This window comes from Strix aluco, chromosome 5, assembly GCF_031877795.1.
Source record: "Strix aluco isolate bStrAlu1 chromosome 5, bStrAlu1.hap1, whole genome shotgun sequence".
In the NCBI taxonomy this organism is placed as follows: Eukaryota; Metazoa; Chordata; class Aves; order Strigiformes; family Strigidae; genus Strix; species Strix aluco.
The window spans coordinates 77,051,085-77,123,173 of NC_133935.1; the positions used below are offsets into that span (position 1 = coordinate 77,051,085).

General features: G+C 38.7%; 1 protein-coding gene across 1 annotated transcript; it reads right to left on the reverse strand.

Annotated features, from left to right (window-relative positions):
* Positions 1 to 20,381: 20,381 nt before the first annotated feature.
* On the reverse strand, positions 20,382 to 45,753 carry GNAT3 (G protein subunit alpha transducin 3). Its single transcript, XM_074825497.1, has 8 exons — positions 45,636 to 45,753; positions 39,329 to 39,371; positions 34,125 to 34,266; positions 30,499 to 30,656; positions 26,561 to 26,689; positions 22,263 to 22,392; positions 21,903 to 22,056; positions 20,382 to 20,572 (listed from the first exon to the last, which is right to left on the reverse strand). The coding sequence occupies exons 1-8, from the start codon at positions 45,751 to 45,753 to the stop codon at positions 20,382 to 20,384; spliced, it is 1,065 nt and encodes a 354-aa protein (XP_074681598.1).
* Between the last annotated feature and the right edge of the window lie 26,336 nt (positions 45,754 to 72,089).

Sequence of the window (72,089 nt, forward strand, 5' to 3'; positions counted from 1 at the left end):
TATGTGAAGTGCTTAACTTCTACGTTGTAAAAATTAGAAGGAAGTATATCCCATTTACCTGCTGCATTCATCCTGGATGTATATAATCCTTTTGTACCCTGTTCTTCTTTGGAAACCACAGAATTAGTGATATTGCCATGTCTAGTTCACTAATGAGTTGGCACTGGAGCTGCCTTCCAATGAACATAGCTGGGAGATGGTTCTGTGAAAGGTGTTTGGGAGGTGTTAAGACTGGAGGTAAGCCTCTGAACATGCAGATATCCCAGTATGATTAAGAACCTTAATGTCTTTAGTCGGATCAATGCATTTGATGGACCAGATGGACATGGTGTGAGTAGCTATTACTTTACAGCTTGACAGCACAACCAGAGCAACATCCTCTATTATTAAGATGATTAGGAAACAGGTTTTGTTTTGAATGATGCTTGATTAAAGATAACAAGAGTAAAGAGAGCCATAGAAGGTATCTGATAATTGAATGGATGGTCAGGTAGTTCAGCAAGACATGCAGGAAGCTGGAAGCTTCTATATCTCTTATTTACTGTTCACTGCAGTTTGATGGTATGGACTAGCGGTTTCTCCAGTACATGGCTTTTCCATGATGGTTGGCGGATGGAGGTGTAGACAGAATCTGGATGGCTGTCTGCTAAAATTAAACCACACTACAGATCATGTTAGGAAGGAAGTAAGTACCTTTTTCCCCAGAACTGTAATCTTGGAGCATGAATGTGCAAAAAACTACTCACTTCTTAGGGTTACATTACACAGGGACCTACTTATGGAGTTACTGCTAGAAAGTTGTCAGATGAGACCTGAGTGGTCTGTACTCTTTCCTTGTGTTAGGAGGGATAGCTTAGCACATGAAGACCGAGAACTAATTAGCTTTCTTGTCTCAAATCTAATATGCATATCTCTCTCTCTCTTTCCTTAGGCCTAAGAAGACATAAAATGTAACTAACTCACCCAAAGAGATAACCTCTTCAATTTTTAGAAATTTGGGATGTATCTTTGTATCTTAACACAGAAAGGGGTCTCTGAGAGGGAAATAAGAATTAGTATCTCTGTCCACGGAGTACATGATATTGCTGAGAAATGCAGTGGACTGTGGAGGAATTTGTGGACTGAGAAATATTTTCCACTAGCACAAAAAATGAAACTTCTGTGATGTATATTAGACTGTTGCCTTCCATCTTCATTTAATTGTTTTGCTTAGGGATCTTCAGGATGGCTGCTTTGCAACTGTGGCTACACTGATATCTCCTGCCAGAGTGAAAAACTCTATTGTGTCTGAGAAGATTTGCCTTTTCCACTGAGGAATTGTGCTGAAATGGGTTATCTTTCAAATGAAGGAAATGTTACAGGAGATCTGCTGATTTCATCTGGCTTTGCTCCAGATGATTTTGCTTAGGCAATGAAAACATTTAGATTGTGACCTTTCCCCTCTCTAGTATTTGTTGGTGGATTTTTGTTTCTAGTCTTCTGATAAGAATAAAAGGTCCCTATACCTTTGTAGGGAGATGGGAACTAAGAAATAGTTTAAACCCAGCTCTTGCCAATAGGAATAGAAGAGAGTGAGATTCTTATTCTCCTTGTCTTTAGTGGGCCCCTTTGCATCTGGACTAGAGCAAAATGAAATAATCAGCATCATATGTCATCTCATCCCCTAGCTGAAACAGATAAAGGATGACAAAGCAGTTGTACTCCTGCCCTGAAAGAGGAATTCAGCTCTTCAAATGGCCTTTTACATACTGTTTTGGTATACCTTGCTCCTGATAGTGCGTATACCACAGCTTGAAATTCTGGAAGAGATTGAAAACTACACATTAATGAGCCTTTGATAAAAAGTCTCACACAGGTCCTGCTATTGATATATCAAAGAGCCAAAATAACATGCCAGGAACTATTTAATGGCAGTAGCTCTTCAATGATCAGGAGAAATTGTTAAATACATAGAGTAAAAACACATCTGGTAGGAAGATATCAGTAAGTTACACTCATGAAAGTCTTTTTTCAATAGAAGAATATAATATAGATGCCAGAGCCTAAGTGAAATGTCACTAGAACTATGATCTCTATCTCCTGTGGCATCATTCGTGTCATTGTAGGTATTTGAGTGAAGTGTGTGCTTCGCTTCATTTTTACTTTCTTCTCATCTATAAAGGGAAAAAAAGCACTAACTAAAAAACTCAGTTCTGTCAATGAGAAATAAAGTGTGCAAGACCTTGTACTCTGAGATCCAAATGTATCAGACTGCAAAGTGAATTCACCTTTGGAAATCCAATTTAAATTTAAATTGAGGTCATGTGTTATCATTTTAATATGCAATAGTAGTATTGTTTTCAATTGGATCTACTAATCACTCTGTGAAGAATTAAAACAGGACTTTCCAAATGAAATCGGTCACAAAAGAGAGAAAGCTTTTCTGCTTTTTTTGCCAGCAGAAACCAGTTTGGAACAACCGAATATTAACAGTAGCTGTTCTTAGGTTTTTTATTTTTGTTATTTTTATTTTTGTAGTTTGGAGGTCATGGAAAATACTGATATGAAAAAAGTCCATTGTGATGTACTCTACAATTGAGTCAAAAAAGAGCACTGGATTCTGGGAAATGCACCACAGCAGAAAAACTCCATAAGGCTGTTATTTATCTCATAACACTATGCAACAAGCAGATAGCAACAAGCAGATACCTGCATATGAAAATGTATTTTCTATTTTCTCAGATAAAGTAATTAGTGTTTAATGTATACATATTTATACATATGAAGAGTTTAATGTGATTTTATATATATATATACAAAAGTTAATGAAAAGCATGATAGTCATAACCAACTGGACAAATATGGCAGGTATCACTTTGCATCAGACTTTGCTCCTAGTGCTTCTTTGACTCACCATTAGATCAATTTCTTTTCCAGAAACATCGTGTCTCATATCAGTAAGCAGGGGAATGGCATGATGGAACAGCATCAACATCAAGCAGCAGAGCTTTCACCAGCACAGCAGAAGAGCCTCAAGCATGGAACGTTTAGAACCTGAAATTAACGGCCAAAGTTTCATTCATTGATTTTTGGCCTGTAGAAAGGACAGCAGAGCCACTGATTCCTGTAGGGTATCTGCTCTGAGAAGGGCTGAACTTACCAAGGTTGATTCCATTGACAGTATCAGGCTTCATGTGGGAAGCAGAATGGCTCTTCTGGGTCAGACCAGCCTGTATCAAAACTAGAAGCTTGTCTCCAATACTGTGAGTTTAACGTTGAGATAAACACAAAGAAGAGCTACAGAGGACAACAGCAGGATTAACATAGCCCATGGCATGCTTTCTTCCAATCTTTCATACTTGGAGATGGAGTGCTCCCCTAATGAAGATCACCTAACAGATTGGATCCTCTCTCAGATTTTGTTTTGGGCTGCTTTTTAGAATCATACCTAAGCATATTGTTTTTCACAAAGCCATATAAATATTTTGACTTGTAAGGTATATTTTTCATTATATATTATATATTTTTTATTAGATATTATTTCTATGCAGTTGCAGTTGACCACACTCCTCCCATTCATATAAGCCAAAGCCACTTTGAGATCTGGAAGCTGTGTGAATACAGTTCATTCACTGAAGAGTGTGACCTGATTACCCATGCTAAAGGGGAATTTTACAAGGTTAGGAATGGTCTTTATTCTGACAGTCCAGAATACAGATGACCCACTTCTCCCTTGCACCTGTCCCCACCCAAACACAGGGATGTCTCTTATGTGACTTTTGATCTGTGAAACACTCTCCATGTCTTTACTTCTTTCACATCATTTGAATGTTCCACCTTTTATTTTCAATTAATATCTTGCTAGTTTTGAGGGTGCTCCTGAGGACTGTCTGTTCTCCCCTTCTTATAAGCCAGACAGAGCAGAAGTTTTTACTTCGCTGTCTGTAACCTGTACTATTTCTGTGTACATGTGCTTGTGTGTGCAGTTTGGAGGTCATGGAAAATATGAATGCGAAAAAATTCTATTATGATGTACTTTCTCTTATTCATCGTGTTCCTTCAGTAACCAATATCCCACTCTTTATACATAAGTTATTTTGGAAATAACACTTTCCCAGAATTCTGACTGGATTGCGATACTTTTATGTGTTAAGGATAACAATAATCACCTATCAGAGGATTTACCTTTTTAAGTCCACTACACTAAAGTAAGGCTGGATCACTTTTTCTGTTTCCATTGTTATTTTCTCAAGTTTCAAATAGACTTAAACAAAACAGACATACACATAAAAATTCCTTCACTCACAAAAAAGCTTTCAAATTTCTTGAGGAAAGCAGGAAATAATTTATAGAAAGTCCTTGGTGCCTACAAAAACACAGAGGCCTTTGGGACTTCAGATGACTGAAATTCTGATAACTGAAATGGAAAGACAGAGGTCAGACCTTGAGATCTGCAGAAGCTTGGAAAGAATTTGGTTGCTAGGAAGTCGTATATTTTTAAATTTACTATATAAAAATATTTTGAAATGATTTAAAAGAATTTCATATTTTCTTAATTTACACAGTTATTTTTGATATATGCCCTGCTTTTATTGATTTGAAATGATAATGTCAGCTGCTTTCTATCTTGCAAATGTAAAGTTATGCAGTTTAACCTCTGGGCTACTATGTTACTAACACATCAGAGATTATGCCTGCAAATGCCTATTCATCCATGTTTGTACATGTGGGTCATCCCATGAAGATCAGTTCCTGAAATGTAAAGTTTATCACCTTTGTGAACTTTCTTCAGAAATCTATTCGCTCTACCACTGTTTTATACTAGAAGCTATGGAGAGCAAATCAGCAAATTCAGTGTAAATCCAAAATAAACCTCCTAAATCCACTGGAATCATCTGGGATTTACACCAGAGCGTACAGAGAACGGCAGCACTTCACTAATGCCAGTGGCAGGAGGAGCCCACATGCAGTAGTGCAAAGAGCACAGGGAAAAGGCAGGAGCAAACATTGGCTGGGTGGCAGGTCCCTTGGATCTGGTCTGTCCCTCCAGCACAACCCCACGGGCCGCTCATGGTGAGGAAAGGCAACAGACTGTGCACACAGCATCTTCCACTTAAGGAAAATATCACAACAGCAAACTGCTAAACTGCATGAAAATAAACCCATGAATAGACTTAAAATATTTTGATGGAAGGTCGGTTTCACATTCTTCTTGCTACAGTCGGGCTGTAAAATGACATCAGCCATCAGCTCAGACTTTATAGCTGTACATTTGTCATCATGCCCAGAATATTCCCCTAAGGCAGTGTAGTTTGTGTGATACAAACAAGATCCTCAAGGACTAACTGGTGGCTATCTGTCCAGAGCACCTTCCCAGTGATTCAGATTACATTCTGCGATTGAGGAGAGGAAAAATAGGATCACATCCTAAAAACTTCTGCCCTGTGAAAGAGTCCGGCAGACAGTAACAGAGAGAAAAATTTGCAGTGATCTAATATTCCTATTATGTTATGATTATCTGCAGAGCTCTAGCTCTGCAGTCTTTCTCTCTTTCTCTTGCTCTAATCTATGTGGGCATTTCTATTATGCCTGTCAGCACAGCATCTGAATGCCTTTCAAGCAAGAAGAAATACTACCTCTTTTTTCCTCCCATCAGCAAAATATGGACTTTATCTCAGCTAGCATGGAGTCTTCTAAAAATGTCAGTGTGCCGAGAAGGAGAGCATGGAGATTTATCATAGATACACCACCTCATTCTCCTGTTTTCTGTTCTGTTTATGCATTGCGTTGGGTCTCTCTGTGACAATGAGAACAAGCTGATGACTGTGGTATTTATAGGGTATTTATATAAGGAATAGTTCTTTAAGTATAGCGACAGGGTTAAGTGTGATGTAGCAACTCAAGAAGTGCTTTTGATAAACTGTGTAACTCTTCCCAGAAAAGCATCGTCTGCTTTATTTGTATTGCAAAGGACACTTAAATGTAAGATACTTAGCGATACTACCTGCAATACTAGGTCTATCTTCTATATGGTTTTGTCATACACAGTCTCTGTAGAAAGACAGAGACCGACCATAAGCCACAAAGTAATCACAAGTCACTGTGTAACAGATGCTTTAGTTGTGGTTTATATGATGTAAAACTCATAAAAAGATGATCACAGTAAGTTATGATGTCTTGACAGGGCTTTAATTGAAGTTTTAACTCAGCCCCTGTACTGCTGCTGATCAGGGAAGCAGAGTAGAGCCCTCTCACCTCCATTCACATTTCACAATCAATGAACCTACTGACAATGCTTTGTTTGTATCTTCTCTGAATAGAGGAAGATACAGAGAGGTAATGTGTAAAGGTCCTTATAATTTTAGGAACATTTATTTTACCTTCATACTTCATATTAGTAATTCAAATAGTCATACAATATACTTTAAGAATGAGACAAGAAGGAGCTTCCTCACTTCTTTCTGTCTTGGTGTTTTTTTTTTTTTTTTGATTTTTTACTCAGAACAATCCTTTGAAACCTTATTTGCATTGAAAATACTTATTGAAAAGCTGAGTCTCATGTCAAGGTTCCTATTCTACTCAGAGGATGTAATTTTGCTTTGTAAATTGGTCTCTCATCTTGAATGAGCAAATAAGCATCCTGGTGGATGCCAATTAGATGAACTTTTGTTTCCCAAGTAGAACTGCTGAGAGCAATTTTGATGGACTGATTTTGCATCTGAATATGCTTTCAACTGGATCTAAAATACATTGTAAAATCAGATTGATCTCTCCACAATTTCTCCAATTAAAAGATTCCAGTAATGTTTAGACATTTTATTTGGACAGATTCAGAAAAAGACATTCTGATTTCTGTTTACTTCCTAAGGATTTTTATATTTTTTTTTTTAACCACCCAAATATCATATCTTAAAAAGTCAGTACGAAAATATTTCAATTTTGCCAAAAGTAAACATTGAGAATGGCTCGAGCTTTTTTGTTTATGTGCTTTTGAGACTTATCTTCAAGGAAAAATCTGGAACACTGATTCCTATCAGAATCAAGTCAAACATTGAAATCCTGAAATTCTTTTGAAATGCAACTTCCATTCTCACAGCTCATCTGTAGAGGGAAATGCATTGGTTGCTTAAAATGTTTCCAGCTGCAATAGTCTAAATCAGGAATTTAAAAACATTTTTGATAGACGTTGCCTTTGGTAATGGCAGCACTGGGTATAATCACTGACAGGAATAGCACTGATTACTGGTATCAGTCAAAAGCACTTCCAGCTCAGACTGTCTGTGTATCATTTACAGCCAGCTTCCATACCCTTAATGTTTTAGGTAGTACACCCAAAACTGCTGGGATATGTACCAGGGTTTGTGGTTACTACAGTGTGTACTGATCTGGACTTTCACTGTTTCCTTATATCTGAGGCTGATGTTAAGAGAATTCTAAATAGGTTCAGGGAAACCTGTTTTCCAGGAGGAGCTGTCAATCACCATCCTTCCATGAGCAGGCAGGATCGGTGTGCACATTTAAAACCTGTTCCACTGCATCCTAAAACTCCCAGGCTCCAGTGAAAGCATATAATTACTTCATCTTACCTTTGGACAAATGATATACCAGTCTTTTGCTGTAAAAATACTCTTCTCTTAGCTCCATGGAGCTACAGACTGATGATAATGATGCATTGCTGTAATTCTTGTTCATCTGGACTCACACACATAACACCAAATCTTTTTGGAAGCAACTGTCAGGGAAGATGAAAGGTGCTGTACATCCTATAAAACCACCTGTGAATTGTTAATTCTGCTTGGATTTAAAAGACCAGATTAACCAGTGGTGGGTATTGCAGCACAAGGACAGGCAGTGGCCAGTGCTCTGTGATAAGGGATCACACCAACTGGCCAGACAGTTACCCAAGACATCAGTCTTATGTAGTTCCTGAAGTCTAAAATAAAATCCTGTATCAGCGAGAGGCATTGAGTCCAGCACTGCAGGCTAAAAAGCAATCACTACAGGAAAGCCAGCTCAATGAACATATACAGTCTCCTGTTCTTTAAAGCAGCAATGGTAAAAGTTACTGGCTTCGCTGAAACAGAAGGAGAGCAAGAAGGAGATGCCTCTCTCCCTTCTTTTATCAGCAGTCTACTCTACATCAAGGACATTTTTCTAAGGACTTCCCAGCATGGCTAACCTTATCCCAGTGCTAGACCTGATGGGAGCTCTGGTGAAGACATTTGGCTACTACTGTTGTTTTATGTAACCCTGATTGGAATAAACATATCTGAATCTGTCATTTAAAATAAGCAATCAGAGGCTGAGCTGGAGGAGCCATTCTGCAGGAAGCCTCCTCGTGCGTCAGGCTGCAAAGATCAGCTAAGGGGCTGCTCTGCAACCCAGAATCTCCTGAGAGTGGCCATCCTCAGATGGCTGCTGTGTCTGTCCCCCACAGGCTCAATTCCCAGCACCCCTTCTCTGATGGAGTCTGCAAGAGATGGTGTGTAATGCCAGCCCTGAGATGCTGTGCCACTTCCACTGCCTCTTAGAGCACCTGTGCGTACACAGCAGAATTGGGAAGGAAGAAGAAACGTCTTTCCTAGCTTTTTGCCCTTTCTTTTGAAGGGAGCTATTTTTTCAGTAACCACCTTTACAGTTCCCCCATGCTCCTGTGCCGTGAGCTGTTCCTCTGTAGCCAAAAGGAGGCTGAATTTATTAGATAATGTCTGTTCAGCCACTAAGTCTGTATCTCAGTGAATGTTTCTGTGGGCAGCTCATGTAATGACAGGGAACATCTGAAAGGCCTGGAAGGGAGGAATAAGGGAGAACTGTGTCATCTTGATGTCTCAATAGCCTATCAGTTTCCGGGAATAAAGATCGCCCTTACCCCCTTCCACACCCTCCCAGCCATCAGCTCCCACCTCCCCAGACCCATCTCCCACAAACCCCTGGCCTGTACTGCTCTGCGAAGGAGAACCTCACATTCTACACTGTCTTTACATAAAGATCTGATGCACACAAAGGCGGGCCTGTGTTTATAGTGGCAGCTAGACAAACTCATAAACAATACCTCTCATAACAGCCCAAGTTCATACGAAATCCTAGTCTTCAGGGAGCTGGAGGATAAACAGGACTCTGCATCATTCTTTGCAAATGTGAAAGAGCAGAGCCTTAAATAGAAAGTTCTACAGCAAATGATGGCGTTGTCTCTTTAAATGCCTGCCCCACAATTTGGAGGCATAAAGTTTGAGCCTTTATTATAGGTTAGTAGAAGCACAAGAAACACTTCACTACAGCTAAGAAAAGCCTTCAAATTATTATGAGTTTAAAGCTTCATGTTGTTCATGCTGCTGGGTTAGCAGCCTCCTAACTGTGCTGTAATTTTTGTAGCTGCAGAAAATGGTATGTTGCAGTTCAGAACTGTTTGGGAGAAAATATCTGTTGCATACAGATGGAGGGGCTGGGACTTTTTACCCCCAGGAGGGCTCTGTGAAATGGAATATATCAAAAGCAACCCATAAACTTTTCATGTTCTCATTTAAAGATGCTTGCATGTATGCACACATGCTCGTTTTGGCACACCGCTTTGTTCTGACTAATGTCCAGTGACAGCGCTTCATCTTGTGGGCCAAGTTTGCTTTAGCCATTTCTTTTCCAGACAGCACTGGCCTAACATATTCACCTCACTTCTATTCAGCTAGCCTGCTGAGAGGTCAGAGTTAGAAGTATAGTCTCCAGACACTCTCTGTATAATCAGTGCCAAGATATAGTCACGTTCAGCAAAATTATCCAAGTCATCTTGCCCCTAGGAAATTTGAAAAATGGAAAAAATAATAAATAAATCCTTTCCAGAAGGTTCAAAAGGCTTTGGATTGCCTGTCAAAAGGTGTGGGGAAAACACTATCCTAATGCTCTGCTTGAGCCTCTTTTTGTTGGTGGTCAGATAGTCTTGCTGACCTGGACCCTTCCTCAGACAACACAAAGGGTTACCTGGCAAATGTTTGTGCAGTGCTTTGGAAATGTGAAATGGAGACTTGATGCAGCCCCGCTGAAGGATGCAGGCTTGTCTGGGAGAAACTGAAGGCAAGACCTGCCCTCATTACATTGCATGTTTTTCCTCTCATCAAACAAAATTGCCAAAGTGCAGAATGTTTCACTGCAAATCACTTTCCTCAGAGGAAGAAAGCGAAGCTAATGAACCTGGGAAAGGAAAACTCAGTGTTAGCAATACAGAATCTCTCCTATTCATGAGGAACCCTCTGTTTCAGCCTGCCAGACTGAGCAGTCATTATTAATCTCATTTCACAGCACTGATTACATTAACATTATTCTTTTGTATTGTGCAATACTATATAACACTGAAACCTTGAGGAGATCGAAGATAAACAGTGAGGCTAACAAGAAGAATCCATTACTCCACAAGCTAAAAAAATCTGACCTGTGGCTGCTGCAGCCTGAGCAGGAAAGATCCACTTCCTAATAAACTATTCAGAGAGAGGGAGAAAGAGAGAGAGAACAGGCTGAACCTTTTACAAAATGCTAAGTGCAAGTTTTTTCTTGGCTAACATTTTTTTCAGTCATGACAGCTCTCAGTCAATTCCAGATGAAAGCAGCTGCTTCCCCAGAATGGGCTGCAGCTTTCCTTACTTCTCTCTCTTGGCCTCATGTCTGTCAGAATTTAATACACAAACTTTCACCAAAAAGCATATGTAAGCCTTTTTTTTTTTGGTTATGAAAATATCTTTAAAGCTACCACATGTTCCATTGCCTCAGAAATGTGTTCTCTGCAATACCTTTTTTCAGTATTCTCTTTATAACTACTCAGTGTGTAGATTTTTGACTTATTTTGATTCCATATGTAAATTCCATGATATGTTGCTATTCTCTGTCATTAGGTGGATGTTATTTGATTTTAGCATTCAGTTAACATTCAGAAAACAGAAACACTGAGGCATATTCAGACTTTCGTCATTTTTGCTTATTTTCACAAATCCTATATGGTGTTCTTGTTGCAGAACCCATTTACGAAGCAACACTTCAAGGCCCAAATCTGTCAAGTGCTAGGTATGTCTAGCAAAGTGCTCAAGTCCATCTTCACAAAGGGACCTAGGCAGCAAGGTCCTTTTGGGCATTAAATTCTCCTTCAAAGAGGTGCCTGGGTTCCCACTTATGTCTGGAAAAGCCAACCACTCTGCAGCAAAACCTTCTCTACAGCATTTCCTGCTGACTGACCTGAGCTCCTTCTGCAGCTTGTTGGCTCTTGCTACCTCACTCTGACTGGCTGAACTTTGTAGAGAACTTCACCATTGTACTCAGGGGAGTGAATTTTGCTTCAAGAGCTGCTTATGTGTGTCTAAATCCCTTCTCTCTGTGTAAACTGCAGGGCAGAAGCATTTCCCAGCACCCAGGTCTGGATGTCTCTCTGAGCTACCTGAGTATGATGCGGTGAGATCCACCACCTTATTTTTGGTGCTTAAAAACTGAGAAATCTAAAAGCAAAGGCAATCTTTGAATATGCTGTACTTTAAAATCAGTGAGTCTGTTTGCATTTTGCTTTTTGCCTCCTACTCCTTCACAATCCATCTGTTGGATCTGTACCAGCAGTCAGAACCACATGACTTGCACTACAGGATGAAATGACTTTAAATGGCAACGTGGCACTAGTACAGCATTAACATCTCAGCAGCAGACAGTGTGAGATTAATGCCACAATTAGCAAGTGGATGTTTGATATCTTAACCTCAAGGATTCACTTCACTTGTAAATCTGTAGGGGCTCAGCTGGGTGCTCAGTTGTTACAGATCACAGAGATAATGTAAACAGGCATTTACTGGGGTCTGTTGGAACCAGAAGGTTTCTGTTTGCATGAGCAGTCTTTTTAAAAGATAGAAATCTTGTTATAATATAAACATCAAGGTATATGTATATAAACATTGTTTTATGGAAGAAAATTTAATAAACCTAAATTCAGTAAACAGAAGTTAAAAGCCACTCCATATTAAATATTGAAATGGGAAAGCAGCAGCTCCATACTGGTGACCTCTGAGATGATACGTTTAAGCAAGTGTTGTGTGCAGAATTCCTCACTGTTCCTGTCAACCTGAAGAAAAATATAAATGAGAACAGCAAAATGCTGAGCACTATCACCCGTGCAGACCCGGAGCAGGGAGAACTAAGGCATAACAAGCAGATCTGATTTTGGGAGAGCTTTCTGGATGCCACCTGTAAGTTAGTGCCCACAGGCCCCACTGTGTACCTAAACCAAACAAAGAACACTTAGATCTTGCAGGTCTGGCCCTTAATGATGGGGCTACTACTGCTCTCTGCTGGTGCAAAGTCAGACTTAGTAAAATATTACTGAATGCAAACCAACTCTGAGAAAAAGAATGCTGCTGCCTAGAGCTATGCAAAGATTGGGCATTCCCCATCAGGGAATATTCTGAGATTTTCAACATTTCCCTTTGTTTCTGTTTTTAACAGATGCTGGTAGTTCTTCACACATGAAAATACTTGGGATCTATCAAAATATTTTATTTCAACAAAACAAAGTGTTTTGTCTGAGCTTTGGAACTTTTCAGTTATAATATGCAAAATTTAAAAAATAAAAATGGTTTTGAAAGGGAGAAAATGGGTGTTATTTAGCCTGAAAATGTACTTGTCCTTCATTTAATTCCCTTTCCTTTAAGCCTGGCCACTTTCACCTTGTTTCTCTAGTTCCTGTTCCCTGAAGCCCCACAATTGTTATACAAGTATCTTCTCTGCCTTTTCTGTGGCTTTTCAGAGTGAGATTTATTTAGAATTTCAGTTTACTTACAGTATGAAAAACATTGGCTGTATATGAGCTCTAAAGTGAATGATTGTTTATTCCAAAGAAGAAGTATAATGCATTTTATTAAGATTTAGCTGTCATTTTACTTTCATGTAAGTTCTGCTTACAGTCTCTATTTAACTAACGGCTTCTTTTTTTTTTTTTTTTTTGATGGAAGAAACCCTGTTTTTTCTAACTGTTCTCGGTTCTAAGCACTGAATTGAAGCAGACTAGATTAAACAAGCCACATTAGTCAACAGGGTCATTATTGATCCCATGTAAAATAAAAAACACGGAAAGAGAGAAGAAAATAAACTTATACATTGACACACACACATACATAGAAATTCGGTGGAAATTCTCAAAGAGCCAACTATAAACTAACTGCTAATTGCTGTTCTATTACTAATACAATATATAGTGAACATCTGTTTTAAGCAGAACTCCTAAACAAGGTTTGTATGGGCTTTCCAACAATAACACAATAGGGGAGAAAAGAGTTATCAGATCAAACTAAGCATGAGGAAAAAATATCCCCTGTAGTACATCACGTTATCGTTGTTAAGCAGAACAATTCACTAGCTTTTAATTCCCGGTGAGCTCTGATCAAAACTCAGTGGCATGACATGATTCACCTATAACGACAGCGGGTGTAGCTCACAAACCAACTAACCTCCTGTTTTACAGGGAAATACATGTTTAATAGAGACACTAAGGTTTCCTTTTTACAAATATCTATTCATAATAGGAATGAACATGATGTCCCCTTAAGCTGGAGCCCTTTAGCACAGCTTCAGTCAATGCACACAAGTTGTAAATGTATCTTCAGCTCTACTATGTTCTTTCCCCTCATAAACCACATAGAGTATCAGTCCATCTCATTCCTCTCTACACATCCTGCTCTCACAAAACCAGCCACTGAACTGTGCTGCTAAGTAGCAAATTGTAGCTTTGTATCTTTTGAGTAAGATCCCATATGAATGCATCTCCTGGCTGTATAATTTCATTTTACAGCTTCTTGCTCCTGTGTGGACAGGATTTGCACCCATGGGTAAACAGCGGTTTTGATCAATGCGTGTTCAGCATCTAAGTGCCCTTGGATCTTAGGTCTCAGATGATCCTCCTATGTGCTTCTTCAGAATTTATTTTTTGTTTTTAATGGACTCTACCAAGGATAAGAAGCTTTCACAATGCTCATCATCAGAGTCTCACTGTCCTATGATTTATACGCCATTCCCATGCTTTTAAAATGTTATAGAAAAGGGCTGTATTTATGGCACGTTTTCTACAGTGCTACAGAAAGTGGGTTTAGGACATGTAATGTATCTTACAGAAACACATTATAAAGAGGGTATATTATCTTTTCTGAGTGTCTCGCAACCTTCATTGACACTAATAAAATTTATATGTCCCAGTGGATGAAAGATGGACTGAAAAGTGTTTAATTCAATTTATTAGAATAAGTAGTTGACTCAGAGTTGAGAAGGAGCATGACCTTTCCACATCAGTGGTTTGCTCCTCGGCCAATGGAGAAAAACTCCTTGTAATCTCCAGGGAGAAAAATACTCTTTGGGTGTTTCTTCAGTGGCCTTTCTGACCATTTTGGCCCCAGTACAGCGGCTCTACAGTATGGCAATTTCTCTTGCTTAAACGTTTCTTTTCACATTCTCAGTGACTGATGTGTTTGCTAAATCAGGGCCTTCGGAAGTGCTCCATCTTCAAAGATAAAGCAGTGCCAAAGTAAGTACATCACAGGATGACTTGTTTCCTTCTCTAAGACTTTGCTTATTGACAGTTCTCAAGGGAAGAGTTAAGTTTTTTTCTCTCTCTCTTATGATAAAAGGAGACAAACTTTGGAGCAGGCTGCCCAGAGAAGTGGATTCTCCATTCCTGGAAGTGTTAAAGGCCAGGTTGGACAGGGCTTTGAGCAACGTGATCTAGTGAATGATGTCCCTGCCCATGGCAAGGGGGGGTCAAAGTAGCTGATCTTTAAAGGTCCCTTCCAACCCAAACCTATGAGTCTATGACCCTTAATGCCTCTGGATGCTTCCTGGGATTAGATGCAGGAAAACAGAAGAATGAATGGGGATGGGGTAAAAGGAAACATTTAGTTAAAAGAGAAAAGAGGAAGAAGACTGACTGAAACCTAGGAAACGAAAATCTAGAATGCATGTAGAGATATCAGATTGCTGAAGTGGTCCATATCCCAGCTAAGACCTCACAGGTATTTCACTTGTAACTTCTGAATTTCAGAAAAGGTGAAAGTAGCCAAGGTCTAGTCTATTTCTTGAAATTGTAGGGATAATAATATTAATAATCAATCAGACAGAAAAACCAAAACCCCAGTGTCCTTGCCTATATAGAAGCCCTCTTAGCAATGTTTAATGTTGACAGACAGTGCTTCATGCCCTTTATGTAACAGGGACACATCATCAGTACAAGTTCAGTGCATGAACAAAATGATCTCACACAGCCAACTGAGCTGAGTTTGCAGCGCTACAGAAAGTAAAGCTGCTCTGCGAGGTTTTAGATACTAGTTTCAAATTAAAATAAAGATGGGTCATTCAAACATTCATGGACTATCGAAGCCACATGTACAATATTGTAACAATGGTACAAACTGAAAGCAACTTAATGGCAACACACTGAAAGCTGTCAGCTTTTGAACATTCCTTCCATAGGTTAATGCTGCCTGCTGGAGTTTGCAAACTAAGCAAAAGCAATAATGTCCTTTGTAACAAATCCATTCTTTTCTCTTTTGCTTCCTGGAAGAGTCCATACCCACAATAAATGCTGAAAAAATGTAGGAAATGGAATATACAGAATCAGAACTGTAGCTCTTGAAATGCGAAGCTCACAGTGAGTTACGAAGTGTGATGTCAAACACAGTGAATCTTTTGTCATTTTATCCCACTGGAGTGCATGCATTCCTGAAGATCATCTAAAGTACAAGGGCAGGGATGACATTACCAGTTCGATACTACTACTACACCAGAGTACTTGTATATGCCACATGCTGTGCTGAAGCATCTTATTATAGGCAAAGGGAGGACCACATCTTGTACTGGAAGCCAAAATTTTATTGCTAATCTAATGTAAGGATTTGACTGTATAACCAAAATACAGAAAACAGTTATTACTAGTTCAAATGCAGTTTAAATTTTCCAGATTAAAAAAATATTTCATCAACAGTATTATAGTTGGAAGTTGTAAAAAGAATTCCCTTCAGGTATCTAATGCTTTTTCTCTGGTGCTACATTTACCTCTCCACTGCTCCTCTAGATGCTAATACTGATGGTTTCTCTCTGAGGGAAGAGGTTGTCCTCCCAAGATATTTGCTGGGATGAGTATGATGCTCATGGTAGGGTTTTTTTCTCCCCTTTGCTAGGAGGGGCATGATGTTGATGGCTGCTTCCTCTTTCCTCTAGAGGCCACTTGGGCCCATTCTTATATGTTCGTTAACATGCTCTACACTGATTTTTCTTCCTCGGTCCATAATTCTTATGTTGCACCTGACTTTACTATTTATAGTAGGGCTTACACACATAAGACACTCTTTTTTTTCTGTTATTATCCTATGCTGAAACCTTTACAGCCGCCACTATGACAACATAACTTCTTTATGCTTCATCATTAGTCTAGGGTCACAGATAGTTCATTCTACACAGCCGAATTACTTGTTATTCCTATTTATACAAAACCCTTTAACAACAGGCATTACACCAATTATACAAAAATAAGCCAGGCAAAACCAAAAAAGGTAAGAGCCACCTGCCCATTAGACACTTGCTGACACAGATGAACAAGCTGTAACAAAGCTTCAGGCTAGTTGAGACTAGTCCAGACAAAACCTGACAAGCCCTCAGGCCTGTGTTAATTTAACACAAAGCCTGTGGCTCGTTACCAGCAACAGCAATATTGTATTTACTAATGCATGGGGCTATACAGGGGAGTCTTAACTAGGAAGAAGAGATTCCAAGGGATCTAGTCTTTCTTTCACTATTTAATGATTACTTTTACATCCCTGAAATGTACAGTAGTTGGAGTGAAAGTTAGGGTGACAGCTGATAGGATTAGGGTTTGGACAAGAAGAGATTTGAGAAACCTAAATTCTCAATGCATCAAGAACCCTGAGAAAAAAAGGAAAAGGACTCATCTTGGTTTAAAGTGCTACTTTACCTTCTGTCCTTCACTTCTCAAGGACTGGACCTGATTTCAAGCCTAAGGTAGATTTAAAACTAGTGGTAGGGCTAGAATTTGGGAAAGTGCAGCCCGAGGAGCCCAGGTTCCTGCTGCATCCTGGAAGTCCCCTGGAGCTTGGAAGAGGACTCACAACATTTTCCTCAAAATTACTTTTGACTTAACCCCTTGTTGGCTCCTGTCTCATGCCTACTTTTACATTTTGAAACAAGGTAGGACCAAGTAGGGTTACAACTAGGGTTTTGGAAAGCAGGTTCATGAGCCCAGGTTCCTGCTGCAACTTGGAGGTCCTGAGTATGTATAATAGGTTTAAAACTGTTGAAGACACCTTTTCTTCATCATTCTCTGCTCATGGGATCAACTTCTTTTCTAGCTAAGGCAAAAATTGCAGTTAGGGATAGGGAAAGTTGTTTTCTATTATTTAGTGCCTTTTCTATGGAAAGTGTAGACACATTCCTGGGAGGACTTTCCGAAACCTCTGGCTGTCTTTTTTCTGGAAGTCATGTTTCATGTTTCCATCTGGTCTCAAAGGTTTCTTTCCCTTGTGGATAATAACTTGTTTTCAACAAAAATGGTTTTTCTGTGTGTACATGGAGAGAAAAGTATAAAAAGTCTACAATGTACAAAGAACACATGGCAGGTATCACGGTCTTCCCTCTTCCTCCTCCCCTCCAGTACAGCCTGTTCACTGTAGTCCTCCTCATGCCTCCCCGGGAATTCAGGCGGAGGTCAGGTTGCTGCAGGCCTACAGCAAGGCCAGGCTTCAGTGTTCGGGGCATGTCTGTGCAGGTCTGGCACTGCTCGCCATGGGCTGATGCCTGAATTTAGAACCTCAGGGACTCCACAAGGTAAATTTGGAGATACCTGACGAATTTAAAGGATTAGCCAATCTTGAGAAGAGTGTGACCCAGCTCACCGTCTGGGTCATCCAGCCCAAGCGGAAGGCAGGTTACCCCTTGTAGTAAGAGCAGTTGTACTTGGACATGCCAGGTCCCCCCCAAAAAAAAGAATTAAAGAAAAACGCTTTGTCAGCAGGACAGCGGGCTCCACTCCCCGCCCTTTCCTTGCCACCCTCTGCCAACCCAGATGTGTGTCTGTGTGTAGGAAGAAATCAGCGGGGGTGACGAGGCCGCGCTCCCCGGTGCGGTCTGACCCGCCGGGCCCCGGCCTGGCCTCGCGCTGGCCCCGGGCTGGCCCCGGCCTGGTCCCGGGCTGGCCGCGGGCTGGTCCCGGCAGCGGCGGCGGCCGTTGGGCGCAGCGGTGCCACTGCGGCCTCTGGCGGCCGCGCCTGGCGCCGCTCACGGCAGCGGTCGCGGCGGGAGGCCCCAGGGGAGGCCCCAGGGGCGCCCCAGGGGGGCCCCAGGGGAGGCCGGGCGCACCCCCCGCCCGCTGCCCCCTCGCAGGGATTATTTAGGATCTCGCCGCCGGTTTTGGTCGGTCTGTGCCCAGCAGATCCCCGCGGCACACCTGGGCACAGGCGCCCGGGAGTGTCCCGGGGAGCCGGGGGTGCCGGCGGGGCTGGGGAGCTGCCCGCCCACCCCGCCGTGCCCTGCCGGCTCGGCCCCGCCGGCCCGGGGAGCGCAGGGACGGGCTCGCAGCCCCTCCTCCGGGGGGTCACAGAGCCGAGAGCTCACCCCGGCACTGCTGTGCCCGAAATTTGGGCGTATTTAGGTCGGCCTGATTTAAAGCACGAGTAGGAAACCCAATCCGTACACCCTTACCGCATTAATTGTGAGGCTACAGTGCAAAGTCCATCCGATTTCTCAGGCGTTTGCTTGAAGAATACGTTTGAGAGATGTGTTTGTTCACGGACTTGTTTCTTAAAGACCTTGGCTTTTAATATGCCATCAAGGCACCCAGAAATTAATGTCGATCTCACCATAGTTCAAATTATTCATTTCAAATTAGATTGATTGCTGGAAATTAAGCCAGAAACCTTACCGCTGGAAATCCATTATTTTTGATACAAACAAGGAATTAATCAAGTGCAGCATTACAGATCAGCAATAGAAATCCAGACAGTGCAAAATGTATTTTAGCTCTTCACTTCCTACTTCTGCTGGGAGACCTGCACACACCCGTGACCTACCATTAATGGTTGGACTGGATGATCTTCAAGGTCTTTTCCAACCTAGACGATTCTGTGACCATGCTCATGTGGGCACCTTGCAGGACTCTCTTGTTCAGTGACCAGGTTGCCTATTCTAGTGTTTTCAATAATTAGATTAATCAGAACACAGTGAGTGTCTGGTGGAAATTAGATTGAAATGTATTTAAAAAAAAAGAACAGAAGGAAACATTTTATCAGTGATCAGATTTCAAAAGTGTTGTTTTCAAGACCAAATTTCAAAATTCAGTTGAATATCTTTAGAACTCCCATTCTGTTTAACATAGTTAAATGTAGTTATAGTCACAGTAAATCAGGGGGAGTTAAAGGGAAGCAGTTCTTCATGAGCAAGTTCTTTGCATAGAGAATGGATCTTTGCACCAAAGCCCCAAGGATGTGTTTTTCCCTTGAGGACCGGTGGGTTTACATCTGCTCTGCACTGGTGGAAATGACTCTTGCAGACACAGGGCACTGGAGAAGCTGTCCAGCAGCAGAACTATTAATTGCTATTATTTAAAAAAAAAAGTCTCATCTTTAATTGTTAAAAAAAAATTTCAACTGGCCTTTATGGCCTATGCAGGAACTGACAGTTGCTATAATAATTTTTCCTCCCTTAGGGATTCAAAAAACTTGCTTCCCTCTTACTGTGTTGTATTTTTTCCAAACTGGATAGGAGCATTTGTCAATTTTATACATGTGCAGTTTTTATGTACATGTCCTTCTGCTCTTCTAACAAAACAATGTAATTAAACATTCAGATTTGCACTGCTCTTTGTCATACACTGGTTAAGTCTGGGGGGTTTGCCTTTGTTGAATTAACGCTATGTCGTTTTTAGTTATGTATGTAACAAGAAAACAAAAGAGTACTGAATGGAAATTATCTATTGATACTGTTGAAAGCAATAGCTTTCTTAAGGCTTCAAATATAAAGTCTGTTATCTATTATATATTTTTTCTCCCATAACTAGAAAACACAAGATACTGAGGTGTCCCCAGTTTCCTGGGAAGTGCTGATTACCTTCAAATCATATTGATAAAAATAGGAATTTCCTTTTGATCCCAGTAGGATTTATCAGTGACTGGTATCTCTGCAGAGCAGGAACATTTTTTTCAATCTTCTTGTGACATACAGAAAGTCATTGTTGGTCTGCAATGCTCAGGCTATACCAAGGATTCAACTGACAGCTAACAAAAGCCTAATTGATACTGTTTCTTCCCTAGAGTTTTTTATTTCAGTCAGCACACAGGATGAAGAGAGGAGAGTGCGCTGAGATGAAGTCAGACTATAAGCAAGGGAATGAATGGCTAGAAAAGCCCACAGTCTTTCAGATTTTCTTTGATTATTATGTCTGTGACTGCATCAAATACAAACTTGACATTCTGGGTGTCTGTAGCACATGTCAAGTGAGAATATATCTCTTTATCTTCTTTCCTTATGTTCAAGTCTAGGAATTGTTTCTTGATGTAATTTCCAGCATCTTCAAATGTATTTAGCCCTAGTGGAGAGCAAGGTAAAAGAAAGAGAAGACACATTTCAATTGGCACTTCCTCATAGCTGCTAAGAAACAATTTTTTTTTTTCCCATTTTTTTCGTTCTTTCATTTTTTTCTAAAGGGAATTAACTTCATGCATTAGATATGAAAATTTTGTGTCTAGACTGCCCACCTAAATTTAAATTTCAATGTCTAACCAGAAGTCCTTATTTCTGAAGTGAAATGCTTCTGAGTAAGTCAGTGTGAAACAGCTAACGACCTTAGAGAGATAGCAGAAAGTGAAAGACAAGAAAAAAGGAAGGAGCATAAATTCAAAGGGAATCAGGTAGAGAGCAGACAAAACTGGTGGGAAGTACAAAAATGAAGAGAGAAAGAAACGAAGAAGGAAAAAGAGAAAAATTCAGACACTTATCTATTCAGTCATAGTTTCTTGATGCAGCTTTTCTGCCTTTTGGTAGCAGTCCTTTAGAGCAGCAGCAGGTGTGACCGCTGGCACCTGACCTGGCTGCAGGTCTGGAGCGGGACGAGGCTGTTGGAGACGGGCAGCTGCTCAGAGCCCCGCTGGCTCCGTCCTGCCTGGAGCCGCAGGCAGTGCCACGTGGCACAGCTCCACTGAGTCTAGCCCAGGATATTGGATTATCCCAGTGAAGCACTGAGCAATTTTGGGTTGCTGTGTCCTTAGAAGGGAAGTGAAGGAGCTTGTTTGCAGGAAGTGCACAGAACCCATCTTATAATAATAATATTGCTTTAAGTATGCCTCATTCTGGACACTCCCTATACCAAATTAGGTTAATACTAAAATACGACAGATTTTGGTTTTTCTCCGGCACTTTCTGACATAGCCTCATATGTTGTCTTGCATCAGCAGGGAACAGCTGCTGGTTTTTATTTCCAGTAGCCACTACTGTGACATACAAAAAGACTTCCCTCATGGAATGGGTTTTCAAAATAGGGACAAAAATCTTGGATTCAGTTATGGTGTGTGTGAGTGATAAGCCACTGATTTGTACTGAAATATTGGCTGGATTCATCACACCACACTGCAGCCACTGAAACTTCTAGTCCTCTCAGCTTCCTCTACGACCAATGGATAGAAATAAGCATCTCCAGAGATGACCCCACCTGACGATAAGCATTGTGAGTAGCTGAGATGAATTGGATTCTGGCTATGTGTGTCCCATACCATTCTTTTGAGAGAAAGGCTAGATGCTTAGGTAAGATGCTTAGTATTTAAATGGTTATATATAGGTGACCTGAGTCAAAGTCTCAGTCTTTAATGCATGGCCTACACTAATCATTTGGATGTATTTTCTTCTGAAAACCCCGAACTTACCATTATACTCAGGAAAGCAAATACTCAGATGAACTTTCGTTATTTTCTCTTGAAAGAGGTCTTTTTTGTTTAGAAACAGCACAATGGAAGTGGCTGCAAAGCACTTGTGATTGCAGATGCTGTTGAACAGCTGAAGGCTTTCATGCATTCTGTTCTGTTGAGATGCAAAAGGTAAACATGAGAGACTGACAAATCTCATTCCCATATGTCATTTTTACTGTAATGTTCTTTACTGGCAAGAACCAATACAGCATAATAGCCTTTAAATGGTTATCAGGGAGCAGGAATAGTTCTGATATGCCATCAGAGAGTACATTAAAACTTAGCAGCAAAAAGGGTTGTTTGTCTCTTCTGACTCACCACTTCTTTATCTTCCACCAGAACCATGTCATAGGCACTGAGCGCAGCACAGAATATGATGCAAGTAACTCCCTCAAAGCAATGAATCCACTTTTTTCTCTCTGATCGCTGTCCACCCACATCAAACATCCTTTACAGAAAAAATAACATGTACAAAGTAAAGCACTAACTACTAAGGACGTAGTCATGCAGTTACTGTGCAGAGTGCAACTGGAGATGAGTAAAATATCCACATTTTCCAAATACTGGTCTGTTTCTATCCCAACAGGTCAAGGAGAACTATGTACTATTTTCAGCTTTGTAGTAGGCGTAAAATGGAATGTAAAGGCTTAAATACCTGCATATAGGAAATACATTCAGTACTTTCAGATGGCACTCTGTGTTGAGGAGGTGGAGCTCTGCATAAGAGTTCAGTGCAGGACTAAGCCCTGCAGGCAAGGATTTATTCAGGACAGAGTTCATACATGAAACACTGACAAAAGATCCTCAAATCCACAGTAATTTGTTACTTCTTAATTTTGCTTGTAGTGAACTGACACATTAATCAATAAGGCATACGAGTGGAAGCTGGTCACAGGTTGACCCACTGGTTATGTTTAATTGGTTGGTGTAGATCTGTGTTTAGTCATCTGCTAATCGCCCTGGTGCAGTCCCCTAGCTAGCTGTATAACCTGCAGCATGCGTTTGTGTGTGTGGATCTCTGCCCTATCAATCTCATTAGTTGCTGTTTAAGCAGCAATTCATGGGGAGCAGGAATCCATTTGTAGAAAGCAAAATGTAGGCCTGTCCTCTGCATTAATTTGCTTCAGTCTTTGCCAGAAATTACTACCTTTGGGTAGAGTCATATGAACTTTTTATGAACTCTTTATATGGGGTCCAAAGCCAACTGAGCATACCTGGCTGGGACCTTGTTAGGGACCTAGTTAGGGCCCAAATGAAATGGATCTGTCACCAAAACTACCATTTTTCTGCTTAGCACTAGCTTTAAAAATTCCCACTTATATTTTCAGTTCTTCAGTGATCAGGGAGAGGGCTTTCTTTTCACTATGTTTCTGATATAAAAGGTGCCAAACTTGAACATTTTTCAAGTGCATTAGAAAGGAAAAAAAACATGTACAAAATCAGATTTATCCTACCCTTACTTTTTCTGTTTCCTTGTGTGCATGATGTCTTTTTCCTGTGCTGCCTGTTGTTGAACTTAAAACTGTAAAACCTAACTCCCTATTGCATTATCTCTTCCTCAAGAAAATGCATGAGATCTTACTCTCTAGATGTATCTCCTGCAGTATCTGAAAATTAAACATAACTCAATTTTTATAGCAATGAAAATACTGGGATTCAGTATGAAAAAATCGTGTCAGTAATAAACAGAGTAAGAATAATTTGTTACTGAAACACCATTTTTTGCAGTATATTGATCTTCTGTTTTTTTCACCATCAACAATGCTGCTGATGGAAACAAAGGTTATTGTTTATCATTTTTCATCCTTCTTAGGAGAAATGAAACCCTTCCCAATGCTCATGATGAACTATTTCTGCAGCTGAGGAGTAATTAGAAAATATTATTTGTTTTCTAGTATATTTCCTCTCTTTGTCTGATCATTGGATGTCTATAAATGTGAATTATTAGGAAATCAGAAAGCTGTTATGGAGCAAGGTTTTGAAAACAGTAATGGCATTCTTCCAAGCATATCTTCACTGAGTTCAGTATGCCTACTGAAGAGTGAGGTCAATATGAATAAAGCATCTTGACTTTTGGCTGTGATTAGTGGCCAAAAGTCACCTGCCACTATGCATCTTCCTTGATTTGTGGGATGTAACTCTGAAATCAGGGTTATGGGGGGAAAAAAAAATCTTCAAAATTTAGTCTTCAGTAGAATTTCACAAGCATACATAATCGTATGAATCTATATTCACTTCCTGCAAGCTTTTAGAATATGGCCCTGTGAATATTCATGAGAAGTCAGTTAAAACAGGACAAAATCAAGGCCAGAGGCAATGCTTATGGGCAGTTTTTGTTGTACTAACCTTAGCTTGCTTAGTTCTTCTCATGTCAACCCAAAACTTACAAGCACAGGTAAAACTGAAGTCCCTCTGTGAGTGGTAGAAAATGCATTTCCGAGATGACCTTTTTCTTTGACCAAGACCATCAAAGTTAGTCTTGAAAGCTCTATATTTTCCCATCACTGCTCTTGGAAATATTAGCTGCAGATACGGGACTAGCTCTATATTCATTTGTCCTAATGGTACCTATAGTGAGACCTGAAGACTAAAATCAAGCTTGCCTGATTTCAGTCAAATTCTTCCTAGCACATCAATAGAAATGACAGAAGGAGAGGAAAGAAGATCAGATCTTCTTTTAAAAATATTTAAGTATATTCTGAGCTCTGGAAATCAAAGTCAACATTGGTGAAATAAATTGAAGAGCACAGGAAAGCTAAATTACACTAAACCAGCAAAGTAACCACTAAGAAGATAGCAAATAACAAGAGCTGTTGTCTGTGCAAATGTAATTCTGTTCCCTGGAGCAGTACTGGGATTTAGACTTTTACTGCACAGGTACAAAATGTTTTCTGCCTCATTCAGTTCAGGAGAGGGACAAGTGTTTAGTGAATGAGGCATCTGTTGATGTTTTCTTTTTATCCATGTATGGCTTGTGACCCCAAGCCTCATTTACGTACATCAACCAAAACTTTGAATGTGGAAGTGTTCCTCTCTTTATAGATGTTTCTATGGTACTTATCAAACTAAGTGCAGAGTCATCAAGATCCCCCAGCTGTTTTGCATTGCTCTGGCAATGCAAAGTAGCAGTAATTGGCTGGTTAAGATGGATTTATAGCTGCTCTGCATCCCGATAGCAGCTCAAACCCCTCAGACTATTTTGCAGTGACTTTACCTAAAAGTGCCTAAAACAACCAACGAATTTACTCATGTAACACTACTGTGATGCATAGCAGAGAAGCTAAACACAGTGGGTTTTTGTGTTTGTGGTGGCATTAGGAGCCTTCCTCTTGTTTACAGGCACTAAGGCAACTTAATTCTCAGTTGTGCTGCATTTCAGTTGGACCTCGACACTGATTCTGGTACACTCTAATATCAGGATTGGTAGCATTCATGTCAAAGAAGGTTTACACTCTGATGATTTCTTTCTCCATCCTCATTTATTTTCTTATATAAACCATGACTGTAACTGAAGGTGCTCAGATTTCCATGGTATAAAGCTGATTGGCAATATGTTAATTGGAGAAAAAGAAGATGATGTCTGTGACATTACATTGTAGCCTTTGTGGATAAGTGCTGAATTTTCATGAGTGATCAGTGTATTAATAAGTGATAATAATTTATCTGTAGGACATCTACTTCAGAATCTTATTTTGTATATGTAATCTCTGTTGTGTGAAAGCATCTGTGTGGTAGCATGGATAGTTTGGGGGATGTTTAATTGTCACATGAGGAGAAAAAAAGAAGCCCAATGAAAAATGTAAAAGTTATAATGCTGGTGCTTTATATGTCTATCTCTGCAGACAGTTTCTTGTCTAGACAACATTCCTCAATATGCACCCCAGCCTTTAAATTAAGAATTAAATGGAATTCAGTCCATAGAGAAAAACGTTATAGAACACTGAAACTATCATAATTCGTTCAAATACATTTTCATGTGGAATTAGATGTTTTTAATTGGTTCACTGAGCATAACAAAATCTTGAGTATCTGAAAGTGTCAATTATTTTCAGTCAAATTTCTCAGAGACATTATTTTCAAGATTTTTTCCTGAACATTTTGCTATTCATCTTAAATGAGCATGAAGGCATGCATGCTAATCCTGAAATTTCCCATGGGACAGAAATTATTATTTTTTTGCCAACTGTAATGCATTCCAGTGTTAAGAGCAGTTATTTCCGTTCTCAAAAGAAGAGAGTGAAAGGTTGAGAGTACATGCAAATTAATAGTCATCAAATGTTTTGCATGCTGTTAAGGACATTTAGGTAGGCAAATTTTGTAAATGTCACAAACAATTATTCAAATGGCAGGATACAAATAATGCTTTTTAGGCACTTATATATGTAAAAATGTCCTTTTAGAACCTGATATTCTGAGATCTCTTAATAACAGTCCATTATATGCTTAAAGTTGGAGTACTGATACTAAAATATCTTGCTTTTTTGGCTGTTTCAAAATATTACTGGATTCAAGGATATCACAGTGGGATTACCAATATTATAATAGGTCAATATCTTTGAAAGAAAATATTTAAGAAAGATAAAACCACAAAAAAGTGCTAAATATGACTTTCATACCTGAAGTTCAAATCCTTGAAAGAAAACTGAGTCTCTATAATCCCAGTTGTTTTCACTCGGGAGTGCAAAACATCTTGCTCACTAGGTACATAGTTCGGCATTGCTAACCTATCCAGATCATTGAGGTAACTAAGGAGAGTAAAAAGAAATGGTGATTGGTGAATTCAAAAGGTGAAATGAACATTACATAATCACTTCATATTGAGCCGCTTTAAAATAGTTTATGTAAATTACACATTTAAATACAATCCTATTGGGTTTTATACAACCTAGATCCACAATCCAGAGCCTTTCTTTTTTCTTTTTTCTTTTTTTTTTTTTCCTTGTATACAGACATGTGATTTAGTTGCATATAATAAACATCTTTCTGAGAATTTCAGTTCAGGGAAATCCTTATTTTCCTCAGGGATGCTAAAAAACCACCTTGTCAGGAAAGGGGTTTTGTCCATTTGCTTTCAGCAAGTGGGAATGGCCACCACAGAAGAAAAACTGCAAGCATCTTTCAGAAGCAGATTGACTAGAAGTCATCACAGCCTATCAGACCCATTGTAATAGTAACTTTCTTCCTAAGTGAAAGGAAGGGCATAATATTTTGGACGAATTCACATTTAGGGGCTGCTTTCCCTGCAGACCTGTCAGTTTACAAGAGGAAAGTACACGATAATTTAAAAAAAAAAATATATATATTTTATAATCAAATCCAGAAGCTTCAATCAAGCTGAGGACCCCCTCGGTTAGTATTCTCACAATCCCCTGAAAAAGAGTGGATTATTTGGTTTATGTCTGGTATACAGAGATAAAATCTGCATGAAACCAGGTTCCAAACCAGATCTTTGAAGACTGTTCTTGTCCTACTACCAACCCTTCTCCTGTCTCTTCCAGGGGCAGACAGCTTTCTTAAAATGGCTGGACAGAGCCTATGAATTGTACTGGCTGGTTTAGGAGTCTGTGTAAAGAGGTTATGAATTTCTATTTGTAGACTCTTGTCTCTGACAAGCAAAACACAGTCTTTCTAATGTTTATTAGGTTTCATGCCTTTTTTTCTTCTCTAACACAAAGTCTGCCCAGCACAAAGTTCTGCTGTACAGTTTAACCAGACAACTACCAAAACAAACCTCACAGCTCATCATCCTTGTCTGCAATATTTAGTACATCTGTAAGTAAAAAAATGAAAATAAAATTAATTTTAAAAAAGCTAGAGTCGGAAGATTTGTAAGTAATGATTGGTAATGGGATTTTCTTATTTTAAGTTGAATAGACTGAATCCACTCAGCAAGGAGCGCTGAAGTTCATCTGAGTAATTCAATGCTTTCTCATTATTTGAGTCTAGGAAACAATCTGTTTAGAAAAAAAGTGCGATACAGCTCTGGTTCTCCGAGTAGGGCCTGAGGCAAATTCATCTCAGCTCACCTTTGTGTAAGGCAGAAGAAAAAGACATCTTTCACTTTATAAACCATGCAAGTGCTAAAACAAACACTTGTATACAAAATTCATTATAAATTTATATTTTCTGATATAAAGTTATATATTCTGATAGTTCTTAGTCACAAATACATAAATTAAATTCAACACAGACAATTGTAATTGCATAAAAATTTAGATCAAGTTAATTATCTAGTTAATGGAGCAAGAGAGGCAACTTCAGATTGTTACTAGAGATGAGGGCAGCTCTAAGAGGACACAGGCCAGCTCTCCACTGGCAAAAGAGGGAACACAAACTAGTAGGTTAGTTTAAATGCTTGTTATTTCCTTGGCTTCAATTAGGTGACACAGATCCTACCCTGAGAGGCAAATGGCTGAGCAAGAAGCACCATGTACTACTGGTAGTTATACAATGACATTTAAGGTCACAATTTATAATCCTGATTTTTTCCCCTTCCTTACCCATTACTCCATCTTAAAACAGGATTAATTCCAGTTGAGTCTAAGGAAGAAATTCCAGCCAAATTTGACATACAGGGGATTTTCTATTATTCAGAAGATCTCATTTTTTTTCAATTAAAACACACATGGGAAAGGCAGTGATCAAACTTCATTAGCATGAATTAATAATGAAAAGACTCAGAGAAGATAACTTCAGAAAGTCAGAGTTTACACAGTACAAATCAATACTCTGTGTAGGAGCTGATTCACAGGAGCTGAGAAACAGAGTTTTGGTTTTAAAAGAAATTAAAATGTAGCATTAGATGGTTGATTGACTCTGGCTGATTTTGAACTGATTGTTAGAAGCCCAGCAGCAAGGACAAAATTAAGTTGATTTCAATGGTTCAGAGCCAAATGCAAGATTTTCAGAAGCATCAGGTACCAAAAGATGAAGACAGAGGATTAGCAGGATTTTTGGAAGTGTTCAAGCAGATGAAAAACATATCACTTGTTTTTAATGTAACTCCAGCAGTAAATAATAGTTATTGGCTCCTTTACAGTCTGTACTAGCTCCCTTAAATACTGAAACCCATTGCAGGTTAAAACATGACACAACCCATAACACTGAGAGGGAATTACTTTATACTAGCCTATCTTTTTAGGCAACAAAACCTCATCTGCCAGGCATAGTGTACACATTAGAGTGTTGTTAGCTGGTAAACAGGTAATATAATTTTTTTTCTGCATTAGGGTTGGTTTTTTTTTGAGGGAGGTTCTTTAGCTTTGTATTTTTTTTTTTTAATTTTGAGGAGTGTTTTTCCTTTTAATTATGATGACTGACTTGTTATGAGCTTTTAGTGCTGGGAACTGTAGTGTGGCCTGTCAGAAATGTTAGGAAGCAAATTACTGTGCTATACTATTCCTATAGAAATACAAGGCTGCCATAAAATACTGCCAAATCGGGCACAGATCAACACACGCAATTTTTTCTTTGTTTAGATATCTTGCAGAAAAGTCTTCATTCTTGTTTTGAAGATGTAAAGAGACTATGAATTTTTAATACTTTAATGGTATATCTCTTCTGCTGTCTACAATTAATGAGCTGTTACTGCCTTCAGTTTGCCTGGCTCCTGGCCCAGCCTCCGTTCGTGCCTTTCCCTGCCGAATAGAAGGAACACCCAACACCCCTTCAGGTGTCACCCAGCAGGTGCCCTTAGCCTGCAGGAGGAGCTGCAGGAGCAGAGAAACCTCTAACTGCAGATCTTGGAAGATGGACCTCAGCTGGAACAACCCTCTGCCCCAGGTCTAGAGTCAGACTTACGCACTCCAGGAAAACTCTGACCTGAAGGGAGGTGCCACTCCCTTCTTGGTCTTGTATGAGCTTAGGGAGAAAACAGCAGAGCAGGACCACAGTAGCCTGCAGGAACGACTGTAGAAGCAACCAAAGCAGGGAATCCTGAAGCATCTAAGCTTACTGACTACATCTAAGCCAAGAGATATACCCCAGCTGACTTCTTCGTGGAGTCAGAGATGAGCAGCTCTAGTCCCCTGCTTATCTACTTGTCACCTCCCAGGCCACAGAAAGAGATCTGGGGCTGTCAGGTTGGAGACCAGCTCCAGCTCCACTTGCCAAGGCCAGCTGGGTGCTGAGACGGTAACATCCCAGGGAACTCCTGTCCCTGCAGCCAGTTTAGTTTAGAGGAAAAAACTCTAAGAAAACTTTTTGTAGTCTTCTCCAGACATATGTTTAGCAGCTTGAAATGTATACATTAAAAGTACAACTCTAGGTAAAACCTAAGCCTTTGACAATCTTAGAATTACCTGAAGAAGGAGTAGACTTTTTTTTTTTTACAGTTTAAGCAAACTGGTGGAAACATGTTGTTCCTTGTTTTCACTTGTTTCCTTCATTTAAACATTTCTACTATATTCTAAACAGCAAAAAAAAATCATTCTTTTTCAGGTTAACAAGCAATAATTTTTGTAAGCATGTGAGGAAGAGTTCTTGTGCAAGCCTTCCTCTGCTGTCCCTTACAGTAATAGCCAGCTGATCAGCACCTGCAGCTGGTGCCACCTACTAGGCTGCTGAGTCGTTGAGCTGGTACTCCGCTGCCCTTGCGAAGCAGGCCTGGGTCCCACTGTCACTCCACAGTTGTTTGATGAGTTCGACCAATTCAGAAGGCATGTCGCCATCCTCCAGAGTTGTTGCCATGGCACACAGCTTCCTTTCATCTTCCTAAAGAGAAATTTCAGTAAGTATTGTGCAAGAGCACTGTGCCCCTCCATGTTCTTGAAGGTGTGCTTGGTTTACAATGAGTTGCAGGGGCAAAATTTCTCATTTTCACCAATATTTTCCAGGTAGCTGTACTTGCCTGTGCATGTAAGTATCCTTTTACAAGCTCGCTTCCCTTTAGTTAGTGCCAAGGTTAGACTTAAATCATAATACACAGGGTTTTCCTCTTTTTATTGTTTTGTTTTGTTCATATAAAGGCTCAGTTTCATCTTACCATAGATGTTCACAAAAGGTCCAACTTGGAAGGAAGGCTTTTATTGTAAGAGAGAGTAGTGGCGTATCAAAAACTAAATTAAAAAGGATATTTAAAGCTTAAACATACTATAACTACATCAAAACAGAAATATCTATCTAAATATATTTTTTAATTTATTTGGAAGGAAAAATTTCTAGCTTTAGGCCACAGTGAGAAATGTGGCAAAGTGTATATAACTAGTAAATGCATTTCCCATAGGTTTTTTTTTATTTGGGGAAGAAGAAATCTGTAATTGAATAAAATCCCAAATACTTTAAATATATTGTTCTGCAATTTATTCCTTTTGCAGTCAATCCAAAAAGACTTCAAGTAATCTATTTCATTAAAAATAATTCTTTTCAGTGGTTAACAGCTTAGGCATGTACTGTAAATAAAGAGCATGATTGAAATAGGGTTATTTGATATACTGTCACAGCAGTGGATAATTATAGAATATAATTCCTTCCTAGCCATATAAGTAGACAACTGAAGTGACTTGCAGTCAATAGTTGCAAAAGTATAAATGGATTCTGACAGACACTGTTTTGTCAGGGAGTATGTTTTATTCAAAAATAGAAAACATCTCCACAATAATTTGTAACAAATTTGTTTTAGGAATATACTATATCTTTGTGTTTCAATAGCAATTGCACTTTATGGAAACTTTGTAAAAGTCAGAGGCTGATCAAAAATAAAACCCTGCAGGTTTTCTAGAATATTGGAGAAATTTACTTAGCATGGAGAAAAAGAAAAAAAAGGGGGAAATAACCACTAAAGAATTGCTTTCATTTGAAAGAGTAAGGAGGACAGCTGAACAATTGCCCTTCTACATTAAACACCACCAGCTCTGTTTACAGCCCCATCCTCTCGCTCAGTGCTGGGATCAGCAGAACTGAGTCGCTTTCTTCTACGTGCCCCTTGTTTGTCTCCAGGTCTGCTCTCCAGGCCGCACACTTGCTCAGCTTCAAGATAAGAGTTGCAATGTTCTCTCCTTCAAGATATCACATATCATTGAATGATTATAGCTATCTTCCTACAATGTTGGATTTGTGGTTGAAATAGCCTACAAAGAGAAGCCTTGAGCTCAGAACCTCCAGATGTACGGTAAATGTTAATTAATTATTATGCAAAAGGTGGCAACTGTGGATTTTGATGCTTATGTAAAAAAGGAAGATAGTTACAGGCTGAGTTTATCATAACCCTGATTTATATAACATTTTGTTCCTCTCTGGCTTTTAGACAGACTTCAGATGATTTTCATATTAAAAATAGATTTCAATGGCGTTTTAGGAAATAAAAAATACCTCTCTCCCCAAAACAGATGTTGTTCAAAATTACATGCTGAGGCACTTTCAGGACCACTAAGAGGTATTTGCAGGCAGTCCTGGAACATGGATAAACCCATTGTTTTCAGGCCCAAGATAAGCCTAGTCTTTGGGCTAGACAAGCTAAATCTGGACCAGAAAACAGCACGAACAAAGTCCAGCTGAAATCAAAGCTTATTTCAAAACAACTCAAGCTTATAAATGGCTTATGATTTTACAGAAAATATAAGCTAAGTTTGGTTTTGGAAGAAAGGGCAATGTTTAGTGGCGATTCAAATAAATGTGACCTAAATTTCTGTTTTCTTTAAAACTGACATCCAGGTTGCTCTTGTGTGGTTCTGGGGGAAAAGAAGACAGGCACTGCAAATATTTTATACAGGTGTATTCAGCTGTATTCCTAGAGGCCTATTCTGCCAAGGACAGTAAGAGTGGGCTTACTGTACTATAAGTGATAAACTTACAAAATCTGTATTTTCTGCATTTGGTTATATATAATGCTATGAAATTAACTGGGCTATTTAAGAAAATTTTTCAATTACCAGTTCCCCAGACTGTGAAATCCCTTGAAAACAATATCTATGAACTGGCATAGATGATAGACGATGAGTGAACACGTATAAGCCTCTCAGAAAGTTTGGCAGGGCTAAGAAAAGAGGCTGAAGTACCGGGGCACAGGCAGAACATATCTCAATTGCAGATGGCCAACAGAGTCTGGACCACATAGTGGATATTAGGGGCTGAGCCAGGACCTGTGGCTAGGTGCTGCAAGGTTCTGCTGTCTTAGGCCATATAGACTGGTAGATGGGTCCTTATGCAGTACACATGTCTATCACAATTGAGGAGATGGGCCAAATTCAGCACATTCACATGGGCCTATTTTCTGTGTGCTGCTTTTTGGCACTGTTAACGTTTGTTTGAATGACTTATATTCATGGACCCTTAAAAGAATACAGGAAGAAAACATTTAGTTTCTATTTTGTCAAATGACTATATGAGCTTTAGTAATCTCTGAAGCACTTATCATTTTTAGGTCAAAGTGCCACATGTCAGTGTAATGAAATGTAGACTTCTGGAACAAGAGAGCTCTTTCAGATAAGCAGATGTAATTCCCTCCAAGATAAACCTCTAGGGAATAAGCAGAATTTACCAAAACTGGAACCAGCTGATATTCTGACAGGCCTTTGAGAAATTCTCAGCAAGGTCTGAATTAAAGGCAAAAGACTAAATCATTGCACTGAGAAGAAAAGTATGTGGTTTTCTTTTACTTCTGTTCCTGAAAATTCAGTGTGACTGCCAGAAGATAGCAGGTCTTCTTACTGTGGCTTTTCCTCTATGCGCTTGTGCATAGGATTGCTGACTGCGTCAGGAAGGTCAGACCCCACTTCTCTGTGGTGCCAATGCTCCAGTACTGCATCTGTATAACGAGGAGGTCTCTGCTCCAGGAGCAATGCCAAACTGAAATATTCCCAACATGTCTAGATGACTCTTCCTTACATGGCTGAGCCCCAAGATTTATTCACAAAAGGGTAATATTTATTACATTTCCCAATAGCAATAAATGACTAAGCAGCTAGGAAAAGGTTCTTTTTTCTGCTTTCTTATGTCTTTGCAAGTTGAACATTTCTTTTGTAACAAATAAAATGGCAGTTTATGCAAAGATTGGACCTCAGGCATCAGTCTTGAGAAAATAAAAATAAGTAAAGACATCTTGTCACGCATAACTCAAGCAGTACTTAGTTTCCACTGTCATAAAGCAAATACTGAACCCTCTTTGTTCTGCTAGTCTCTACTTTTACATTACAAAAAATTGTATTCTAATGCCTGTTTCAAGAGAAAAGGTGTCATACTCACAATTCTAGCTGGGTTTTCATAACTGATTCCTAACTTAGTCATTGCTTTCACAATAGACAGGATAGACTGCACTGCGTTACTGTAAATGACAGGTCTGAACTCCATGCGTTCCTGGTAGGAGAAACCATCTTTATGGATGATCCTGGTGCAAAAATAGAAAACAAAAGGTTTATGGGATGCATTAAAAAGAAAGTAATGAAAAATTGGATCAGATGCTTTTGTGGTCAGCATGAGAAAGAACTGAATCCATCTGGCCTTTGGAAAAGCATTTATCAATGGTTGATCTGCCTATTCTGCTGGAACAGGTAAACAGTTTCTGCAACTATGTGAGGTTAAATTTATGAGGTTAGGTTTTGACTTCTCAGTCTGAGTGAATAGGTATTGGTTTTTTGCCTTCTGGGTCAATATAAGATAATGTGTGAATCCAGAACAAGACCCAGGCCCATTCCTGTGGATACAGGGCAAGATGCATAGCTGTACTTAGATCCCAAATCTTTTATTATTGGAATCTACATTGTTAGTCATGGGCTGTCACACTGATTGTTTAATCATTCGCATTTTTATCCAGAATCCTACATAAAGTAGAAAAATGATTGCAAAAAATATTTCTACATTGTGAGGTACTTCTTTAAGAAAACAACAAAAAAATCTTTAATATTTATTTGTACATCAGTTACAATTTCTAGTTCTTGCAAGTTGTTACTGTTATTATCTGCAAGCTTTGGGGACATAAATATTACTCCAGAGGATTTGACCTATATTCCAGAGGACAAAGAACCTTAGCAGTTAAATTCATTTAATCTAATTCTGACAGAGGAATTATAATTTCATAATCCTCCTTGACTGGAGAATGGCATGTGATTAAAGTTCTCCAAGATTAGTGTGCAGATTATATCATGACTCAGAGACATCTTTTTCCATGAGTTGTGAAAAAGAATGAAAACTTCACCCATGTGGCGTACTCTCAATGAACAGATACCAAACTGCTTTGGCTGCTGCTGGAACCAAGGCTCTGTTTTTCCTCACCTCAGTCGTACAGAGGTGAAGACCAGGTTATTAAACAACTAATTTCTGGTGTTTGTGTCTTGTTTTTTTCTCCCTGTCTCTTGCCAGAGATACAGTCAGGACAGAGCTATACAAGCAGAAAGGGGCGACGTGAAAGGATCTGACAGGTTAGCTCAGAATGAGTATGTGTGTGTGTCTTGGGGAGACTTTCTTTCACGGGAAGAAGTCAGTCCTGTCAGAAAATAATTCACTCACAGACACATGCACAAAACCCAGATCACAACTGAATGTGTCTTAGCATCTCTCTGACTTGTGGATGTCAGGAAATTCAAAAATTTCATTCTTGTGTCTGTAGAAATAGCATCTGTAGGAAAAAAGGGTTCTCTAAATGTTTCTCCAATCACTTCTATACCAGGCAAAACTATAAAGTGTTTTGAAGCTTTGTTTTTTTGAAAGCTGTTTTCAGCATAAATTCAAGTGAATCTGCAAGATTCAAAGGAATCCTATTGAACTTGGGAGAAAGAAAAAGGGGATCTGTGTTATGCAGTCTGGTATACTAGTGAACCTCTTTTGCCATCCTCTGAAATATCCATGTATCCCTGGGTCAACACAGTGATTTGAATGAAATAATAAGAATTGTTCAGAGGGGAGGCTTATTCACTTGGAGGAGTCTAATGTAGTTCCATCAACAGTGCACTGGATAATCTGGTTTGCTGCTTGGGCAAAACAGGACATTAAGCAGTGTCCTATCTGTGAAGCACCACGGAGCCCAGAGCTCCCCACTGGTGTAGGTGGCCTCCTTTAACAGGTCAGATCACCTCTAACAAGAAATAATTTCAGTTGCCATCATGTTGAACCTTGTACTGGTACTGAAGCATATTCTTCTCACTCTTACCCCTACTATCTGTGAAAGCAGCAGCTTTCTATAAATAATGGAGTGAAACACATAGAAACTCAAACCCCATGGAGTACATGAACTTGGTTTAGCTACTTTGTGGGTCTCACAGTGGTGGCCATAACAGAATTTCTGGGGAAAATGGGTGTTTTGCCTGTGGCTGCAAAAATCTGAGATGAGAGAGAAGGAAAGGCCCTAACAGTCCACAAATGGCTATTTTATATTTTCATGCTTCCCCTTTGAAGAAAAAAGGAAGGAAGAAAATATGAGATTCTGAAATAAATCTGGATTCTGTAATTACAGAAAGAAAACTTGGTTTTGCTTGAGGCTTTTCATGGGTTCCTTTGTTTCATTGTTCTTGTTTGTTTTTTTGTTTTTTTTTTTTTTTTAATAATATATTTATGTCCTCTGGCAGAAGGTATGTTAACCAGTGTATTAAATCAGTAGTGAATTTTGCTGCTTTTATTAAAGATCAGTCATTGTTAAGGAAGGATTGTAAAACAGACTGACATCTTGTGTGACCAGAAGGAGTATTTTAGGAAATGGAAAATTTTGTTTCCTGATCCTCCTTGAAAAAATACACAACCTTTAAAAAATAAATGCATAATGCTGAAGGAATAGGTGTTAGGCTACCAGTCATAATATCTAAATTATATTTCTATTGGAGGAAAAAAGTTCGTCTCCTGTTTTTTTTCACAAAAGGAGGGCTTCTTACCAGATAGGTGGAGCTGATTTAGTCTTATCAGGCATGATGAGTTATCAAATATTTTGTTTCCTGTTTTTCATTTGCTGAATTATTTGTAGTAGGTTTGTGGTGCTAACTTAGAGCATAGCACAGAAATACTCGGATACTTGGATTTTAAAAAGTTAGATCACACACTGGAAATTATCTAGTCAGAAGCACAGAGCTCCAGAGAAGCTTATTTTTTTTTCCTTTTTAGTTATCCCTCATAACCATCCTAGCCTTTTTAGGGCCTTGCAGCATATCTATATTTTGAGCATCAGAAGACATTGTGCAAAGCTTAGTGGAAGGATTTAAGTTTGATTGAAGTCTTCAGTCTGGAAAGAATGAGGTTTATGAATTAGAAAATTATATTACTAGTAGTAGAATTACCCCAATTTTGGTGGAAAATTGTATTTTCAGCAAAATCACTTCTTTTGTAAGCAGCTACCAGTCTTCTCCAGAAAATTGTATACTTCACTGAAAAAATTAATAACTGAAATTGATTTTTTTACTGAAAAATTTCTCTTTTTTAAAAAAAAAGTCCTTGGTTGTGAGAGAAAGATAATTTTATATGAAAAATGGTAATGTTCATGAACAGTTTTATCATAAAATAATTCATATTTGTGATCAGGTTGACAGGTCATAAATGCACAGGGTTTTAAAGAAAACTCTCAGCTTTGCAGTTTTCTGCCCCCTCCTTGATGCTGTTAAGGGTTATCAGCCTTCTTAAAGTGCTCAATGCAGAGGAATATCTTTAATCTGCTTCTACTTGGGGAAGCTTTCAGCACAATATATTTTAATGGTTTGCTGAATAAGGAGGGTCTCCTGAGAACGCAAAACAGATACAAAATTGTCCACCATTTTACCAGATCAAAAAAGTTAGCAAAGTATTTGATGGATGGTTCTGATTCTGTCTTATTACAAAATGAGCTGATTAATAGTAGAAAATTGCTTCTATGACATAACATTTTCTACTTCACTCTTTAAAATGCATTGGTGCGGATATGAAATAGTTAGAAGAACTTAAATTTAGAATAATATTGCTGATTTTGTAACACAGTCCGATTTTTACACTGGAAGAGATTGGTGCTTACAAAGTGGGGGTGTTGTCTAGACAGTTACAATGCCTGCATATTTTTTTTCTGTATTTAATAGACAGGTCTAGGAAGGAGACCTGGACATTGTCTATGAAAATAAGGCTAGATACAACAGCAATATTTTAGCAGGTTACACGGTAGAGGAAGATTTTTGCTGCCTGTATGAGTATGAGCTCTGGAACTCAGGTGGATTATCTGTTTAAACCATATACATGATTAGTGTTTTGGCTACCCTTAAAAGAACAACACGAATGATTTTTATTATAGCCTGGTTTACATATGTAAAACTGTTGTGATAGTAAATTGTAAATGGGGACACATGCACACAAACTTGACCTTCCTCTGAAGCCAGGGGAAATAAAGCTGCTGACTTCAATCTGTGTGGCACCCCATGCACTTTGAACAAACGTCTACAAGTATTCTTGCAGTAGATTTATGGTGCAGTCACAAGATATTCCTAATCAGATATTCAGTCCAAATTTGAACAGGGATTTCTGCATTTGAGCTTGTACAGCCTGTTTCTTCCCAGATTGATTATTGTATGAAAAATTTTTGGCGTGCTACTTCCCGTGCTAAAAGCAGTTCTCATGATTGTTCCTACCCATACTGGGTGGCGGGTAGCAGCTGCTCACTGTGTAGGCTGGTGGCTAAAAGTGTTCTCACCTGCCCTGTGGGAGACCTGAGAACAATCTTTCTGACCACTGGCAGGGGCTGAAATAAGACTGTGGAGACCAAGAACCCAGTCTGGGGGAAAAAAACACAAAAGACTTTGCACTATTATACAATGTTTGCAATATTATACAATACTTCAGTATTTTCTCTTGCAATCCAGTAAAATCAAATGAAACGAATAGGGACCAAATTAAAATTGAACAATGGGAGATTATTCACATCATATGTAATTAAACTGTGGAACTACTCGCTGTAGAATATTTTGAATGTTATTATTTCACATTGGTTCAAAAAAGATTCAGGAGAAATGTAGGCATGAATTAAGTGAGGGCTATTAAACACAGTGATGCTGTCTCTGGTTCAGGATGCTGCCTGAGTCACAGATCAGCAGATCCTATCAGGCTGTCCAGTGCAAGTGTTACTGTGTGTTTGCTTGTCTGGTTTGATGATCTTCTGAAAACATCCTTCATTAGCTACTGCAAGAGGTGCGATGCCAGGCTAGATGGAGCTGCCATGGCTGGTTGTCTTATACATTCATGTTCTCACTATAGTACTGTGACTCCTACCAAAGTTAATGAAAAAGCTTCCCTGGTCTCCAGGAGGGAGCTGGACAGTGCATGATTTGATCAGACAGAATTAATTACCAATCCAGCTGTGTGTCTTAGTCACTTTGTGTTTTTCTTTATGTGGTTGAACGAGAACTTGATTTTAATGATTCAAATAAGCATAAATATTTTAAGAAGACATTAGCTAGATAGCTTATACTACAAATACCAAATTCAACAGCTGATATGAATATTCATATACTTACTTCATTTGCTTTACAATAGTGCTCTTTCCTGACTCTCCAGCACCTGCAGAAGGGGAATGTTGAGAAGGGGATATGATTGATATATGAATAAGTATCAAGTATTAAAAATAACTCTCTAGAACACAGAATTTTGTACCTATGAAGAGACATACAGATGTTTTAGATCTGCATTGTTCTAACTATAATTCTCCCTAGTGTCCATTCAGACTTAAAAAGACTGAAATCTTGATAAAAGTATTAATTCTGAAAAGGAAAGGGGCATTTGAAAAGAAAGGAACATTCAGTCAGTTAAGAGAAAAATACAGACTTTAATTATCAAGGAAATAAAATATGGGTCATATTTTGATTTCATCCCTGGTAGATGGGCAGAAGGATATGAACAAACTACAGCTTCTGACAGTGGCCAGTTCATTACATGATTTGTAGCTGCTCATTTAATGTGTATCATGATCTTCTGTAAGCCAAACCCACCAGTTCCATGGTCTTTAGCCAGCCTCTTTGAGCAACTGGAAAAACAGAGCATGGAGACTTGCATGGGGTCTAGCTCATGATGCAGAGGCAACACATGAGCAAATGTCTTGACACTGGTGTTTTGTCAGTTCCTCTGCCCTGTGGTCTTCTGCTATGAAGTAGTGTGGCTGGAAGTGAGAAACCTACAGAGCAATGCAACAGATCCAGCTTGGGAATGATTCTGCAGGAAATCCCTGTAGCTGGCAGGGAGGTACAGGCATTTGCTTGCACAGCCAGTTGCAGAACTAGGGATAGGTTTGGTCAGATTATGTACAATTAATTTTCCCTTATCTCATGGAAAGTGAGTAATCACAATGCAAACCTTCTCCATGGGAAATCAGTGCGAGTGACTATCGTCTTCTGTCAGTGAGAGTGATGAGGCTTGGCAAGAACTGCCAAACAAGAGCTGGATTTTGAAAGCACCTGAAGAGAGGATTTAATTTTGCTGTGAATCCATGGGACAGGATTCATCACTGCTTTTCTCTTTGCAGATTATCATTTACCTCACTGGACGGTGTCAAATACTTTTGACAAAAGAGGAAATCTGGGGCATAGATATTTTAACTGAGGGCTTCTCAGTGAATGGAACAAACTGATTACACACTTTCCAAACAGATTTTGTAAAGCTAATAACATTTAAATGACAAGGATTAATTTACTCAAATGAATCACAACAGAGAGCAAGCCATACGCAAAGCATTTTCTAAAACCATGATGTGAATGGCAGAAAGTGCAAGAGAAAAACGAGCCTATGCAAAATGGACTGATGCTGCCATCTGCCACAGTTTGGAAAAAATGCAAATTTGCTGTAGATAATTTACTATCCCTTCAATGCCCTTCTGAAGAACTTGGTAAAGCCCTATCAGCAAGGTGGCGTTTGCTACAATTTTTGTAGGGAAGAAAGCAGGCTGTGCTGTGAATTCATACATTCACCTGATGGAAAGATGCCAGGAAACATAATATAGAAATGAACCTCTCTTCCAGATCTGAAAGGCAAAGTTAAAATAGAATGGAAGGCATAATTTATATCTTTTGGGTGCATTTTTCTACCTCTGCTCATCTTTAATTTATGATCCAGTAATGTCTTTATCTAAACAACAGATAACTCTCAGACTTTGACTTCACTCCAGAGTATTGTGTTAGTCATAGCAGCATTTTCACCCCAGGAAGTGGGTCAGAAACAATTTACTTTGCACCTGCTTCCTTTCTTCCTTCTCCCTCCTGTGCAGCCTGCCCCTCTGGCCAGGACCCAGGGTGGGAGAGCAGGGCCAGGGCTGTGTTTCCACCACTCACAGTAGCCTTCTGCTTGCAGAAACAGTAGCACAAACGCATCATGATAGCCCTTACATGACTACACAGGGACCTGAAGGTAGCTTCTCTTTAGGAGGCAGTGAAAAGGACAATTATAATCAAGCCCATATTTTCTGAATAAAAGACGAGAATTTAGGCCAAACTTAGTCCTGTCATGAAGCTTGGAAAGTTCAACTGGCTTTTAAAAAGCTCTCTGTCACGGTCAAAATTTGTAGCTCACCTGATAGGAACCAGTAGTAATGTGCCATAGCCTGTATTTTGCATTTCACATATTTAAGATCTTCTAACTTTTTCAAATTTATCTCTGATTTCTCTGTCTCTATTTGGATGCTGAGTTTCCTTGAGATGGATAATGGCACAGAAAATAAAAGCACAGGAATCTCAGTCAATGCCTGAAACGCTGGCCCTGGTCCTGGGAGCTGAAAGATATCCCCACTGCCAGTAAGGTAGATGGATGTTTCCTCCCACACTTCTTCGCAGACACCGTGTTCACCATGCCTCAGGGCATGCCACATCCACCTTCAGTGAGGTGCTGTACACACAGCACTCTGACTGAATGTAACCTCTTCCCTGCAGGCCACCAAGGCATATAGACAAAGCAGAAATAGAGAAAAAAATGGAGGTGCCTTGAAAGCTGGTGAGAATCTCTCAAATTCAAAGGAGAACGAACCCAGGACCTCATCTGTAACTTGACATAACTGTTTTTCTAAGCAGAATTTGTTTGAATAGTTGTGGAAACTGGGAGAGTAGAAGCCCCTTTTAATATTAGCATCTGCTGAGCCATTGAACAAAGTTCTTTTTATATATTAAGCTGCTTTTGTCCCTCAGATCAAGAGCTATTATCTCTTTATTTATGTGGAAGTAAATTCTTGGTTTAGGGAAGTTTCCAGAAGTAAAGGTAAGAAAACAAAAAAAAAGACTACTGCCTGAATATTTTGTTTGAAACCTGTCACAAAAGCCACTGACAGTGATATAAACCAGCAAAAAACAGGTAAAAGAAAATCTTCAAATTAAAATTGGAAAAGGTATCAACACCTCTGCCTGAGCCTTTTCTGTGCCATTCAGAGCTCTGGAAACTGAACTAGACTGGAAATTATATCTTCCTGGTCCTCTTACCAAACTCAACAAACTTTCTCCATGAGAGAAAGAAACTAGAGAAAAGATGTAAGATCTAACGCTCTTGAGGGAATAAGGTCCTTAAATGCTGCTGTACCCTCCAAAAAAGCAAACCAGTGTACTCCAATCCATAGGATTATTGGGCCATCTTTGTGCTCAAAGTCTTTTCTTCCAGTGCAGGTGTATATAACAGGAATTTACGCCAGACTTCAGTACTACAGTAACTGATTCATTCAACTGGTTCTACATTCAGACTACCTATCAGAGTCCTCTTCTAGACAGTGGAGAAAAATATTTGCTACGAAAACTAAAACAAACAAACAGCTTCAATTTTTGTCAGCCTGAAGCAGATGTTTAAATTAAAGTAGGTGAATTGTGCCCTAAAAGTGACTATTTCTCATTGAAGAGTGCTGAGGATGACCAGCTCAAATAAGGGTTGAGTATTGTCCTGCCACTGAAAAATGTAGATAATGAGGCCATGCAGTAATACTTTGAAAAGAAATAAGTGAAGTTCAAAGTTTTAATTATTATTTAAGCTGAAGCTAGGTTCTTATTTCTGTGAAACATCACTGTGAGCATCAGCTGTTTTGGCCACGTTTGGAATGTGCCTGTACTTTGCACATAAATGAATTGCAAGCTGGTCTCCTACAAAGCATATAAACTGCATGTGATATGGTAGGCAAGATATGACCCTGATACAAAGGAAATAAATCGTTCACCTTGGAGTTTGTTCCAGACTCATAAAACAATCCAATTTTTTGGAAATATAAATATATAGAGGCTAGATTTGTGGACAAGGTGGAGGGATGGGATGGCCCTGACAACACAGGAACACCCAACACAGAGGACATAACCCTCCTGGCTCCTGGACAATTTGCGAAGAATGGCAGAAAGTTGCATAATTTTTCCCCTCCCCCAGTTTATACGTGTAGTTTTTATGTGCATGTCATATAAACTGTAAATTATCACCTCAATACAGATAATGTGCTTGCCCAGATCATGGAACTTAACTGAAACAAATGTGGAAATGTAGTGTTTTATTTTCTGGATATAATTTCTTTTTTTGTTAAGGGCCCTATTAGAGGATGCAGAGAGATTAGATATTAAATAATCCTCTCAGGAAATGGTCAGAATAAATTTTTTTTTTTTACATTTTAAGGGTAAGAACATAATGATCACACTGAAAAACTTATGATATACATATCCATTTTTTTTCTGAATATTTTCTACCAATCTGCCTACTGCAAAAGAAACAATGGTGACATCTGGTCTGTAACATGATCTGAATGACCAGAGACCTAGGACTAGGGTAGGACTAGGCTGGTTGGCTTGAATGGACCTGCCTTTGATTTATGTAGTGTAAAATTTGAATAATTTCTGAGATCAAAACAGACTCATGTTTTATTCACCCCTTGGTTTTTTAAGAACAAGAAAATTTAAGCTGTTAAGTCTATAATATTTTTTTTCTCTCTCCAACATGTTTTTTACCAAGTCCTTGTGATCTGTTGTAACAGTTCCCCAGGAGAAAAAACATTCCAAAATGTTACCTACTGACAAATGTGAATCATGTGTGACATGAATAAAGGAAGATATTGTAGAAATATATTCTATAAAGAAGACTTCAGTGAAAGTATTTCAGATTCAGATGATCATGTCTCATGAAAAGAGTGCTTGTATAGTTGATGAAACTGAAATATGTTCAGATTTGAAATGAATGAAATAATAGAAGTCTTTTTCACATAGCTTGCAATTAATCTCAAAGTATATAACTAAAGGTATCTTGAGACTGATACTAATAGTGTAGAAGACTGATTGTATACATTAGGAAACATTTAAAACTAAAGTCCTTAATACTAAATACATATGTTCTGGGAGGGGCAATTTATTTTGTGTCAAGACAGCCTCCAGTACTACTGCCAAGGCATGAACACTAGAAGATCAAAATATATTGTCAAACTGCTTATCTTTTAAATTCATCTTTATCTTATAAATTCCACTTTATCCTATAAAGTCCTCTTAGAGGATTTCTTACATCTTCCTCATGAATCAGTGTTGGATAAGGTCAGAGACAGGATGCTGGAGTAGATGGACCCTGGTTCTAACTTGATATGCCAATTCCTTTTTGTAAGAATATATAAAAAGTATTGAAACTTTGTGAAAGTTTAAATGAAAATATTATTCTGATTTTTGACTAACTCAAGCTTGCCTCAGAAGGGGCAATATTTTGTATTAATGTGGCACAGAAAATCTTCATATTCTGCACTGGACTGAAAAGCTTTGTAAACAGGAATCTGAATACTGATGATACATAAAGTGTATCAAACTGCTACTTTCCTATTATTATTTGAGAAACCTTCATGGTTGTGTTTTTCTCTTATTTCTATATTAACAATAGTAGATTCTCAACAGGTATAAATAGACTTTTTGCATAAGATACAAACCAACAGATTTAAGCCAATTTATCTAAGGAATCTAATAGTCTGAATAAATGTCAATTTAAAAGCATTTGTAAGCATTGCAGTTGTAATGAAGGAAAATATAGAAACATTTCAATGATCAAAGACTGGTTTTCTGTTCATTTGGAGAAACCAATGTAAACTCTCGTAACAGGTATTATACTGTTAGAAGAAAAATATTAAGATGGTGGCAGTGTTATTGTGCTCTTGGATAATTCTTGTAGGCTACACAGTACCATGGGAAAAAGAGAGAAAAATAAAGCTGTATCTAGAAAAAAAAAAAAAATTTCTTTCACCAGTACACCTGATGGCTGTTAATAGATTGATCATAGTGGGGATTAGAAGTAGTAGTCAGTGAGAATATTCATCTGTATTCATCTCATTTCATTACCTTACATTCCACTCTCCTCAATATAATTTTTATACATCAAAAAAAGTCATTCTAATTTACTTTCTGCTTCTGTAAAAAATTAAGTGCAACAGTTTGCAAAATAAAACATATCTATATCTTGTGACACCTGTGGATTTTCTGTGTAACCAGTTACCTCATTTAATCCTGCAAATGAATGCATATAGGTCCATGAAAAAATAAAAAGATAATTCTGTGCTACATTCTGTGTAAATAAGCATAGTAACTTTTATTCTAACAGTAGGTTCTCATTTCTCAAATCTTTTCAAAGTCAAGGATATCTAATATTTAAAATTGAATACATGCAGTGACATGGCCATTTCCAGCCTGTTCCTTCTAACTCCATTAGTGTCCACAACCAGAAAACATTTTGTGTGTGTATTACAGGATTGTCTTCTTCACATAAAACAGAGAAAAGTGGAAAATTCACTGTACTAAAATGTAATTCTAGAGCAAAAGAACCCCTCAATGGAAAAGCATTACAAGCAATTTTTACTCTATTTACCCAGCAGTAGTAGTTTGACTGTCCTGGCTTCCCTCTCTGCATCTGCCTGGAGTTTCTTTTCCAGTTCTCTGGATCTCCTGGCCGACTCCTTGCTCTCAGAACTGGCTCCACTGCCCATTTTGAGTTGTTAAAAATCCTCTCTTTGTCCAGATGATTTACTTCTTATCAGACTAGTTGCTTTAATTCAGAAGAAGGACAACAGCCTGTGCTTAAAGAAAATTTAAAAATCCCATTCAATCTCTGTGTTCAGCCTTCAAATCAAACGGTCCCTTTTCACCTGTCACATGATCTGGAGATGCTATAGTCAAGGATTTATATAGGGACATAAAAGCATACTGTTATGATGTCATAGAATTAAAATGATCCATTCAAGAGCAAAACCAAGGTATGGATACATCTCTGTCCATGTTCACACAGGTTCCAGCTTCACACGCTTCAAAGAATTGTACATAATGTCTTGAAACAATAAAATTTGGAATAACTCTGCTCAAGGAAAAAAAAAAATCAGCTTGTGAATCAGTGTTTATGCCCTGAAGCAAAAAAAGATTTATGTCTTTGAAGCATTTGCATATTCTATTTTCCATCTTTCTCAGTGGTTGTAGCTCTAAATATATGTATTCTTTATTTAAAAATGACAGAATTTGGATTTATATAATTAAGATATATTTTGCTTTCAATTATTAATTAACATGCAGACTGCTGCATTTTCATATTATGGTAAGTACATTTATTTTCTTGTAATGGTAATGGGTACTTTACTGCAATTTGTAACATCTTTGGGATACTCTTGTGTAGCCATTCCCTGAAGAATGTCTTTTCTATTTTTTAATGATCTTATTAGCAGTTATCTGTTTGGGCTGAAAGCACCATGCCATTTTGTGTAAGAAAGGACACAGGTCAGATTGTCCCCACTGATGGAATAATTTCATCTTAGTTTCTTCATAGTGCAGTAGTAATATAGAAGTTTTATGCAATACCATAGTACCTTCTTTTTGGTCCCTTCTCTTCAGATTAAGAATTTCAATAAAATTCACTAGTGGCAATACTATAATTCCAATATTACACTTTTTCACTTTATAAAGTATTTCAATTACATAAAACATACAAACATAAAATTATACTACAATTTTACAATCATTGATCAGTAATAGTCAGTAGCACTCTGACTTTACAGTAAATAAACTTATAAGGTTTAGCCTGGAAATAATGTTTAAGGGAAATATAAGCATACAGATCAGTCTGAGTGACGTTAGACATATTTTTAGGTCAGAAGGTAAATGAGGAAGAGGGCCAGACGCAAAGCTTTTAACTCATCCTGTCCTATAGAAGAAAAACTTTCCCGCAGCAGAAGTAGGTGGATACCAGATGTAACAGGAAGGCAACTGGTACTGGATGGGGAAGATGGGAGTGAGATGAATAAAGATCACGAGTCGTACTAATGAGTTCTGTGCCATTAGAGTAGGAGAGAGCAATCTTCTGGGAAAAGACAGGTCCTTTGCTGTGCTCATCCCATTCAACAGTGAGTGTCTTCTCAGACTTAAAATTAAGACCACATACTGCAATAAAGATCTGAAGTTGTGCTTTTTCAGTATATGTTTCTCAGTCAGTGGAGCAGGAAGCCCTGTTTTCAGTCTCCTTGGACTGCTTTGCCAGAAATGAATGATCGGTACTTGTTAACAGCTGAATTTTTGCATATACATTTACAATGCAAGAAAATACACTATTTTGTTAAGCCTATATTCCTACTTTGTTTATTCTTTAAAATAGGCTGTAATAAAATCTTTATGCAGCCATAGTAACAACTGGTTTGTTTAAAAAATGAAAATTTTTTAAACACACTTCGGAAGTGTGATATCAGTGCCAGGTGTCTGTTTATCAGAACCGTAGGCAAATACAGTGCTCCTATGAATTTCAGTGCTTTTGAAAAGAGAGTCCATTTGAGCATTTCTGAACACTAACAGGATATACAAATTAACTGATATAGTCACAAATCATGGAGATGACTATCATTTCCAGATTAAGAGCCCAGTTCACTACTGAGTTGTTCCAGGCATATACTAGTATAACTCTATTATTTTTGCGTTTAATTTTTAGTGTTGAACTTGAATAGTCTAATGGTAAACTAGGTCTTATTCAGTTATACCAGAAGAAAATGGGTGTAAATAAATCAAGATGAAATCTTTACATCATTTTTCCTAAATTAAAAGCGAAGAAAAATCAAGTGTGCATGCCATAGCATGTTTCCTAACATTCTCTGTTGCTGTTATGACTACATACAGGGATTGGCTTTAAATAAGTAGGTGTCTGATACAAGCAGGCTGTAAAGAGAACGTGTGTAGAAATAAAGTTAAAAACAATTACTTCATAAACGTGCAATATCTATAACATCTTACCCATTTGATTTGCTCACTTGTGCCTTCAAACTCTTAACTAAATAGTTTACTGAAAAACAACAATCTCTTTCTACTTCTCTGGATAGTGAACAGGATTCTGTTCTGCTTTGCGTATACTCATCATTATCATCATTATCAAACTGTATTTTGATTGAGGAAATTTCTGCTGATATTTAAACCAGAAGGAATTAGACACTGCCTTACAGGGTTCAGCTGAGTCTAAAATGTTTTGTGATATATTTTCTCCACCCCTTCTAGGTGCAATAATAAAAATATGGTCTCTCACTGCCTATCTTCTATTCTATCAGCCACGTATATTTGATATGGAAGTCTTCGAAAGAGAATAAGTCTCGAAAATGCTCCTCTGAAATGCAGTTATGCTTTGTAAAGAATATTGTTGTTGGAGTTGTTTCTAGTGGTGCACTCTAGGTGGTACTATAGAGTAATATAGAGTGTACACTAAAGGCATTCTATAGCTAGTAAGAGTTCTAAGAGACTTTCTGAAAGAGACTGATGAAAAATGATCTGTTCAAAGTCATGGATTTGGGATTCTGGATTCCAATTCCAAATTTTTATTTTGAGACTTATATGAAACGTGTATCTGTTTGGGATTTTTGTTTGGCAAATAATATAGATTGTTCTGTTAATAGAGTCTTTCAATTAACTTACATTTTCAGTTTCAGTTTCTTCTGAAAGTAATATACTCTTCCCAATCAAAGAAAGAGGGATATCCTAGGAAATTCACACCTAAGTTTTCCTTTCTTATTTTTTTTCTAGGTCTTTGCATTTACAAACTGTTCAGACTGGAGTCTGTTCATCTTTTCCGCATTTCACTATAACTAATGTTTTCCGTTTTCTCTGATAAAATTTGAAGAATGTCATTGATTAAAAAGGTGGAAATTTTAGTAAGAATAGAAATCTCTAAATTTAGGACCTTTCAATACATTTCCTTCAGTATGGTCCTTAATAAAGGAAGCCTGAAAAATCGTCAGTAAAATGCCTGTTACAATCAAAGGAAACACTTCAGCTCTTTCAGTTGGCTACTGAATTGCTTCTGATGCACAAGAAGAAACAAAACAGCTCTGAAATACTGTTCTCTTTTAGTGGAAAAAGAAGTTTCCCTGACACCCTGAACATTGATAAGTCCATCTAGACTTTTGTAACTACTGATGTGCTGAGATATCTGCTGAATGACAGATATTCTAGAGACATAATGAAGCAGGTACAGAGACTCCTTATATGCTCCCAGTCAGCACTGGTATTAGCTTGGATCCATGACAAGCTGTGTTAACATGGCACAAAGAGCTTCTGAAACCTGTTAAGAATCAAGGTTTATTTACCTCTGGCACTCAGTCACAGTCATGGGGCTGAAATGTTTGTGGATCTGAGGTACTATATCCACACAGGGCTGTGTTTCACTATGTGATGTTTACAGTTTGGATTGTCATCTGCCTTGTACAGTGTGAGCATACCAATATTGCTTGACTGTTATTAGTGATATACCAGATGGATGTTAATCCTTCAATGAGCTTTTCATCTCTCAGCCTTAAAAGAATGTAAGATGGACCTGGAAGAAGCTGGTAGGGTTGACTTCAGAACCGGCCATCTAGCCTAGCAGTAAAGTGTAACAGGTGAAGAATCTTTGGGTAGTGGATTGGCCATGGAGGGCTTCTCAAGCTATCTCCTCTTACCACTCTGATCCTCTTTCAAGATATTATGACTCAGTCACAAAACTAAAATGGTCGAAGCTTGAGCGTGACATGAAGCCCTCAAAAAATTGTCCAAATAAGTATCTAGCTCCTCTTAAGAATCATACCCATACATCTCAAGCCAAAGCGAAAATGTATCAATCTCAACACCAATGTATTATATGGCACTGAGATATCTGACATAGACCAAGCAAATGTGACAAGGATCAAACTGGTAGTAGCAGCCAGCTTCATACTACTGTAAATGTTTATACAAATGATAGTAGAAGACTGAATTGCTTCTCTTATTCATCATACTGTCTCTATGATGGAAGCAGACCTTCCAGTGCCACTGGCAGCAGGTTCTCCAGATTCTCTGGTTTTCCCTGTAGCACTGCTGCCATCCATTCTGCCAGGGCAGATATGTGACATGCTGTCCTGGTTTAACCAGGATAGGGTTAAGTTTCCCCAGCAGTGGGGGAGGAAGCTCTAGCCGGGTCACGACCAGGCACCAGAGCACGGGAAGAATCGGTGACCGCGTGGGGTTCGCGCCGCCGGGTTTTTTCTCACTGCTATATTGGTAGATATTCTGCCCTGTTCATTGTTATTACTATTATTCTTATTGTTATTGTTGTTGTTTGTTGTGTTGCTATTGCACTGCTGTATTAAACCTGTCCTTATCTCAGATCAGGGCTTTGTATTTCACTCCCTTTGTGGGGGAGGGGCAGCGGCCACGTGGTCTCAGTCCCCGGCAGGGGCTAAACCATTACACATGCTCAGTCTTCTTGACTCAAGAGTAGTCAGAGCTTCTTCAGTCTCCTACTGGGGAATACAGGCACTCCTTTGGACACACTAGCTTTAAGAATTTGGCAACAAGATCTGATGGAGACATGAGTATTTAGATCTTACCATGCTACTACCCTCTGTTCAGTTACCTTATATGTACAAGACAAAGTGACTTAATCAGAAAACCCACTCTGGACTGTGTCCTCTCAGTAGGGTTATATATTGAAATTCATGGTTGCAGATCAAGTTCACAAGTTGGTCTCTTGTGTTCTATTCTGGATGAACAGCAGTTCTGTCTGTGAATGTGCACAATTATAAAGCGGGATCCATTGAGTTTATTGACAGAGGAAGTTGAGATGTTAGGGATGGATGCCCATTTATACTTCAGATACCTATGCTGGAGGAGTCAAAACAGAATACACTGACATGAAAGTCAGGTGATAACTGACATATATCATTCACCAGCAAGGATGGCTCATCTTTTCCTAATCCCCCTTTCTCCAGACACACAGGTAAGTGGTCTTTTACTGAAATGATTTTATATTAAAATATAGAGTTTCCTTAAGAAAGGGACATTGCAGAATGTCGTGTCAAACTCCTTGAGGCCTTAGGGACTCATAGACCAGCTTCATAACTTAAAGTTAAGGTAAAACTAGTTGAGATTTCTCTAATAAAATGATAGGACAATTTAGGTCGGAAGGCACCTCCAGAGGTCTCTAGTCCAACCCTCAGCTCAAACCAGAGATAAGTTCAAAGTTAAAGTTTCTCAGGGCTTTGCATTTCTAAATTATTAAGCATCCACAGATGAAATTTTCACAGCCTATCCAGGTAGCATATTCCAGCTCTTAAACACTCAGTCTGAAGAACGTTTTCCATTTTTCTGGTTGAAATTTCCTTTGCTGGAGCACGTGACTCTCTCAGGAGAGTTTGCCTCTGTCAGCTCCCCTTTTTCTTAATGGAAGACTACAGTTAGATCCTCTCCTTAGCCAGGCTGAGCAAACCTATCACCTTCTTCCCCATGTGCTTCAGCCTTCTAATCTTCTTCATTGGCTCATGACAATCTCTTTTTTTGATATTAGTAGTCCAAAACCTATAAACGTTTTTCTGGCTGTGCCCTCAAGAGAGCTCAGTGGAGGGATTCCCTTCACCTGATGGCTCTATTCTTAAGGCAGTCCAGTATGTGGCTGGCCTTGACTAAGGGCATATTGTTATTCATACTCAACTTACTGTCCACCATTCAGGTTCTTTTCTGCAAAGCCACTTTCTCTCTAGTCAGCTCGCAGCCCGTAATGTCTTGTGGAGTTATTCTGTTCCAGATGCAGAAGTTTGCATTTGCCATTGAGCTTCATGAGGTTCGTGTTGGCCGATTCCTCTACCTTACTGAGGTCTGTCTGAAAGGCAGCCCTGCCCTGTAGCACACCAACCACTAATAAGCACTGTCCAAAGTTAATGTTAAGTAAATTAATCCAGAGCAGTAGCACACTTGAAATTCAGTGTTTGGGCAATAGCATGATTTGCTATTGGAAAAAGTTAAGTTACTTGAGACATTTCAAGGACAATTGAAAGCATAGTCTTGTAAAAACAGATGAACATTTAACTCAGAGGAACTCAAGTATATGATCTAGCAATTCTTTAATATTATTCCTATTATGTACCCATTGTGAAGCCTTTTCTGTATACACTGCATGCTTCCACAGTGATTTAAATACTATGTTATATGAAAGATAAGCTTCTTGTAGTACTGGTGCCTGTAAACCTCTGTGTTTACTTCAGATTCCATTTATTGATGAATCCTGCTGTTTATCCTCTTGCTTCAATAAAAAAAACCAAAAAACCAAAACCAAAACAGATCTGCATAGGTCTCGTCATGATTTTTCAGAAACTAAAATAACCCTAATATATCTGTTTCAGAAAGGTCACATAACTGAACTTAGTGTTCTAGATATTGTCCTGGATGTTTGTGTGGTGAACCATCATCTGTATTTTCCATGCTATGGAAAAAAGCCTTATTAAAATAAGAATAACTAATATACTGATAATTGGTAAGAAACAACTGATGTTAATATAATCTGAGACACTTACATGTCTGTTTATCAATACTTCACATTTTTGTGCTCTATTTTTCATACTATCTTCACATTTTCACAAAAAAATAATATTTTGCAGATTTAGTATCCATGTTAACTGTATTCATGTGGGAAAAGGATATGATTGTGGGGTCTTCAGCTCTATGGCTTTCTCTATAGCAGTATTATTCTTAAACTTCAGGTTCCTGAAATTTTCCCACCAAAACAAAAAAAACACTTGTAAGTTTTTCATGGGGAAGAAAATATTGTTTCTATGAAAAGCATTCAAAAGCAGTGAATACATTGATAGCTTACTTAAGTTGAAAGTTTTATCTTTTTTCTCAAAATATTAAAAAATATAAAATTTAGATTATTTTCCTTTTATTTGCTCTGCTCTGTCCTAATCTTTGTTTACTTTTTCTGCACTGGTTATAAATAAGCGACTGAAGGCTAAGATTTTTGGATGTGTGTCATCCCCCCTCCTCCCCCATTTGTTATTTTCTATCTGGGAATCATTACCAAATAGCAGAAGAAAAGATGAAATCTTGTCCCTTGGCTCTACAGTAGTATCACAGTAATGACACTGTAACATTTGCAAAACCATTTAGTTCTGTAAGAAAGGGAATGTTGTAGTCATTCATTTTTACTGCTTCCAGAGGTGAAAATAAAAGGAAGTAGAAGAAGGAAAGAAACAACATTAAAAACATCAAGAGGAAATATTTTTAAAATAGTAAAGAGTTGTTACAATCCTCTCAAACAGACATTTTCTAAAATATTGACACATACAATAAATCTTTTCAGTTTTTGTGAAAATCTCAAACTCGCTATGAGATATATGAATATACTAGCTTCAGTACACTCATTATCCTTGGTTCTATATTTGTAACACATGGGCATGCAATGGAATATGTGATATTGTGTGAGCAAAGATTATTGAGTGCTGGGTGGGGTCTTGCTGGCTGAGTATCAGTCCAGATAAGACATAATTTTGGCAAGTTTACCAATACTTCAGCTGAGCATAGGCTGTGTTCTCAGTGAACTTATGCCAACTTTGTGACAGTAGATGTGTGGCTGAGCTACTATGTTCAGATTAAGAACTGGTCATTCCAAAAGTCTGAAACTTGATGTATAGATTTGGCTCACCAGTGAAAAAGCAACATCCAGTGCAAAGCTATAAAAGAAGCCCAAACCCTTCAGTCTCTCCTGAACCAATACTCTGACTTCAGACCATGCTTACAGGTTGCCTGTGATATATTTGAAAGAGCTATGAACTGCACTGAGCACTGCTGATTTCCCCTAATTTCTCACATGAGGACAGCAAATATCTCAGGCCTGACCTTTCTACAAAGATCAACAAATGACCTCTCTGATATGGTGAGTTTAAACTTTCTCCTGGATTATTGCTGAGTCTCCCCAGAAAATTAAAAAGAACAGTCAGAATGTAATGAACTATAATGAATAAATGGTTTGAGGTCTTTGAACTGATTCACGTGTATTTCCCTAGTGAAGTCTCTGCCATGCTTCCCTGCTGAATGCTGCAAGTGGTGCATCTTGTATTTTTTTTTTTTTTTTTAAAGAAGGGAATCTTAGCAAGAAAATGGGTGATGCCTGCTATCTCTGCTAAAAGGATTTATTTTCTAGTACAAGGTGAACAGTCAACCTAGTACATTAAAAAAAAAAAAAGCTTAAAACAATGGGGAAATGTTTTGTCAACATCCCACTCTGAACATTTCCAATTCCCAGTAGGCCCATATATTAAGACCTGCCAAGTCCCACAGTGCCTTGCACAGCCAGAAATGAACGAAGGGTAAAAGCAAACACAATTCTGATTTGACTTGTAGAACTCCTTGAATAACAAATATTTTAACTTTTCCTTTTGGTGTCAAACTACCATGCAGGGAAAAATATGGAAAAGACATTTTTGCCAGCAGACTAGCATTTCTTCCCTTTTATCTGGCAGACTTGTTCCAGCTAAGCCAGTCTGCAGTCCCTTCAGCAGAATGTGAGCAGCTCTGTACTGTAACACAGCTGTGTAGTGGCTGGATAAAATCTGATTTCTGAATGCTGAAGAGGACATCAGTAGGTGGCTTTCAGAGCTTGGAGTGATTTCCAGTCAGCTGAATTGAACTATGCTGCATGGAGTGTGTCCACAAAATTTTTTCCATAAGAGCTGTTGCCGTATTGTAATAATCCCTATGGAAAAGACTGTAGAAGAGATTGTTTTGCTGCTGAGATAATGCACTGCATCTCTAGGGGTCTGTTTTATTCTATATAGATTCTTATACTACATACTTACGGAAGCTGGCTGACATCTGTTGCATCATATTTGTTCTTTCATTCACAATCCAGGCCATAAAAATAAGATGCTTATTTTAGTAGTTTTTTAGAGACGATGGTGGTGTTAAATTTTTAAAGATACATTTCACTGTAAGTCTGTGTTAGAACTTATTAATTCAAAGAATGAAGCATGGCAACAAAATGTGGTAAGGCAAAAGAGAGAGAGAGATTTCTTAGGGAAATCCATCTATAATATTGAAATTATTCTGGGAAAACTCTGTCTCCTGCTCAGTATAACATCTTGAAGGAAAGTTAGTTTTCCAGAGAAGCAAAGTTGTCTCTCATGATCTTTGTGGTTTGCAAACATTTTAGCCTCTGACTGAGCCCTATAGATTGTCTTCTTCTGTGGTCAGATCTGCTTAACTTTCAAATGTCTTCAACCAAGATACCTAAATACTTTCTGTCTTGAAGGTATCCTGAAATACTGTGAGATAGCAGCATGACGTACCTTATTGTGATCCATGCAGCATGTGGAGGAAATACTGGAAATTGTAAGAATTGATTATGTTTTTAGTATTTTTCCATTCTGCTTATAAAGCAGTGTTCTAATTAGTGCAACTTTAGCTGACACTTCCCCTAGAAAAATATGTATTGTCCTGGGAAGAATTCAAGGGAAAATGGAAATTATCTCATTCTCCTCAGCTCCCACTCCCCTTAAAGAGGAATTTAGAAGCTGAGGATTTCTTCCTGAGCTAGGCCAGCCTCCGCCCCAGAAATGTTCTGTTCTTAGAGAAGGAAGGAAAAACAAAAACAAAATGTTTTTACTACTCTCCTGAATGGAATGAGCACAGATCAGACTCCCTGGGTGTTTGGGAAGGGAGATCCTAGGCACTTATGTTATGAACTCCATCTACATACAATAAGTTAATGGGAAAAAAATTAAACCTCTGAATCCTCAGGTTTCATAAGAAATTAGGTCAGGACTTATGTGCAAGGGAAATGGAAGAGCCTACAAGACTAGCCAGACATTTTGTGAATACCAGTAGTGTCTAAGTGTTGTTCCATAACAGATCACAGCTGGGAGTGGATCTCTGATGGTGTCCAACTTGAACTGCCTAAACGGAAGCGTGAACCTCAGTTGGTAATTATAGAATAACATGTTGAGATGGGGAATGCCTCCATACCTTCAGGTAATACATTAGTTTATACCTTCAAGAGTGACGTTTTTGTTCCTCAAAACCACACAATCGTTTCCAGAATTAAATATTGTCCCTCTAGTTTTATTCTCAAAGTTCTAACTTTAAGTAGAATTACTTTCTAGTCTCCTGAGATCTTGTTCTCTTGGCATCTACAGATGCTTTGTGCAAATGACTCTCTCCTTAATCTCTTTCCAGCATTTATCATGTCTCAAAGTTGGCTTTATCTGAGTCTGCCACTAACTGAATTGCAGAACAGAATCTGCCAGTTCTTTGGACAGTGACTGTGTTTTCCCATTTGTTCATTTAAGTATTTTTCTCTTTAGAGATTCTTCAGGATAGGGCTGCAGCTATTTAAGATACTCTGTGGAATAACTTGAGCTATCCCATGTTATAGTGTCCCATGTCCCAAATGTATTGTTTGTTCTGACAATTGATTTTGTGTTTTCACATTTATCATTAAATCTGTTGTACTTTCAGGTGGTGCAGGGTGAGATTTCCTCCAGAAGTCATTGTAGTACCCACCCCTTATTTTAAAGTGTTGTGCAGTTGGCAAGCTGTGTTACTGATACTTTACACAACTCTGTCAGGCTCTTTATTTATCTGTGTGCCCTCTGCTGCTCCAGAGTCACCCTGATGGAAAATCATCTCTGGGTTGAGATGGCTGGATGCCATGCATTGCCTCGTGTGATTCCAGCTCCATGGAAGGGGGGGTCACATACCTGTCACAGTCCTGCTGGCTGAGCAGTCATGCCTCGTGCTTTAGTGTGGTGCTCCGTTTGGGTCTTAGATTTCATTTGTGCCTGCTCAGTTTTTAAGCCCCTCTGAACCACAGACACTGCAGGGCTGGACTCCAGTAGTTGTGGTCAAACTCTACGTATAAATATATTTAAGCTCATACTCTGTTCAATTTCTACTTTGTAGTGAAACCATTCCCTACTTATATAGCTTAGCAATACAGCTTGTTTTTCCAGAAGACTGGCTCTCTTGGATTATCTTGTGCCATGTGGCAGAAACAAATAAGTCTTCTCACTCAGTATTTGCCCCCTACCCTCAGTTATCTGCTGAATTCATAGGAAGCAGCTATATTAGTAAATTCAAGAATGCCTGGCAATTATCCTGGAACTGGATTGTCTGTGCTTGTAAATTTTTAGGACAGTCCTGATAAAGAATTTGGTGTGTTTATGACACTCCCTGGACAATTCATAGACTTGCCAAAGAAAATTCACCAACTAAAGAAGATTACTTACAACCTGTTTGGTTTGAAGGCTGTGACAGTTTATTAATAGACTTGAGGTGAACTGTGATAATTGTTCTTGGTTACTGTAGGCGTAAGACATATGTTCTGAAGCTGACATGGTATAAAGGACAAAGTGTTTGCAAGCTGTCTCATGATCAGCCTTTCTGGATCTTGACTCTCAAAGTCTTATTCTGCATTACACCTTCCTGTGCTTCCTAAGTTAGCATTAGAGTGCGAGAACAGGCTGAGATGGTTTCTATGCCCACAAATCCGCAACATGGGAGATAGGGGTTTTGCTTACAGCAGGAAGAACCACTTAGATCACAGGTGAGATAGAAATTTTAGAGGAATTCTTCCCAGTAAGTTATGTGATACTAACATAGTATTATTGTATTGCTTAGTTCCCTTATGTCAGGATGCTGGTTGCCAAGATGGCTCAGCTTCCTGGATTTTTTAACCTTTATTATAGCCATCTCACCTCTCTCCCCATCTGATGAAATCCCTTGATTTAAGGATACCTTTAGCATAGTAATAGGCTCAGAAAATAAAAGGTCAGTAGAAGCATTGTCTTGTGGCTTCCTTAACATCTTCAACTGTTAGAGCAAATTAATAAATGGCAAACACTTTCAAGAGGACTTCTCTTCAGATGGCTGCAATATCCTATTTTTTTGCAGTAGAATCTATCCTGATCCATGTGCCTGAGGAAGCCAATACCTGTGTCCCATAGGAGCACAAAGACTATTTAGCAAAGTGGTCCTTTCAGTGTTGTCTGGGCATCTTGCAGCTCCCTTTCAGTCCTGCCACAACCCTAAGCACTATCAAGTGAGAAGCAGAGCAGCCTATTTTCCTAGTTTGCCCACCAGTTTATTTCATAATATTCTTCTCTGATTTGTGGGGAACGATCGAGGTTAAAATCTGCAAAAGTGCTGCCTTTGGAAGTGAACAAGCAATGATGAGCTTCCTGCTACTCTGTTGAAATTTTTAGTCTGCCTCTGGCCTGTGATTACATCAGTATCCACAATTAGCATTTTTTGGTCAAGGTGCTGATCAGCCACCTGCTCAGCATCCTCCCCATATCATCCTCTTGGAGCATATGATCCTACATAGTAAGGGTAAATCATGAAAATGTCTTGCCAGTTCCAAGATCCAAGACTGAGGAGAGTTTCTGGGAAAAGAAGACCAAATAACAAAGGAAAACAGTTGATAAATCATTGTGAATAGAGACCTACAGTGTGGGCAATACTGTCCTTTTTCTCTCTTTTTATTGTATATCAGAGATGTCATAGTGGCCAAAGGTAAAAATGTCATGAGTTGTGTGAGAACTGTAAGAGGAAGAGGAAGAGATGTAACTTTTTGTGTGTCCAAAGAAGGGCAATGAAGATGATGCAGGGTCTGTGGTGGTGCAACTCCTCCCCTCTCTTGGGCCGCTTGGTGCTTGGTGCAATTTCCCCCTCCGAGCCACATGCCAACCCAAGATGAATTGGGAAGAATAGTGGAGCAGAGCATTAAGGCATCCCCTTAGCACACCTGGTTCATGCCCCCTCCCCTCCCACTTGAGAACAGTGGAGCAGAGCATTAAGGCACACCCTTAACGCACCTGGCTCCTGCCTCCCCTACCGCTTGGGAATGGGGATGACAATCAATCACCTCCTGACAGCTCCATACATCTGTACCAAGGGGGTGATACCAGAACTTCAAGATCTAGCAAGTTCTGGGCCTGCACAACTGGTGGTAAGTACCAGAGTATTTTGTCATCTGAGTTGGGCTGAAACAGAGAAGTATCTGATAAATGTCAATTATCTTGGATCCTATAAATAACAAGCCCAAGTGAGACCCTTTGAGCAATCTTGGATTGCAGCAGGCTGGGACCAGCATCAGCCCTGAGTTGGGATGATTCTCAGGCACAGACTCCTTGAGGTTTGAAGATCATCTGCCAACAAAGCCAATGAAAGGCCAGGGTGAAGTCAGACTTTTCGAGGCTCAGTTATCACCCATTGAGGAATACTGATGCTTTGTGAGTATTTGTTCGAAACTCAAGAAGAGGGAAATTTTAACTATAGTCTCTTCGATCCACCTCTCTACCTATCTAATTGTTTCAATATGCATATTTGCCTTCACGAATTGTGGGTGTCTACATATTTAACTGGATATCCAAATATTTCTGTGCTGATTTAGAATACCTTTTAGTAAATTAGTGTGAAGCTTATCATTCTCAAATCTGTAATTAAGTTGCTATTTTATTTATAACATATTCTACCAAATTGCCTTGTTAATCTTTCAGTCATTATTAAGTGCTGCTAAAATTCAACCCTTTGATCCACCTCACACCATTAATAAATACTGAATTGCTACTAAATTATAACCATGTCAAATATTTTCATCCATGACAGGGTCTAGAGCACATGTTTTATGAGGAGCAGCTGAGGGAACTGGGGTTGTTTAGCCTGAAGAAAAGGAGGTTCAGATCCTCAAGTCCCTACAGATACCTGACAGAAGGTTTTAGTGAGGTGGGTGTTGGTCTCTTCTCCCAAGTAACAAGTGATAGGACAAGAGGAAATGACCTCAAGTTGTGCCAGGGGAGGTTTAGATTGGATGTTAGGAAAAATGTCTTCACAGAAAGGTTTGTCAAGCATTGGAACAAGGCTGCCCAGGCAAGTGGTTGAGTCACCATCACTGGAGGCATTTAAGATGTGTAAATGTGGTGCTTAGGGACATGGTTTGATGGTGGACTTGGTAGTGTTAGGTTAATGGTTGAACTTGGTGATCTTAAAGGTTTTTTCAACTTAAATGATTCTGTGATTCTATGAATTTAACAGATTCCCAAGAGACATACCCAAAACCAGAAGAGGATATTTCTCTGACATGTGTACTTTGGGAAATGCTCATCACATTCTCCAGGGGCATTTCTAATAATGTGATACTATGCGAAGAAGAATAGAAAGATCCTCTTTACCACCATTTGATAGCCCAAGATGCCATTTTGAGCATCTTGTTTGCACAAGTTTGTATCTATGAAAACAAAACAATATTTGTAGATTATATCATATTCTTTTAAAAGTGCCCATTTGTGTAGAGACAACAAAAAAGAATATATAAAAATAATAATTTATTGTTCGCTTTTATGTTGTATGTTCTTTAATGATAGTTCATTAGAATCATGAATGCTTAATAAAACTATGTTCTGTCACTTCTGTTACAATGTTGAGACATATTTATTGACATTAGTTGCAACTGTCTGCAGATGGCTACAGTGTACAAGTCTACATCTAGACTAGTCACCTTCTGTCCTTTTTATAGGCAATGAAAAATAATAGGCATTTCCAGAGTTCAGTTTCCTCTCATGCTTGCAGCATATAATATAGAGGCCTAATCTTTTGCTGCTAAAAATCTTCAGCAAGAATGCTAAAATCTTTTTTATCTCCATCTGCATTGCTCTCACTGTTATTATCACAAAGATTCTTCTGAGCACAGTTCTCATCAGAAACACATCTTTTGCATCAGGATCCTCCAGCTTTTTTTCACTGCTCCAAACGTAGAAATTCTCCAGGGAGAATTTGAAGAGTGTCCTTCTCCCATGCAAGTATCTGGTGAAAGATTTCTTTACCACAGAAGCTAAAGATGAACTGTTTTTCTCAATCATCGGACAAATGACAGTGTCATCAATGTCCAGAGAGATTCTAAGAGCCAAAGTTCAGTTTCTCATTTTAGGAAAACATTGTAAAGATCTTGAAGTCAGGAGCCTTTTCAAACTTCAGTGCATGAATATGTTTGACTCGTTACTGTTTGCTTGCAGTGGTTAGTAGCAGTCACTCTGGACACATCCAGATAAACTCCAAGACCTGCTGGGCAAAAGGTTGTTAATCTCAAGTGGTTCCAAAAATGTTTGGAAAACTGACAGAAAGTTGGAAAATGGCCAAAGCTACTGATAATTTCCAACACACTGGAATAGGAGTGACAAGGTGAAATAATTTTATTGATAGAAATACATATATCATTAAAATAGTCCACAAAATAAAGAAATGTTGATCAAGAGCAATGGGAGACAGGGAGCATCCCTGTGATGATAGCCACATGCATTTTTGTGTTGCCGAGAGCTCTGTTGTGTGTGGGCTGGTTGTTTTTTTTCCCTATTCTGCATGCTAGAAAACACATTTAAGTTCACTTTACTAGATTAGTTGTATAGTCCAACCATCCACCTAGGTCTCACTTTTGAAAGGATGTTTTTATGTCAGAGGCTATATCTAATTAATAACTAAGAATGAAATCCATCTCTGGAATAATTTCTACCTGTTTCATTGGCCTGTAGTCTGAATATTAAAACATTTTTCAGAACTCATGGTTTTCAGAATGGAAAAAAGCCAAACCAAAACAACAGAAATAATACAGAACTGTATTCTCTCACAGGAAAAGAAATATAAATTAATTTTACAGGCAAACAAACTTGGCTACGCAGACTTATAGTCTACTACAGAAAAATGTCTGTTTTACTACAGGCCAGGTTCTGAATTGTTTTGAGTCTGTGTGTGTGTGTACATGGAAATTATATGGAAAAAAGAATAGACATAGCTCTAGGGGCAGGAAAATGTTGAAAGCCTCAGTTCTCCATATAAACTAAGAGAAAGAAGAAAGTGGATATACAGATGTCTTCTGAATATGATGCCTATCTTAGACTTGCAGATTTGTCATAACAGGGATACCTGAAAAGAACTGTAGATTATAATATCCAAGTTTATATAGTCAAGGAGAGTTCTTCCCAGAAGTAACATTACACTGCTGAAATACAAGAGGAGTTTCATACGAGAGTGCTTGGTTCCATCGTCTCCTTAGAGAAGCCTCTTAGAGCCAAGTGCAGAAGCTCATAATGGAGGTAAAAGTCCAGAAATATCCTTTTTTCTCCTTGTTACACATTTTCTGATTGAAAATGTCAGGGGCATTCTAGGCAAAAACATTGTATGCGTTCACCTTACCACTTTGTAAGTAAACACCAGGTGAATGTAATGGGCAACAGACCTCCACTGACCTAAGTCTTACAAGAAATATACAGCAAAATTATTTTGATGTGTTTGTCTAATGTAATATATGCAATCTGAAAGTATGACCATGAAAATTATTTTATTTATTTGTAATAGTTTTGACAGCTTGGATGTGTTTTTCCATTATTAATTAACAAAGAATATACAAGGATGTTATGGTGTTTAAGTAACAAAGCAAAGACAAGTTGTATTAAGCATTAGGAAAAAATGAGTTTATGGAAATAATGGTCATAGTGAAAAAGGGATTTATTTTTAAGTTTGGAAAATAGACTAACAAGGAGATGAAGTTTGGAAGTGATCATGATAGCCTCAAAATACCAAAGATACATTTTGAGAATGGAGATCAGATGTTCAGGTCAGGAAAAAAAAAGATAGTCATCATTTATAACAAAGAAGGTTTTTATGAGATCTTATGAAAACCTTCTAAATGTACTTGTAGTTAAGCACTGGGATAAGCTATATATGAAGGTTATGGAAATCTCTTTGTTTTGTAGGAAAAAATGGGACTAATTTCTACCCAGGATGTAAATTTTATGGCACACTAAATCCAGCTGTGTTTAACGCAGAGAGACAGTATGGAACTGCTTTTGATGTTCCATGTGCTCCTATATTTTATTACTTGTGATGTCTTCATAAAAATTAGGGAAAACCTGAAGATTTTGTTTCAGCAACATTTGTTTCCTCATTCATGTGAATCCTAGTGTGCCTTTATGCATATTTAGCTTTCTCAGTGACCTCTTCTTCCTCAGCAGACTTTTCGGCTACTTGCAAAAATCCTCATGATTCATTCCTGAATGTTACACTGAAATGTTGTACCAGATGCCTTAATGATGTATGCCAGATTAAAACATAGCTGTTTACTTACTTTAAAGAAAATTACAAGGATTTCAGAAACTTTTTTTAGGCTGAGGATTTTTCCTACAGTCTCCAATCATGTGGTCATGCATTGCATTTAGCAGGACTCCAGGGTTCACATGGGAGCCCAGAGTGAACAAAACAGTATCAAAGAGATAGAAAGCTGTGTATGAAATTCATCCAGCATAACGGAGGAGTGCCTAGTTACCTCAGTATGCAGCTGGTGTTCTGATCCAGGTTGGAAATGCAGACTCTGACCACCTGAATTAGCCACCCTAGTGTGCGGGAGGGCTCTCCGGCCCTCCGACTGACCTCACAGGTTCAGAAGTTGGGCACAAATGTTCATGGTACAATCAATGGTAGGAAGCTGTCACCTCCAGGAGATATGCTGAACTCTCCAAAGAGGGGCTGAGTGTGAAATCTAGCTTAGACTTTTCCACCAAGAACAAAAGATGATAAGGAGATCATAAAGTAAGATGACTCTGTAAACTGTTGCTTGGGTACTCAGTAGTGAATAGGCATTCAAGACTGTATATTTTTTTCTTTTTATCTAGAACTTACCAACTGGTAAAAACAGCGGAAGAAGGGTTTTCTCCATTCTTTTTTGAACATTAAGCTCAGCTTTTCAGGTCTGAATTGGGATGAGAGTTAGGTGGGAACCTCCATGGCTTCTCTGATCAAGATAATTTGAAGGACCTTATGGTGTAAAATGACTGTCATCTGAACCTGACTGCATTCAGGATTACATCCTGCTGGAGAGTGAACATTAGGATTCTCTTTATTCATCTCAAGCTTCTTAATTGCTCTTCAGGTTTATGACTGACACCAAAGCAGGTGATCTGAAACTTATTCTGTGTGCTTTTCACAATAGGAGCAAATAAATTCAGGTGTGCCTTATTACCTTATTACCTATGAATGGAACTTCAGAAATTACTAGGATGTTTTGCTTCTAGAGGATGCCTCTAAGACTTCAAAACAAGTATTAAGGTAAGGAAATTTTTTAGCTACTTTCTGTCTGTTTCCTTCTTTATTAAACCTTTAATAAAAAAGTAGAACATTGCTTAGGTGGTGATATGCAACACAGGTGGTGGGCTGAAACCTCCTCCTAGTTATGGTAATATACTGATTTTATAGTTCCTAATCTTCCTTCCCTCCCATCTCCAATTGTTTCAGTAATTGCTGACAATTTCTAAGAGTCTGGAGAGAGAGTTTTGCTAGAATGGAACTGTTCAAACAATATTTCATGGAAGTCCTATGACAGGTTATGTAGACAGTCAGAAAAGTTAATCACAGTGCAGTACTAGCTTTGTCAGTTATGGACTGGTTTGTATTACATTTCTGCTCAGCTCTAAACAGAAAAAGACCTGAAACCCACTTGGTGTGTTTAAGTGTTATGGTAACACCAGGCATACTAGCATTGTTAGTGATGTATGACAGGGTCCCTAATGGCTTACGGAAAGTGGAGGCTGGTTCCTTACATTGATCGTAACTAACTGATTAACAAGAAATTTATAAACATAAATACATGCTTTGCTTCAAACAAAGCTTGCAGAAATTCTGTTGACAGTGCTTATGAAGCATATTGCTGTTCATCTCTTCTATCCAGACTCACGTGCTGGTCTCATGAATCAGAACCTTTTTCTGTCTTGTTTCTTCACAACTGTATAGATGCGGTAGAAATGCCTATACTACTTTGTTCTAATTTTTTATGTATTGCTTTCTTTCCTATATCTTTTCCCAGCTTCTGTCCTTTCATTTTATGTCATTACACCCAGGAAGTGGGAGGATCCAAAGCTAAAGCAGGACTGGGCAGGACTTCCTGGAGCCCTGTACTGATGCTAGATCTGAAGTGGGGCACCTGGTACTTATGAGCATCCTGCTAACACTGAATGCTGCAACTACCTTGCAGGTAGGTCTATCTTAGAGCCTCTGACTGTGGACAAACAGCAGTGGAAAAAGGGAAGAAGATGGAGAATGGGTCAGTCCACCTCTCTGGGCTCTGACTCCCTCACCAGCCCCAATTAAGTGGGTTTCTCTTATTATGAGGAAGGGGTAGCCAGAAAGATTAAAGTTTTAGCCTACAGTACCCCTCTGTGGCTGATGGAGAGTGCAAACCACCTCCTATTTATCTCAGTTACCCAAACCACAGCAGTCCAATCTCACTTCTGTCTGGACAATTAGTGGTGCCTATTCAAATGGTTCTAACATTGAAGTAACCAGCAAAAAGGTGTGATAAACAGAGAATTCTGTCTTCTTCAACCTTAGTCTTATCCTGTGAGTTTGATGTTTATCTGTGCCCAGCTAGACCAAATTTTAAAAGTATAAGTCAAATTACATTATGTGCTGACCGTCTAGAAGCCCTACCTTCAATCCCAGCAGAAACCTTTTCCCCTTGCTCCTCTGCCAGATTATGCTGTTGGGGGCTTCAGGGGAGTTAGGTTAAACTCATGATAGGCATTGAAAAAGAGAGTGCTGTGGAAAATGCCAGCTTTTTCATACATTGCTTATCGTCACAGTGCTTCAGAATGACAATCAAGCCCAATATTTTGGTGTGTTTTGTTATGCAGTCAAAATAGGAGGAGGCTGCTCTGCCAGCATGTATTCCACTAGAGAGCTCCAATGCCGTTGTCATCTTGGTTATGGGCTCTTTACATCCTCCTCAGTGGCTTGTTCAGATGAACTTATTATAGGGCCCTCCCAGTCAGGGACAATGATGAGAACAAAGTTTATATATGACTAAATTATTGGGAGGATACACTGTGCAGGTCCTCCTAAGACCTTATAATATAGCTGACTGAAGTTGAAAGTTTAAAGAAAAAAAACAAATACAACATTGCTCTAAAATAAAAAATACTGTTAAAATAAAACCACACACTTCATAGTAAGAAAGAAAGAAATGGGGAAGCAATTCCTGTATGCAGAGTGAGAAGGAGGTTTTGAAATCCCCAAGCCTAGTTGTTTCACTTGTTTGGAAAAGTACTGAAACAGACACACAAACACATCTATATTAAATACATTTATAAAAAAAGCTTTCTGTTAGGGTGAGCTTTAGAAGTAGTGTTCTAAGGAGGAGAAGAGCTATGTCCTCTAATGGAAACCTGAAATTAAATGAAAAACCTGAAGCTACTCTTAGACAGGTAAGGGCAATGTAATCCTCTAGGGAAGATTTCAGAGAAAAGTAGGTTACACCGTCCCCCACCTCATGCTGTGCTGCATCTTCTCTTTTACATGTTATATAAAGCATTTCATAGGAAGAGCTCTGATATTGAACCTCAAATCACAGGATTCATCTTTGTTTCTTCTGGAGGCACAAATAACTTTCCTTAGCATTGTCTCACAGTCACTTCCTAGACTTACCTGGCACAGCAATACCCTACCTTGAATATATGCAATAGAGACAAGTCAGAGCTAACATGGAATTTTGCTGCTCTAAGAATTAGACCTGGGGAGTGGCTGGAGGTTGGCTGAGGCTGAGCAACTCCCACGACAAGGAGGGAGAGGAAGCTGGTGGGAAAATGTGTGGCACTGGGTTTGCTGCTTCTGCTACCTCCCAGAAGACAGGGGAATAAAAGGTGATGCCTGGTGCCTGGGAGGAGCTCCTCTTTCTTCTCTCCCCAGCACTATGTACCAGTCCACTCACCACAGAAAGACAACGTCTTTTCAAGCCTCCAGTATCATAAACAAGGGTAGAGGAGAAGGACAGCTTTTTTTTTCTGTATCTGCTTTCCTAAGCAACAGCCTACATTGCCCATGACTAAATCAATCACCTGTAGTAGTGAGTTAATATTACTGTGCACCTCAACTGTGACAATGCTGTCTTTTTGTTAGAGAGAAGAACAAGGCAGTCTAGTTTCTCAGAACATCGTTGACAGAAGTGGCTGTGGGCAGCTACTCAAGCTATCACTGATTTATCTCAAGTACAATCTATTTCTGGCAAGGCAAAGCTCACTGTGGGCTGATTTACCTTCCTCTATGTCAATAATATGTTTATTGGTATCAGTCCAATCTGATGAGAGTTTCCTTTTGGGAAACTCATCAAATATTTCTGTGAAAACTGCAAACCATTGTGCTGCTTCATTTGGAACATTTAGTACTGTGAAGTCCCTAACTAGAACCTATTCCTGCTACACCTCTTTTCAGTGACCGTCTCCCAAAATGCCAAGCCATATCTCCTCCTTTCTTGGCTGTGCAAATGCTCTTCTGGTCTTCAGGTTCAAGCTCTGAGTTTGAGATTTGCATATATTATAAGAAAGGGCGTAAGGATTCACAGAGATAAAATATAAGGTTTATTGGAATTTGCTCATCAGCACAAGGACACGACTCTGACTGGAATAATCAGGACTCAGGAATGGTCAGAAGATCCCTATTTCATTCCAGAGCAGTGGTATTCCCATTTATACCTGATTGTCTGAGTTATTTGGGGACTCCTGCAGTGGTTCTGGAAGGTGGTCCTCTTTCCCTTTCCCAGTAGGAGTAGACAAATTTATGTCCTGTGTTGATGGTTCATTGCTGTCACTGAAATAACACACTATTGCACATTTTTCAAAACCACAATGTACCTTTTCCCCAGTCTTTTAAAACTTAAATGGATTTTAGTAAGAATGGGTAATGTAGTCATGGCTATTGTCACGGACATGGCTGGCATCCATAGGCATCCATCCATGGCTAGCATCCATCCATTTTTTCAGGAATGCTTAACAATCTGTTTAATAATACATTTCCTCATATTGAATACACTTTACATACTGTGTCTTGGTTCTTGGAGGTTGTAAACAGGGTCAAGGACTTTCTCTTCTCATAGATGATTTTCCATTACCTTGGTTGTGATTTTCTCAATCAGTGAATACTGCTTCTAAAAATTTCTTGCCTGTTATGCACAACTGTTGGAAACTGCTTTCTGAGAAGGAACATTGTTTGGGGAATTTCCTTTAATGGACTAAACAACACCTCTGGCTGTTCCTTCTCATTAGGATTTTCTGGCTGACATAGTGAATAATTTTAGGTATTCCAGAGATGCTTTGTGAAAGTAGTAATTTCAGATGCTACTTGTCTGAATTCTTCATTCTACTGTTTCACCTGAGCAGTGGCTACATCTTCTATTAGCAATGTAATTTCATGGGGAGGTCTTTAACTTCTTTTGAGAGAGGCTAAATGGCTTTTGCTTTGAAAAACACAGTTGGTCTGGTGCTTTTACTGTAAGTGCTGTATTTCATTTATTATAAACAGCATAAAAGTGACAAAAAATGTTCATGAACTATGCTGAAAAGATGTATGACTTCTAGTAAGCTTTAATGTTCTGGTTGTATAGAAACTGGATATAAACCAGTACAGGTTAATACTTAGTGTCAACTCACTTCTGATTTATTTGCATAGATTTGTACCATGAAAGCTAGTGAAGTTGTTTGAAGTTTCCGGAGAACTTAGACACTTTGTGGAACAATTCTATTTCTTAATAATTTGCTTTTAGGAGCTTTTTTGAATAAGCAATGTAGATATGTGCTTGTCTTGAAAATAATTTTGGAACTTTGCTGTTAATGTAATTATTGACAGGCAGAACCAGGCTTGTTTATAACGTCTTCTTCTGAATAAATTGTTTAGGAACACTTTCATTTTGATGTTTCAGGTAACAATTGCTGAATTTAATCTTTTAATACTGACTGGACTGGAGTTTTGAAACCTTCCTTACAGCAGTAACAGATTTTGGAGGGTGTAAGGTTATGCTTTTTTACCCATTAAGCTTCCAAGTTGAATTGAATGAATTTTCATTACTGTGTCTGTGAATTTCTCTTCTGTCACATTATACCAGCATTGTAGCTGCTGTGATTTGGTGAAAAATGAAACAAAACCCAGAAAACACCCAACCCCAAAACCTATTTCCAGTTGTTAAGGGCATGCTCCCAAGTTACACTTTCCAGGTTTGATTTGCTGTTACCCGTGTGGGATGTTGATCTTTCAGTTTACAGAATGTTATTTACTGGAGCTCCTTCTTATTGTAACTGTGGCAAGATGCATGTGATGATGCCTCCTTCCATTCTTTGGGAGCCCTCTGACTTGCAGCCACTTAGCCTTTCGCTGTTCAGACAAATGGGCCTCCATCTAACACAACTAGCAACTTTTTGATTTCCACTGGGTTTTTTGGCATTTGCACAGTATTTCCTCCTAAAGACCCTAAACAAAAGGATCAAACAGACCTTGAAATATTTGTTCTTCTGTTTGAAAGGGGACTTTATTATTTCAGGAGAATCTGGAACTTTTCTGGGGGAACACAGAGCTTGGTGAAGGGGATATGTTACTGTTAGGGGTTTGTAGACACTTTTTGAATACTGAGACAGTGGCTGCTGTGATTCTTATGCTTTGACATTTCATAGTAGTATTTGACATGACCCCTACACAAACTAAGGAAAATTGAAATCTAAAATATACAAAACCATGATTAACATGAAACTTTCATTTGTAAAACAGGTATTCCTGTGACCTCTGTCTGTAATGGAAACAAAATACCCAAGTGAGGAAAGCAAAGTCTGAAAAGACACAGAAGGAAAATTTAGCAGTGCTTTGCTGAAGTTGAAAAATGGGACCCTGGTCCTGACTTTTGAATTACCGTTATACTGTTCTTATTCTACTGACTCTAGGGAATTTATTCCAAATCTGCTCTGCATCACTGTAGAATATCTTTCTGTGCAGTTAACTGCCAAGGAACAAGAACATCAATGGTGTTGCCAGGGGTCTGCAATACCGAAGCTGCAAGAGTAGCAGAGGGTATTTAATTAGCCATAACATGCTTATGTATATGTAATGAACACAGTCACGGAGTATTTTCTCCCTCATGCTTTGAAACTACAAGAGTGAATTTGAGAAATTTATTATGGTATAGGGGGGGTATAAGGGGATGTAAGTTCTGGTGAGCAGATTGTTCTTTGTAGCAAATTCTTGCTATCACATGGTCTCACAGATAGTGTTTCAGAGGAGCAATTATTCTGGTATCCCTGCATTTCCCACAGCTATGGCTCAGCAAAACTCAGGCGTGTTACTAGAGCACAGGTCCTTCCCTCTGATTGCTCAGTGATTAGATTCCACTTCTTGCTTACTTAACTCAAAGATTTGATTATCCTTCAAGCTGCAGGAAGGCTCAAATTGGAAACTGCATGATTTTTTTTTCCCCAGTTAAACAACAGGGACAAACTGTTTATACAAATGTTGTATAACTTTGATTCAGAGTATTTCAGTCCATGTAGCAGCACATAATCCACTCTGTCCTTTTTAATGCAAAGGGGTCTTTCTGGCCATGTTCCGCTACTGCAAACAAAATACTCTATACCTGTCACTTTGTAAAGCAAACAGTGCGCTGGATTAATAATTTAAAGGAATTGTTCGTAGCAGCTGATAATTTTCTGCTGTAACAGAACACTGGGAAAATGCTGATGCTATAAAATGAAATGCTCTCCAGTTAGCTAGCAAGTAGGTGAACGGCTGGGCTTGCTGCTCAGCTTGCTGGCTGTCCTGGTCTCAGCTCAGCTTTTTGTTGAAGCAGTTCAGGTTCATTCCTCCCATAGCAGATTTTTCAGAAATTGACTATATATACATTTAAATTTTACATATCTAGGTTTTTATTTTATCATTCACTTCAACAGTGAAAAATGTGTTATAGGTTTGTAATTCTAAATACAAGATTGTGACCAAAAGTATTGCACACACACTTTTTACTATATTCTGTCAAACAGATCTCAAAATTCCATACCATCTGTGTGGCTATTGACAAACAATAATAAAGCAATTATCTTTCTTTTTTTTTCTGGATGAACATAAAACGTAATTCACATCCCTTACATGGCTGATACATGCATATCTAAAAGACTGCCATAAAATACTCAATAATAGAATCTAAATACCTCTTTTCTTCATAAATAGTCTCATTTATGTGTTCTTGATCAAGACTGAAATGTGATTTATAAGATTAAGTAATAAAGGTTATGTAAAAATAACAAGCAATATTTGAAGTGCATGTTATTGCTTGCCAGTTCCCCTATTCCTGATAAGTTTAGTTAAACATTAAAAAAAGTTTTATTTTAAATTCTCCATGCTAGATTATTTTTTCTGACCTGAGATAAAACACAGGGGCATCTAGCATGTTCTCTGTGCCACTGTAAAATTTAGAACTACATATTTTTTCTTCATGTAGCAATATGTTTAGTTTAATCACAGTCAAAAAGGTGGGGGAGCACTGATCTCACAGCAAAAGGAGGGAGTTTGGACATTGCTGTCAAATCTGGTACTGGCTGTTTGGGCTCTGGACCAAGAGGGTCCTGATTGAAGCTGGGGCACTCTGGTGAACTGGAGCTGTGATTAACCACCCAATTTACTCCTGGCATATTGCAAGCCAGAGAAGTTAATGTGATTACTCTTGAAGACAGCAGAGTAATTAGGACTGCACTAGAACATATTTGGTTTTCACTAAAATGTATGTATCTTCAAATGTGGGTTGCTGGATTAGAGCAGAAGTGAAAGTCCAGTGGTATTTGAAGTTGACATGTTTTTGGCTAGAAGCCCGTTTTGAAGCACTCCAGTGCAAGTTCACCAGTGAATGATAACCAGCTTTTTGGCTGAGGGTTGGCACTAAAATGATAGGGCTAGTTTACAGCTAAAGACTGAGGTGATACTTTATCTAAGGCATGCACGTTAAACAGAAGGGAATGCATGATGATGAAATTATGAAAATGTGGAGGCTAATTTAGCTAGCAGCTATATGCCACTCAGTTGAACTGTAGCCATGCTTTGCTACTCACAAAGTGGAGAATATGTTGTAAAACACTGGCACTCTTCTTCAATCCCTAAGAGAAAGGAAGAGCATTAGAAACAGGAAATCTGATTCCACAAAGCTCTGACTGGTTTTCATGACTTTCCTGCACATGTTGTCATAGCG

Coding starts and splice junctions, on each gene's coding strand:
- GNAT3 (XM_074825497.1), bottom strand. CDS start 45,753: ATGGGCAGTGGAGCCAGTTCTGAGAGCAAGGAGTCGGCCAGGAGATCC. Junction 26,690..30,498: donor CTCAACGACTCAGCAGCCTA/GTAGGTGGCACC, acceptor TACTCTCCTTAG/TTACCTCAATGATCTGGATA. Junction 22,393..26,560: donor TTCAAGGATTTGAACTTCAG/GTATGAAAGTCA, acceptor TTTTCTGTAAAG/GATGTTTGATGTGGGTGGAC.